The sequence below is a fragment of the Herpailurus yagouaroundi genome, unplaced genomic scaffold (genome assembly GCF_014898765.1).
Source record: "Herpailurus yagouaroundi ecotype Mexico unplaced genomic scaffold, PumYag 141, whole genome shotgun sequence".
Classification (NCBI taxonomy): domain Eukaryota; kingdom Metazoa; phylum Chordata; class Mammalia; order Carnivora; family Felidae; genus Herpailurus; species Herpailurus yagouaroundi.
Genome location: NW_024412396.1, coordinates 30,182,027 through 30,254,115, shown reverse-complemented (window position 1 = coordinate 30,254,115; position 72,089 = coordinate 30,182,027). Strand labels below are relative to the sequence as shown.

The 72,089-nt window shown below is 38.6% G+C and overlaps 1 long non-coding RNA gene across 1 annotated transcript; it reads left to right on the top strand.

The window, feature by feature from the left end:
- Positions 1 to 47,688: 47,688 nt before the first annotated feature.
- On the top strand, positions 47,689 to 61,288 carry LOC121031291 (uncharacterized). The gene is made up of 3 exons (XR_005790651.1): positions 47,689 to 47,700; positions 55,105 to 55,107; positions 61,175 to 61,288. It is a non-coding gene; the product is annotated as an uncharacterized LOC121031291 (long non-coding RNA).
- The last annotated feature ends 10,801 nt before the right edge of the window (positions 61,289 to 72,089 follow it).

The window sequence follows — 72,089 nt, the reverse complement described above, 5'->3', positions numbered from 1 at the left end:
TTAGAATAGTGCCTAAGAGATAAGGGCTTAGTGTTGGCTATTGTAACTTATTTTGGTAACAGCACCAGGATTTTCCTCCAGAGAACTACCATCTCTTTCTTTCTCAGCCCTGTTAACTGAGGTGGACTGAAACCCTGCTTTAGCTCCTCAGATATTGTCAGAGTAGATTCTTTGAGAGTCAAGGTCGGGAATTTTGATTTGAACCATTGGGAAACAGGTATTTTCCTTTTCACTGGTACTTGCTAAGCTAATGACAGTAAGCCTGGAGCCACTAGAAATCATCATATTGAGAGGTCCTGCCTGAGGATTAAGCCAACACGGAAAAAAATCAGAGATGAATGATGGCAAGAGACCGAATTTTTATGACATTATTCAAGTCCCTGGATCTAGCTGTACCTGCAACTAGTGCCTGATCTCCTTGGAATTCTTAATTTTGGGAGCCATTAATAGTCTTCTTTTCTTATCTAACATAAATAGGGATTCTGTTATTTATAAGTGAAGGAATCCTAAGTCATATAGTAAATTATGGCTAAAAAAATTGGGGGCTAAGTAATTAATTTCTTTCCCTTTTTATCTTTTTTTTTTTTTTTTTTGAGACACAGAGGGAGAGAGCACTCATGCATGGATGGAGGATGGTAGAAAAATAAAGAGAGAGAAAGAGAGTGAAGGAGAGAGAATCTTAAGCAGGCTCCATGCTAGGCATGGAGCCTGATGTAGGACTCGATCTCACGACCCCAAGACCATGACCTGAGCTGAATCAAGAGTTGGATGCTCAACTGAGCTACCCAGGCAACCCAAATAATCCATTTCTTACTTAATTCATCAAAAAATTGCAGTGAGTACCTAATTTGTGGTAGATGTGGTACTGGGTACTGTGACACAGTATTGAACAAAATAATCATCCCAGTGAGGGAAGACTGTCAATAAATAAAACTATTATATTGAACTACATGAAACTGTGGGTCATTTTTGTAGGTAGAATACAATGAGATATTGGCAATTTCACACGATTCAGCCTAATACCTAAATGTCATACTATAGGTACTGTTTACTGTAAGAGGTTATATGCGCTGAGGTGAACCATGTTGCTGGCTTCTAAGCAAATCACCATGAGAGTTTTCTAGTTTTACTTCTTCCTTTCACAGAACCCTACTCCTCCTGCTCATCATTTCTTCTATCATGAATTAATTCTGGGTAATATTATAAACTCTGTTTCATCATAACAAGAAGATGTAACCACTTTAGGAATCATTTTCCTATCACTTAGATCCTTACACCTCTAAAACCACATTGCTTACCAATCCTGGGGCCATATTTTCCCTCACAGGTTGTTAGGAACACTACCTTTTTCTTCTAACTTGTTTACTTACTTGATCCCAATGTGACCCATTTATTTATTTATTTTAGTGTTTTTATTTAAATTATAGTGTTAGTTAACATATAGTGTAATATTAGTTTCAGGAGTAGAATTTACTGATTCAACACTTACATATAACACCCAGTGCTCTCCATAACAAGTGCCTTCCTTACTACCCATCAACCATATAGCCCATCTCCCACCCCGTCCCCTTCAGCAGCCCTCTGTCTGTTCTCTATAGTTAAAAGTCTGTTTTATGGTTTGTCTCTCTCTTTTCCACCCTATATTCATCTGTTTTGTTTCTTAAATTACACATGAGTAAAATCATTTGTCCTTCTCTGACTTACTTCACATAGCCTAATACACTCTAACTCCAGCCATGTCATTGCAAATGACAAAATTTGTAGTTCAATTTGTAGTTCAATTTTATGGCTGAGTAATATTCCATTGTGTACATATACCATATCTTATTTATTCATTCATCAGTTGATGGACATTTGAGCTCATTCCATAATTTGGCTATTATTGATAATGCTGCTATAAACATGAGGGTGTATGTGCATTTTCAAATTAGTATTTGAAATATGTATTTTTCAAATTAGTATTTTCATATCATTTGCATAAATACCTAGTAGTGCAATTGCTGGATTGCAGGGTAGATCCATTTTTTACTTTTTGAAGAAACTCCACACTGTTTTCCAGAATGGCTGCTACACTTTGTATTCCCACTAACAGTGTAAGAAGGTTCCCCTTTCTCTGCATCCTTGCCAACATCTGTTGTTTCCTGTGTTGTGAATTTTAGCCATTCTGACAGGTGTGAGGTGATATCTCATTGGAGTTTTGATTTGTATTTTCCTGATGATGAGTGATGCTGAGCATCTTTTCATGTGTCTGTTAGCCATCTGGATGTCTTCTTTGGAAAAATGTCTATTCATGTCTTCTCCAACATGGCCCCTTTATAATTGATATCACTTGGTACTTTCTCTACCTACTCCTAGCCTGCATTTCTGACTCCTGTGCAGTTGCTCATTCCTTTCCTTCCTAACTTAGAACACCTGGCCATCCCCTATCATCTGTAATTTGGGGGAAGGTTACATCTTGCCTGGCTGGTGGGGGTTTAGCAGGACTGAATCTGGCAGAATAACTATATTGGGAGTGACAGTAAAATCAGAGGAGTAGTCATGGAGTGGAGCAGGGAGACAAGCTGGGTGGCCTGAGGAAGTAGACTCTGAGACAGAGAGAATGCAAGAGGTTATTGGGCTCTCAAGGACAACACTTATAGAAAGGAAGGGAAGAGAAGGAAAGGAAGAAGGACTAGGTAGAGGGGGAAGTTGAGCTATAATTCAGTCCTAATGGAAGATGTAGAAGTTGGCAGGGAGTTCTGAAGACAGGGTGACCCTTAAGACGTGTTCTGAATTGGGATGAAAGAGTTAGGCCTTAATATTCAGAGCATGGTACCCAAGATACCTGCTATCTCAGTGCCAATATGTTATCAGCAGTATTCCTATTGTTTAAAGTTTATCACCTGAATTTTAATTACAGTCTTTTCCCATTTATTGTCAAACCCTTTTGGCCCTTAAGTATGTGTTGTCCTTAAAAGTCAATCAAAGTCTTAATGAAAGCATGAATTACAAAATGAATAGTTAGTGGCTAAAGGTCATGACACAAGTCTATAATTCATATTCTCTACAGGACCATTTATGTTTGAAGAAGGAATTTGGCCATGTCATTGCCAACATTTAAGGTAATTTCACATTTTAATCTCTTAACAAATGTTGGCTAAGCTGTTTGTACTAAATATTATAGGCATACAAATGAGAAATGATCCTTAGTGTCAAGAAACTTGCCTTCTGGTTGTAAATCATACAAACAAATAATTCCGATGCAATTCAGGATGTGTTACTACCAGTGGAATCACCCAAAGTTCCCCAAAGTATTTGAGGAGACAGTGCACTTTATCTGGACTCTGCAGGATGAAATGGGCTTGGATGAAGTTAGTGAGATGTTCCAAGCTGAAAGATGTTTCAAGCTCTGTCATAGACAGAGGAAGAGAAAGTCATGTGAATTAGCCAGATGACAGTGTAAATTTGTGGAATGGCAAGAGATAACACTGGAATATGGGTTTATAGTCAGGTTCTGGAAATGTCCGAGCAAGTCTTCACTACTAGACACTCAAGAGAAAAACATTCTAGTATTCTATCGTGTGATGACTGAAAATGAAAATGGGTTTAACAACAAACAGTGATAGTAATGATTTGAGATTTGGAATAAAACAGGAAAACAAGAATAAACGATATGTTTACTAACATATTTTAATTACTATCAGTTTTGTCCTTCAAAAGTAAAGCCAACCATGGCTGAACCTCATCTCCAAGGGTCAGAAAGTTCTAATTTATTTTTATCATAACCTTAGTTTTCAGCTAGATCCATTCTAGGTTATCTGCTGGCATTTTTGTAACAGTTTTGTGGCTCACACTGGGCAGGAAGGTGGACCTGTTGAGTTAGATCAGGACAGCCCCAAGTTTCTTTGGAAGAAATCCATGATTAATGTGTTCTCACATCTCCCTCAGCAGGTTGCACATTAGAAAGGTCTTTGCAAAGCCTTTCTGAAAAAAAAAAAAAAAAAAAAAAAAAAAAAAAAAAAAAATTGCAGGGCTGGGCAGATTCATGAATGTCTTCTAGCTCCAGGAAAGCCATCCAGACTGGAGAGTTGCCAAAGGGCATACTTTGGCATCCTGCCAGTATTTTGTAGTGGGGAAACATTATGTGGAGGGACTTCCTTTGCTCTAGTGAAAGCTTACTAAAGGTCAGAAAATTATCCATTTTACCCACACACAGAGTCTGATGTTTACAGATTTATTGTGGCTCAGGAATTCATGACACATCCTTAGAGTTTACCCTGGATGACAAAGAAAGTAGAAATATGATAATGAAATCATTAGACACAAATATTAGTCTTTTCCACACATTTTCCTCACACTGTCCTCCCCCCCCAAAAGTATAAGTAATGATTTTATTTGTTTCATTTTATATTTCTTTGACTCCTAAAAATATTTTCTCAACAGAAACGTAATACCATCTGGTTCATAATAGCTGATCCTGATGTACCAAAGCATAAATAAAATCATTTTTCTTTAAACTTTTAATTAGGTTATCTTATCTGTAGTTAATTTTTAAACTGTGCTTTTTAAAAAAAATTTTTTTTAATGTTTATTTTGAGAGAGAGAGGAGAGGCAGTGTGAGCCAGGGGAGGGGTAGAGAGAGAGAGACACACAGAATCTGTAGCAGGTTCCAGGCTCTGAGCTCGGAGCTGTCAGCATGCAGCCGGACAGTTCGGGGGTCGAACTCACAAACTTCGAGATCATGACCTGGGCCGAAGTCAGACGCTTAAATGCCTGAGCCACCCAGGTGCCCCTAAACTGTGCTTTTCAAACAAAACATCTGATGTTAAGGAAAAGAAATATAATGTCAGATTGGTCACTTCTATCCCTTTATTCTCCATTTTATTTTCTTTTTTATATTACACACTGAAATTAAAGAAAATTAATGTCTTATTGTTGTTCTTTCCTAAATGAACTGGAAAAATCATGCACACAAACTGCTAAACTTTAACAAAGCAATGCATAGAGTTTTATTCTTTCCACAATTAAAATTTACCTCATCTTTTTCATTCAATACCAGGCCTAAGACCACCAACCTAGAAACAACTTCTTATTTTAATAGCTCCCATTAATATCTATGAAAACATGGTAAATGTGTAATTTTCACTTCAGGATACGGAACCACAAGAAGTGAATTATTTGTATGGTCTACATAAAAGTAACCTAACAATACCAATGCGTACCAAACAAAAGTACCCTTTATAATTTCATTCCCTCAACAAAGATTCATTTTAAGTCTTACCAAGTGCTTTGAATCAAGGCACAAGGTTTTAAGGGATCTGAGATACATAACATGCAACTACTGTTCTAGACAAGACTCCAGTTGGGAAAACACACAAGTATGTGTATGCACATACTTACACATATACAAAATACCCAGTCATATGTGATTAAGCGTTCAATGGCACTCACAATACACAAAGGGTACAGTGACCCTGAGGAAATAGTGATCACTACTATTTCTAATGGTCTAAAATGTTGTCATGGAAATAGTGGTAATTTTTCCAAATGATAAACCAGTGTCCAAGGACTCCATTCTTCACAGATGTATACATCTAATTGAAAAGAAAATTCTGTTGATACTCCGTTACCCAGGATAAATATTTTTATACCTTAACACTCCTCTTCTTTATTTCTCTTCTCTCCACCCCACACCCATCAGCTGCTTGTGCTTATAGTGCCTGTTGCTATGATTCCTATTCATTCTGCCAGAAATGCTTAGTAAAAGTGAGTCTTAATCTCTGAGCACCAGAGAAAACGATGTTCCATTAATGACACATTCTTATGTACAAGCGAAAACAGCCATCTCAGAGTCAGGAAAGGGACATATACATAAATGCATGGATTTTCTGAGCAAAAAAGCACTAAACCATCCTTTGTATTATCTTTCACGGACCCAAATCAGCTTACTTTAGAATGATGTATCTTTGTGAATGGATGACCAAGCTAGGTGGAAACCAAGTATTCATACTTTGGATATTTCTCTATTTCTGAACATGTGCCTTTACTCTATTTTTCCTGAGTCTTTTTTTTTTTTTAATTCTTAATTAGAACCAGCATTAAAAGAATGTATTATATCATTAAGAACTTTACTTATATATAAAGATGGGGCAATTAAAACCAGATAGAAATGGCAGGAGGTTCATAACAGAGTGGACATTGTTTTTGTTTTCAACACTCTCAGGTTGTAGAACCTCCACCAATGAGGTACTACAACTCCAACACGGGATAATGATCCATCATCTGAGATGGGTGGCTCAGAATAGATGCCAAAGTTTTAACGACACAGAAGCTCTTCAGAATGTAGAAAAGGTTCTCTTTTCCTTTAAAACCCTTTTCTGCTTTGTTTTCCTCAGACCTCAACTAAAATTAGGATGTGTCACACATGTGTTAAGCCTTATTTGGAGAAGTCAAACCATGTATCTGTTCTTCACAAATTGCCTGCTCTCTGCACTAACAACATGGATGTCCTTTCCAAGTAACAAGCCAAAAAAGAAATCAATTTACAGCCTGTTATTCAAATTAGGCCAGCTGTGAATTCCTCTCTGTGCAGGGAGGTTTTGTGGTCATCCATTCTTGAAAAGTTGACAGTTGTTCAAGAAATATGTGTTAATTTTACCAATTGAAATTTTATTTATTAATAAATTCCATGTATTCAGAAAGATATATGACTCAAATAGGCTTTGTTAAAAGTGAGTAGTCCAGATTTAGGGGAGCTTTGAACCAACTTTCCAGATAAGATGCCCCTTCAACTAATGAAACAGCAAATTTCTTTCACCACAGGGGTTAGTGATAGCCCAAATCTTATTCTGAACCATGAGTCTATGACCTACCAAGGAGCTGGTAGACTTTGTAACATTTCTGAAGTTAAGCAAAGGTGCCTGTGATTCAACAAGACATATAGCCATGCAGCAAAAAGGTAAAACATGAGATTAGGGTACGGGCTACAAGAATCCATTTCTCAATTTTGCTCATCTTTACGGCTATTTTATCCAGCGAAGTTATCTTCAGTGACTAACTCAGCATCATCAGATCTCATGCAAGTGAATTAACTTCTGGGTCTACAGGAGATGAAAGGTAGTACAAAGAATTTTGAGCTTCAAAAGAAAAGGTCTATGGAAACCTAAGAGATTTTATAATAACTTTGTCCTCTAAGAAACTGCTTTTATATTTCACTTTCTCTACTCTTATTATTCCCCCCCATCATTCTTTTCTTTGGTCAACTGGATTACCACCCAAACCCACAGTGACACCTGCTGGCCAATCAGGAATGGTGGGTCGGAGTCCCTGCAAAGGCCCTGTGAGCCTCGTGGTATAAGCAAATGAGTCTATTGAAACAACATTAAATACTATTAAAATTATTTTGGAAATTTAGAAAAAAATTGAATGAGCATTGTCCTTCCTGTGAGAAGCTTGGGAGGGAGGAGCAGGGAAATTAGCCTGAACCATTACAAATATAAATTTTAAGGATTGTATGTGTTTTGACCTCATAAAAATGAGTCCAAAATACATCTTGTACTTGGAACCAATTATTAAGCGTTAAGAACATTGTCATGCTAATTACTCTTGGAAAGTCACTTTTTACATACCTTTTGACAAACCTTTTACACAGGTTTTTATCAGCTACACTTATCGTCCAAAATGTTTTACATAGCATTAACTTAAAAAAGTCTCAAAAGAAACACATGAGAATGTGTTGCATGCACATTTGTTTCCCTCAAAAATATTGATGAGATCTCCAACACAAAGGGTTAAAATTGGAAGGTTGAAGACTTTCTTTTCTGTTGCTTCCCAAGAACTTCCAATTTTTGGTTAAGTTTCTTTACTGAAGAATATTCATATTTTGTTAATCCTAGGAATTTATACATTGGTTATTTTGGCTGGGTACATTTTTGAGGATGTTTGCTTTGTTTTAAGCAAATCCGTTTCTGACTTGAAAGTACAAATTCTAGTAAAAACAAAGACAACAGGAATTTTTTTTAACATTCATACATTTTCTTAAAATATTTACACTTTTCATTTGAAGGTTAAATCCTAGGCAAAATTCTCCATTCACATGTTCATATTTGAACCAGGAGGCTGTCCCTGAGGACTTGTAGCAGCAAATGTGTGTTGGACAAAAATGTTGGCCTTCTTCATCCTTGCTTTGTGTTCTAAAAGCCAGAACTTCATTTTAGCATGACCTTAGAAGAATAGTGATACTTTTAGCATTTCCTGGTATTTGGTGGAAGGAATGTTTTTATTTGACTTGTGGATGTCACTTGGTTTACAGGAAAGATTTGGTAACGTGTTCATGCCAGTACTGCACTTACCCCAAATTTCTTGCTATGTAGGAAGAACACATGTCAAACTCACTGTTTGTTAAGTGGAAGAGATTCAGTCCACCAGAAGCTTCTATTATAAACATTGTGACTTTGTGCAATTTACAAAATGTTCTATCTCCATTAAACAATAAACCCTTGACCCCAGAGCTCAGTTTCGGGATTCTGCGATTTGAGAAGGTAGACATAATGGATGGCAATAATAAATGAAAAGTTCAAGAGGTTAAGAAAAACTGTTTAATTATTTCTCTAGAGCATGGGCTGCAGAAGCCTTGCCTATCTGCCTTCTTGTGGAAACGCTGCATGGAAGGGGTCTGCCGGTGCAGCCCAGACAGGGCATAAAAGCAGGTTGCTGGCCCTCAGCTGTGTTTATGAACAAATGGTCTCTAGATACCCTTCCATCTCTGAACCTTGCAGTTCCTGCCAGGGGAGATCCAGTGCCAGTCCCAGGGCTCAACATCTGTTTTCCAAAGAGCTTGGATTTGTTAGCATGAGAAATTCATTGCTCATATTTGCTTCCCAGCTGTGGCACTAGTGAGTGTAGCCTTTTTGCCTTATTTATTTGTAGAAAACCATGTTCTGTCCTCTCTTGGAGCCTCTCTTACATAACTAGTCCTGGAAACAGGCTGCTGTGCTTTTAATCCCAGACCCATTAAATTGCCTTGTTAGCTAAAGAGCTCCCCTTTTAAAGCCTCCTCATTAGAAATCCACAAGTTTGGGAGTGAGGGTGAGTGGTGGTGTCCCACGTGAGGGTAGGACCCAAGGCACCATATTCTTTAAATCAGATGTTCAAGATATAGGCCAAGTCTTTGGGGGTGGGGAGTATGGTTAGAGAAATAGTCTAGGGGATGCTCTCGATGGCATTTTGGAGGCCAGGTGCAAAGCCTTCCCAGAAGAGAATGACCAAAGCAGATCTTCTGGGAATACCTCGCAGAATCTGTAGTGTGCTCAGAGCAGGAGCCAGTAAAGAATACATAATGGGTCTAGACCCAGGGTTTTAAGGTTAGCAGACAGGCATACTTGCTGCCAGATGGATGTGAATTCTTTAGAGTTTCCTATCCTTCAGCTCATCCCCAAAATGTTTATAGTAAATTGCTATCTATCTGATTCCATCTAGAATTGCAGAAACTGGTTCGGGGGCACCTGCTTGCATGAACCTCGGCTCTAGAACTCTAGAAGAAAAGCATTGTGAGGGCTGCAACATGGCAAAGAAAAAGGACATGGCTTTGTTATAATTTAGATGCTGAAATGTTTTCATTATAGAATGAAAAAATACACTGACACAGAAATAGTAATGAAAGAATTATAGCATTTTATTTATTTAGTGTCTTAATATGATAGACGCTGCTATTAGCATGCCCATAAAAGAGGGGGAAATTGGCTTTTCTTCCCACATGGAGAGGAAGTGTGTGGAACAATTGGTAAGAACTGGAGCTTTGAATTAGGAAGTTCTGGACTCTGCTATTACCTACTCAGGTAATCTTCGGAGGTAATTTAACTTCTCTAAACCTCAGTTTTCTCATCTGTAAAATAGAAACAATAATCGTTCCAGCCTCAGACTGTTGTAAGGTTTAAATGACACAATGCAACTAAGAGGATACTCAACAGAGTCTGGCGCTACTCACTTGTTGCTGGCAATGACTACTATCATTAAGCCATCAACCACGAATATAAAGATCTTGACTTGGAAGCCAATCTTAAGAATAACATTCTGTATGAACTCAAATTTCTTCCCCTTCCTTTGGCTCAGGAGCTACCCTTAGGTATCACTGAGATGATAATAGAATGAATGAAGTGTTTCTCACTTTCAAGCTGTATAAGATTAAAATGAAATCATCATTTTGAGGGGAAATAGATTGTGTCGTAGGAGCGGGCGTCTTTATTCCATTCTTATCCTGCACTCTGCAGATAACTTCCTGACAAGAGGAAAACTTACTAATCCCATGGCCTAACCACTAACTCAGACAGTTGGAAGAAGAGGATACATGACTGGCACTGGATACAGGTCATCTGGTCCTCAGGAGGAGAAAGCCCAGTTGAACCAAAAGTCAAGAATGGGCTAGAGCAGAAGTTCTCAACCACCGTGCCCCACCCACACTGTACCCTGGGCAGCCTCAACTGGATTAGAGGCCCAGAGGCCCACTTCAAGATTAACTGAACTCCTTCCTAAACTCTCCACACCACCATCAAGCCCTCCAGGTAAGAGCTATTTGTTTGTCCAGATGCCATGCATATGTCTGATGTGAGCCACAGAGTGAAGAAGACAAGGAAGCCCCAGGTACAAGGCAAGATAGGGACTAGGGTTAGGCAAGCGAGGCACAGGCCACAGACACAAAATTTAATAAGGCACCAAAAAAACTTAGTAATCAAGGTAAATAATATTGCAATGCAATGTCTTAAAAATAAAAATTAATGCATAAAACTCGATGATAAATAAGATATAATTTTAAAAAATTTAACATTTATTTATTTTTTGAGAGAGAGAGAGCAAGCCAGGGATGGGCTGGGGGGGGGGGGGAGACACAGAATCTCAAGCAGGCTCCATGCTGTCGGCACAGAGCCTGATGCAGGGCTTGAACTCATGAACCATGATCATGATCTGAGCTGAAACCAAGAGTCAGATGCTTAACTGAGCATCCTTGACTGAGCCACCTAGGTGCCCCAAAATACAATTTTAAATAAGGATAGGATTGTGAGGTTCAGAAGCGCCAGGCATGGATATAGCTGAGACAAACCTGGGTCTGTGGCTGCCCCAGGAGAGATCTAATACTGGCAGAGCCAAATGGGTGCCAGGAGGCCCCAGTGGAAAAGCTCATCAATGTGCAAGTTCCATTTTTGAGGGCCTTGCCCCTGAAAAGCCTTGTCTCCATCATTGCTTTCTTTATACTAGACCCATATAAAGCTCCCAACACACTGGCTGGGAGATAATTTGAGAAGTAAGCTCCAACTGCTCTAAGATCAGGGCTCCTTCAAAGCTGGTAAAATTTTACTTTTGAGTTCCAAGGAGGAAACCGCTTATCGAAGAGCTCAAGAGATTTCTGGAACCCAGATCTAGTATTTACTTTGCACCATTTTGATGAATGAGTGTTAAATGATCCCAAACTACACAGATTACATTTCCCTACAACATACACAATTTGGGAAAATGGAAGGGAAGTGGTGCTTTGAGCAAACTACATTTTAGGCTCTGCCGTACCCCCAAATATTTAAAGAATACTACAAAGCTTGTCAAACCCCAACTGTTTCTGGGCCCATACAGCCTAGCTTTCTACTTGAGAATACCTTTCCACCTTCGTTTTCCCAAGGCAGCTCTGCTCACAACAGGAAAGCTGTAACTCAATTTTCTGTTCTGTAAATAAAAGCACCTTCAAAAGTATAGGTCTGACATCCACACCAGAAGGCAAATACAATTCTTTTGGGTCTTGTCATTCACACAGGATCATCACACACTTAACAATGAGATGTCAGGTGCTGATCTTGGAAGACTCACTCTGTTTAAACAAACAGCACTGATTCTCATGTAATGTTACACTCCATCCCAAGGCTGTGGAAAAATAGCTCTGTTGTCACCAGGCTCATGAGTTCTTACTGAAATCTAAATACATGGGTGGCCCAATGAGCATTGTTCTGTTCAAATTTAGATATAAGCAAAAAGTGCTTTACTGAGTAGGAGTATGATCCGTCTCATCAGATGCAACACTGTGGCCAGAGGACCAAAGCAAATGAATTGCATTACGATGAAAGCCAACAAGTTGTGTTTGGGAAAATAGTCTCATTGCATATATATGATCATCTTCCTAATTCTCCTATAGCAGGATTAGAAATGGGTATCAGCCAGATAAACACTTTACCTCTTGAGTGAGAACTCAAGGCGGCCAATGAGCCCAGGAGACACATAGTTCTCAGGTTGGCAAGTGGGTTAGCAGGGCAGAGTTGAGGTATTTCCCTTCCTGAGTTTGTTTTGTTCACTCCTTGGCGTGAGAAGCCAGGCACATTTCTTCAATCTTGGAAGCGCCGAAGGAGTCCTATTCATTGGGGTTTGTGAATCAACAAAGAAGAATGGCGTTTAATATTTAAATATGTCTCATGTAGCCATTAAAAATCTTTTATGAGTGTTAAGCCATTATTAAAGCAAGATGGGCTCTAGGTCATGGACCCTTTCATGGCGCTCCCACAGTGCTAATGAGACAAATAATATCTCTTCACAGAACGATGGCTGCCTCCAGCACTGAATTCAGTGTGCCTACTGTAGTTAAAAATTCTAAAGGAAAAAAATTGCTATTAGAATTATCCTACTGCAGGAAATTTTTCCTTTTCATTGTCTGAACAAAAACATTCTAACTCAATGTTAGTGTCTGTGTGTGTGTGTGTGTGTGTGTGTGTGTGTGTGTGTGTCTGTAGTTGTAGAGGCTGGGTAGGGAATATAGACCAAAGATGATCAAACAGATGGGTATTAAGAACACACATGAATGCCTATTATCCATTGGACCAATGAGTTATGTCCATAGAAGTTATTTACCTTCTTACATTTACAGATGACATTATGTTCCACTCCAATCTAAGTCATCCTCTCTTTCCATGACAACTGAAGGGCTGACAGAAGGAAAGAACAATGATGAAAGCATGGAAAGCTAATAAAAGAAGACAAACACACTGCAGAAGAGAAATATGTGAATGAGCAAAGACGCTGTAAATTTTAAACAACAACTTGTTTGGAAAGACCTACTCAGTGAGTGATATCTTCCACTTGCCAAAATCAAAGCTTTATTATACCTCATTGCCAAACCATATTCTGAAGAAACAAGAAACCACAGAAATGAATAGTAAGATATTTATATATGTAAATGTTCCCAAATACTCTTCTTCCACTTTACCCCAAAGTGGTAAAGACGGAGTTCTACATCTAGCTACCATCAAAATGTAGCATTTCCCCACCAAGAGTAATTTAATGGCAACAATCACACCATAAGAATGAACCATAAATGTGTTGTGGTTTCCTGATTGTATGCTCAGCACAAAACTTTGTCATAGCCTTTTTTAATGTCATATGAAAAACTTACTAGTTTAATAAAGTGTTCATTAAAATGCAATAATAAAGAACAACATAATATGGACCTTTGAGTTCTGATATTGATGGTATCTGATTTTTTAATGAACATCGACAAAGGAGAAAACAATTTCCAATAATTTTCTAACTACTGTCTAATGTCAAGGCATTTGGAAAAAAATTTCACAGTTGGAAAGTGGTAGCAGGAAGGCAACAATTACATTATATATCTTTTGGTTAATTTATCTTGGTTGCTAAAATTTTGCTGTTGTTGTCAAGACACGTTTGGTCATAGGAGGCAAAGATGGCTCTGTCAACGTGCCTGAAAGTAAGAATCATGGGTGAACTGACATTGGAAGCAGAAAGCAATCAGGAATTGAGGTGGTTTTTGCTTTGTGTTTGTGTGTCTGTTTTTCTCCCTCTCTTTCAGGGACTGCAAGGATATGTTTCCATACCTTCCCAGTGCATCTTTGCTTTCTCTTAGTCTTCATCCTCATAATTTGTAATTACTGCCCAGGTCTACCTGGTGGCCTTTCAACTCAGTTTCCTAAAGCTAACCTGCTCAGGTTCTAAATTTACTCAATTCTAAATTCCAACAAGAAAGCAGAGAGAGGGTGTCTTCTCTTTTCCACTCAGACACCCTGCTGGAGGTCATCAATAAGGCTATAGACAGGGCCATCCTTGGATCATATGTGCCCCATCCATCGAATCTGTCTTGCTGGGTCATGGAGTCACTGATTCAGTAAGGCTGAAGCTGTGAGGGAGATATCCAAGCACCGCTCACTATCCTAAGGACAAGAACACAGCGGAATGCTACAGCAGTGAGCAGTTGCTGTCAGAGATGACGCTTAAGGAAAGACACAGGTCATGTGATGGCAGCTGTATTTCCAGTTAATGGGGGGACTCTATTTTCATTTTGATCTGCAAACAATTTGAAGGTAAGTCTTCTCCTTTGTATTTTTTATTAAAAATAACCTCACCCTATGTGAGTGCAAAATAGGGAAGGCATTCCCTGCTACTAAGTAATTAGAGGCCAACATTTTATCAGACTACATTGAGTGGAGCAAGGTATCTTTGGAAATAAAATGTATTAAAACTAAACTACAATAACAAGAACAAAACTGAACTTGCATAAAAGTTGGAACAAATGCTCTCAGCAAATGATCATGCCAGAATAGTCTACAGAAGAGTGAGGGCGACCTTTGAAGAGGAACAACGGCCACTAGAGGACCCAAGAGGAGAAACACAAGGTTAAGAAGATGCTGCTGACATTAGTATCAGTAATTATTTTAAGTATCTGTATTAATGTCTTTGATTAGTTACCCAAGGTCTGGGTTTTCAACAATCCTTAGAAAGGAGGGACTCAGGAAAGAATGTCTAAACCTTGTTGTGTTCTCGTGGATCATTTTTTACCCATAACTACATTTACATTAACTGGATATAATAAACTGTGTATGATTTTTAATCCACAGTAGAATTTAAACACACATGTCTTTTCTTCATTTAATCTGGAAAGAGATACTTATGTTGCTGCTCATCCCACAAGCTTTCAAGAAATGGGAAAACTATCACAAGGTAGTATGGAGTTGTTGTTTTTCAAAATGTTTGAAGCAATTGATAGTTCCTTATTATCTTCTCAGTCACTTCCACAACTGCTTCAAGGAAAGAAACAAAAACGGCCAGCAATCTCCCAGCTGACAGCTGTACTCTCCATTCACCATGGAGAGAAAAGGAAATGAGTTGGGTTACCCAGACTTATTCTAACAATATATTTCAACGGACTCCTCTTTTTTTTTTTTTTTTTTTTTTAATGACTTAGAGGTGTGTCCAGGATAAATTGATTTAAGAATACTCTACATCTTCCATTATGGCACTGGAATGTAAACACTCTCAGGGCAGTGAGAAAGCATGCCTGGATTGTTCCCCTAGTACACAGAAGATATTTGGCCCAACACAATGATTCAATTGGTATTTGTTGAATGATTCAATTAATTAATTGATAGTAAGCAGGAACAGAGAAAAGGACAGAGGGAGGTAAGTGTCACTAATAACATTTTTGTAGGTTTTCCTCCCATCTTGTTAGATATTATTAAACTAGCAGAATCCAAACTTGGACACTTTATTAAACACAGCTGTTAGATCATGCTGAATTATAGACAGAGACCTGCTAAGTTACTGGAATCTAAAAGAGCACAAGACACAAAAATGGCAATCTTCCTTGTCCTCAGCTAAGCCAGTGAGTAGTGTTTGGGTTCTAAAGTCATTGTAAAACCGTCAGACTTCTTTGAGTTTAAGTATTGGAAATGACTCAGTTTATACTCAAATGTGACTTGATACAGCATCAGAGATTTTAGAAATGAACAATGATGTTGTTAATTATGATTGATGACCTTGACCATATTCTGATTACTATTTGTAGTTTCACCATTTGAATTGTAATTCACTGCCTATTAGCTCATGTCAATGTCTGGTTATAAAAGTGTTCATAATATTTACAGTGAGAGGCCTTGGTGATTATAGTCATATAAATGTGTGAATAATTGAGAGATTATGCTGCAGTACATGCCTCATCAAGCTTCCTTTTCAAGTCTCAAGAACATATTCAAAGCTCAACACTAGACGTCAATAATGCTTGAAATAAGGGGCGGGGGGGTGGGGCTGTGGTGGAAGCTGCATTAACAAAGCTGTCAAAAACACTCTGCTTTAAATTTACTTGGACAACTGAACAATGGAAATAGTTCACTCATTTAAGGGTTGACTTCATCTAGTAACGATTCCATCACATTTAAAAGAAGAAGTAAAAAACAAAAAAAGAAAAGAAAAGAAAAAAAAGAGACTTGAAATTTATGAAGTTTCTTTCTTGGTCCTCAAGAAGATAGATTGAAAGAAAGTCAATCATGATAAAAGCATTACAAAGATGACTAGATTACCAAATTTGCATTGCAGATTCAGTACAATTTATACAGAGAGAAATGAAATTTTCATATGTATATGCTCCAACAAGATCATATTACAGTGGTCTCAATAAATTACAAAGGACCCAACAACAAAATAATTTGGTGTAGTGCATGCTACTCAAAGACTACATTAAGTACCTATTAACTTTGATTTGACTCCAAAAGAGAAGGTTCTACAGTTTGGAACTGAAACTAACCCAATACACGCAAAAGAGTTCTATCTTTTTCTACTAATAAAAATACATTTCATGCAATGCTATTGTAAAGGATACTTCAAGTTTCAGGGATAACCCCAAGTTATTCTAATATGAGAATGTGAATAAGAAAAAGTGTGATAAGATGTCTAAAATTAAAAAAAAATAAAAACTACCAACATTCAAAGACTTTATTAAAATTCTAATCCAGGGGTGCCTGGATGGCTCAGTTGGTTGAGCATCTGACTCTTGATTTCAGCTCAGGTCATGATCCCAGGGTCATGGGACTGAGCACTGAGTAGGACTCTGCACTGAATGTGGAACTTGCTTAAGATTCTCTCTCTCTCTCTCTCTGCCCCTCTCCCCCACTTGTGCCCATGCTCTCTCTCTTTCTCTCTCTCAAATAATTAAAATACAAAATAAAATTCTAATCCATGTTTATCTTTAATATGCATAATGTATTTTGCATTCTGTACAATAGTCCAAGTGGAGATAATCTTGAGTTACTCCTCTAACGTTAGACCTTTCATTTTAAACGATCTACAGATAGATTTGATAAACTCCTTACCCTGAATCTCATATTCATGTAAAATAATCCTTACTGCTCAAAATAGGATAGATTCTTATTGCCTTAGAATCACCCTATCGGGTAATTTTCTTTTTCTTTTCTTATGTATGTATGTATGTATGTATGTATGTAATTTTCTTTTTAAAACCTCTCTTGATTTGCCTGAAGATGAAGGTAGCATAAAACAGGAAATGTAAACTCTTAGTGTTGTAAAGAGTGTTAAAAACCAACTCATCTTATTCTCTCATTAAAAAGAGAAGGCAACAAAGGTGGAGAGTTTGGTGACTTATCCAAGGCCACATACAACAATGCAGTGGTGAAGCTTAGACTATAACCCAGTTTTCTGACTCTTACTCTGATTTTTCTTCTATGCTATCCTCTACCCAACCAGATGCTTCTCAGCAGCTACCATTTTCTCCTCCCATGCAAACTCTACCAAAGAAATGCAGTAATTCAATTCAGAAAGCGAACTGTGTTCATTGTGTACCTACGTGAGTGACACTCTAGAAGGTGAGGTGGGCCAGGTACAAAACTAACTAAGGTTACCCTTATCCTTAGGTTCCTGTCCTTAGGAAATGAAGACATGTTCCTAGTTGATCATTAGCCACTACCAATAACCTCACAGAAGAGCTACCATGGAAATACCCAGTGCTGGGAAGACACAGTAGCTAAGAAGGAGTCATTCCAAGTTAATAAAATTTCAGAGTGCTTTGAGAGGTAGGTGGTATTTGAGAGTGAATGAGGAAGATTTTGGCAGATGGCTTGGTATTCATTTTAGAGAATTAGTTCATTCTGCCAAACAAACTCAATTTTAACTATTAAAAATATAATCTGAGATATAGTTGACTGTATCTGGGTCAGCGAATGGTGGGTCAGAATGTTACTATGGACTGCACAGATGAGACTACAGATTGCTAAATGCACATTTATCCATACCTTTGTCCAAGTTATTCATATAACTCTGTCCCAACACAATGCTTTCATTTTATCGTGGAGCCGTAAGGGAAAATATTACTTTATTTGTATGGTTGAAAAAAAATGATGATCAGAGAGATTGAAGACCTGACCACAGACACATGGCTGACAAGTGGCAGAAGTGAAGCTAAAACCCACTTCTCCCACTGCTTGCATTTTCTATACCACCATGTTGTCTTTATAAGTTTACTGCTTTCAAATCCATTTTTATGAGCATTAAATAAGATGGGAGGAAGATAAATACAGGGTCACAAACTTTCAGAACACCACCACAAAACCAGTGTTGATATATCAGATATCCTTGTCACACCCTGCAGACTCACTCATAACCCCCTATCAGAACTGTGATCAGCAACCTAGTTGTTGTTGGGCAGTATCCTCCAGATATGGTTGATCAGGCATCGTATATACATTCGCCTTCTTTCCTAAGAAAACTAGAAACACCTGGATTATGTTAGGTCACTTCTGGGTTTCTACAGCTGGATTTTATGCTTCTCCCCTCTTAAAGAGTTGACATCTGGAAAAATCTTGATATTCAGCCAAGAAAACAAGAGCCTTTCATTTTGAACATGGACATTTCTATATGTTCTGGCAAAGGGGTGGCGTGGGGAAGGTGAGCTGGAAATTATTCCTTATGGTGTATAAATAAAAGTGTGGGCAATAAGAAAGATGGGTTGCGACCTTCAATATGGATATATTAAGCAAGAAAACCACCCCTTTTTCTTCCTAAACAATCCTCTTCAGCATAACAAGTGCCTGCGTGACTCAATAGCCTTGGTCAATAGTGCCCACTGGAGAGTAACTCAGGCCGCCTGTGTTTCAGTTGGACCATCTGCTGTGTGGGTCTGTGCAGCTGGGCCTCCACTCTGTCGTTCCTCCACCCTCTCTCAAAGAGACACTTGAAAATCTTCTCACTTCAAGCAGAGGGCAGGGGGCCAGGGGTGGGGTGGCTCTGCTTACTCTGTAGCACACTATTTCTCTGGTTGAAAAGCTTCTGATGTAAAATTAGTCATCAATTTAGCTATTTTTTTCCATTAGTCTAAACTCTGGCTTTCTGAATGTAATGTGTCGATGTAAAATATCCAAACCATGGGAAGAGCTACAGTTTCCAAGACATGAACTTTGAGGCCAGCAAAGTTCAGAGTAAATTTGACATTAACCAAATATTACTTCCCTACCCAGACTGTGAGTTGAAAATTCACCATACTGAAAACAAGAAAAAGATTTCCTACCCATGGGGACATGAAATGCTCTGCAATAGTGTGAAACAAGGGTTCTTTGGCTTTTTGCCTATGACCAGAACAGGCCAAGGTATACATGTGGGAGGGGTGGTAAATGCCACTTTGCATTTGCCAATTGTGAAATATGTGTGTCGCCCAGCAAGGGGGAAAGCCAATGCAAATGGGCAAATTCTACCTGCTGCTACATCATTTCCTTAATGGAATTGGAATTATTTACACATATTTTTATTTCCCATGAATGTACAGCTCAGGGCTTGGGTGCAGCTAGAGATATAAGGGCAGGTGGGCCTCTTGTTAAGAGGCCCCTTCCACACGGGCACTCCCAGGCATCAGGACCTACCCCAATGCTGTACTTTTATCTATTTCAACATTCCGACATGCTGACTTCTGTCCAGTCAATGCCATTAAAAGCAGGCTGCCGTGCTTCAGCTTCTGTCTTACAATTGTCCAGAACTGTCCTCTGTTGCTCCTGATCTTGCATCATTCTGGTTCCACCCAGCAACACTCTTGACTTTGCCTCCCATCGGCCAACCTGAAAGCAGCTCCTTGTATTTCATGGCAGCTCTTGTGTGTGCTAGTGTTAATCCTCCTGCTCCCTAAGGACAGTGAATCACAATCATCCATTGACTTGTTCCACTCTTAGACACACAGATGGTAACTTCTTCCTTCCCTTGCCCAACTCTGGTCCCTGGAACTCAGACTACAACCATGACCTGTTGAGCTCCAGGCCCTGTGGATTGGTGGTGGTGGTGATGGTGTTTGGTGAGCATGGTGTTGGGGCATATAATCCATTATTCTATTGCAGGGCAGTTTGTTACCTACTAGGGAATCCAATGCCATGGAATTAAGCAGAAAAAGTAGCCTCTTTGGGTCAGAGGGTCCAAGGAAATAAGGGGACATTAATGAATATTAGTAAAAAGAAATTAAAAAAAAAAAAACAGTAGCAGTAAGGAGCATTCCTACCTCCTTGTTGTCAACAGCCAAAAGCTACAATAAGTTTACTTCTAGGAAGGAACTCTGCTGCTACTCATAAAAGATACTTTAAACATTCGCTGTCTTCCGTGGAATAATACGGGTAATATCAATATCTGCAATATTTTAGAGAGGCATTCCAAATACAGTCACTGCCAAGGCCACAAATAAAGCATTAGGAAAGCCTAAATAACATGCTCGTGTATTTTGCTTGGAAGTTGAGGAACAGACAAGATTCACTCTCATTCATTCAGAGAAGGCATCATACAAGAAAATGGGTTGTTAGGATCCTTGGAAACTAGTAGTGAAGCAATTTAGAAAGCCTGATCAAGCATTCCAAGGATAAGAGACCACAAGCACTCAGACTTAGACTTGAGCAGGGCACATGGCTAGAGGAAGAGGATGTTGTGGAGGGAAGCATGTAAAGGGGAAAAAGAGGAAATAATAGTGGTTGCTTCTCATTACTCATAAAGAAACTAAGGTTTAGAAAGGATGGATAACGTGCTGAACCCAGCTTACGCTACCTCCCCACCTGAGATTCACTCAGAAATGGTTTCCTGTTGCTCATGACCCTTCAGCAAACTTGTCCGGCACCCAGCACAGCCTGGCAGACCACAAGGAGAGGTTTTGATCTCTGAGCAAGAAAAGTTCATCTCTGTCTTCATGGTGGCTGTGTGCTAAACCAGCTGAACCTGCCACTGCAGCTACTCCTAGAATCTGATGTCATTATGGGCATGGCGAAAGCCATCTTTTCTCTCACCTCACTCCTAGAGCTTTCTGCCTCTTGCCAAAGGCTGTTTTAGTCACTGTGGTGTGGGGTGCCGTGGGTCCCTCTTGGTGTTCATTTACAGGTATTAATTTACCCTTTTCTTCAGTGTGGAGAAAGGCTAGCCAGCAGGGCCCCTAGCTTGGGGCTACCTACTATGTGCTCTGTGTGCTGTGACTCACATGGAAGAGGCACCTGCCATCTTGGGTCTGTGCTTTCACAGTAGCTGTCAGGAGGACCAGCTGGTACAACCAAGAAGTGTAGAGGAACTGTGGGGGTAAATTTTGACAAATGGGAGATGAAAGATGAAGGTTAAATCCTTCTCTTTCTTCCCACGAGTGGACTGTTCTGAGACATAATAGTTCATGCAGCCTCTCTGAAGCTGTCCTGAAAGATTGACTAGTCATCAATGCTGGTTACAAATCTGGGGCCAGCTTGGGAATGTACCCCTCTGCACTTACTTGCTCTTCTTCCTGTGCCGCCTCACTCTCTTTTTCCTTCCCCATGACACTTCCCACTAAGTGACAACATAATTTTGTCTCAGGCTTTGTTTTCCAGGCTAACAATGGGCTAAGGAAAGTGGCAACCCTAATGCTGTACAACTTGTAAGTTACAGAGCTGGGATTTGAACCCAAGCCAACTTCAACTATGATACACGGATGAACCAAGACCCCCAAGTAGCCGGACGGATAAAGAAAAGAATCAGACGCTAATGAGAAAGCAATGACAGGTCTGTCTGAATTCATAAACAAGAAATAAACAGAGCAAACCCACTAGAACAAGCACTATATTCTGTAATTTCAGCTGTCTGCACCCAAAGGAAAATTGCACCCACCAGATCTTCTGCCTCTCATTTTCCTATCACTACACGCCATCTTGCAATTTTTGGTGGTCTTGATCTAGCCTAGAAGAAATTATCTAACGAAGGTAACCAAAATTTGCTTTTTGATATAGTTTTACTCTAAGTTCCTTCTAATGCACTATCTCTAAAATGGGTACAAAACACTGGCTACCCCACAAGTGACTGTTTACACCAGCTCTCTGATTTTAAGATGAAGACTGCAATTTAAAGATCTTGACCACAAAACACCATTTCCCACAATTCTTGCATCTTTTATTACACTTATTCCCATTCTATATAGATTCTTCAAGAACATTTAAGTAAAAACTCCACATGAGCAGTAGCAATAGAACACTCCCTTGGAAAAGATTATCATCTAACAAAGAGGTGTAATCGTTGAGACTTGTGTATCTTTGATTTCGTGTACTGTCTTTAGGAGCTTTCGGTTTTTACATAGAATGGTGACATTCCAGTAACAAAGAAAAGTCCTCTAACATATATTTGCCAGCTCTACCTCATGGATTTAGATCTAATTTTCTCCGTTGTGAAAGATGGGCCACACATTACCAAATAAATCTTCTCTGGCTTTTTTTCTAGCAAACTAGTGCATCTTCTCCCTGGAGTACTATTAAACAGATGATACAATAATTTCCTTGTACTTTACCAATCCTCTAGCTCATCTCATTGAATTCTCACTCCAACCTCTACAACATGTCTGGGTTCAGGCAGCATCATCATTGTCACATTTATTCTTTTGCCTACACCTCTCTCCTTTTTTCTTCATTCCTTCAAGGGCAATTCATTAGCAATCATCACAGAGGAGTTTCCGTGTTCACATAAAACCACCATGACTATCAGAAAAAAAACTAAAAAAATTTAAACTATCCTTTCTGGAATCAATAATAAACCTGATATTGAAATCTTTCTTTTCCTGTAAGTGTGCACAAATGAGTAACCTTGAAGGTAAAAAAAAAAAAAAAAATCTTGAACTGAATCCCTTTAGAATTTCCAGCTTAAGTGATGTCTAAGTTCCACACCAGCTGACCATCAGATCTTCAGGGAAGTACTAGGAGAGCTAGAGGTGGTCTATTCATAAAACCGGTTAAATGAGGTGCTCAGAGACATCACTCGGGTAAATTTCATAGCTTCTATCTGCCATCATTATAGCTGTAAAATTTTATGTGGTTGAAATAGAGATTAAAGGTGGATTTGGATAGGAAAAGAAATCACTTGTCCAAGTCTAAGAAGCCAGCCAAGAGGTGTGTATGGAAGTAGAAAGTGTCATCCAACTCTGGGCCTTGAGTAAAATGCTGGCAGTGAATACTGCAATGACTGAAAATAGGTCTAAAAGCATCATGTCCCTTTTAGGCTTGTGAAACCACCTTCTCTCTCTCTGCCCATCTGTCAACAGCAGAGGGGTCCCCAAGCCATGAGGCTTGATAAGGTCAATTACCTCATGATTGGGACAACACTGTTTATAGAGAATCACTTGTTCATTGAAGACCTCTATTTTTTTTATGAAATAATCACTACCACTCAAGAAATTAGAATCAAATGGTTTTCAATTTTCAGACAAGTACTTGACTACTCAGAAATAGATTTTAAGAAAGCTATTCATTTGGAACAGAAAAAAATAAACATTTCTTGGCCCACTTAAAAAAAAATTTAAGTGTCTTTTGTTTGTTGGTTGGTTTTGACTTTGACTTCAGTGGTTTCTTGGAATTCATTCAAGCCATTTCAACATGGCCAAGTAATTCACATGCCATTCAAAGTATACAGGCCAAAGTACTGCTAGAGAAATCCAAGGAAAGAGAGAGTATCCATTTGATCACTTTTTTGTTTGATGGAGAGTCACCACTTAGTTTCTACTATGAATCCAGCATTTGTACTGTGGTTATTATTGAAGTTGAGAGGAGATGAGGAAAAAAATGAAGGAATATTGCATTTGAGACAATATTAAGTGTTGGAAAATTAATCTATATTTGTTGAGATTCTGGACTGAAGATGGAGTAGTACTTTAAAGCAAAGGGGTCAATGACCCCTTTCTCCCAGAGAGAATGATGTCCTATCCAGGGTCCAGGGGGAAATAGTTACACCTGCAATGTCCATCTATATGCATGCTGGGATGAAGGGAGAGATCTAATGACCTGTCATGATTCCTTCCATCAAGTCTATAGTTAGGGAAACACCAATATGGTTAAAAGAAAGGACAAAGTGAAAAAATAAGTCTTATTGGTAAAAATGACCTCTCTTTACTAGGGAACTTTCATGATGTTCAACCTCTTTATGATTTCTTTGACCTCTGATTGTTTTCCATGCTCAAATAGCTTTATATTGTGCTCCACTTTGGGTGGCAGAATTTAATAAGAATGTTGGCAGAGAAGGATGGATTCAGGATAAAGGAGAAGGAAGCAAACGTTTTTTGAAAAATATTATAACAATGAAGATCCTGTTAAAAGTGTCATATAAGGAATCATTGAGATTACAAAAGAAGTTTAGCTGAGAAAAGACTATATGAAATACTAATTCCATGTGGGAGACAGAAAAAAAAGACACTTAACCCTCAAGACAGAACTAGAGTTAATATTCAGCATAATGGGAAGAAGATTTTAGTTTATTTTAGAGAAAAATAGTTGTCTAACATCTGAACATGCTGCATAAATAAGAAGTGAGCTTTTCAACACTGGAAATATTTTAATAGAAACTAGATGACCCTTGACAGGGATGTTGCTAAGGGAATGCTTCCTTGGAATAATGATTGTACAATATTTCCAACTAAAATATTCCCTAATTACCAATCAGCACTGGTAATTATGATTAAAGTTTTTCAAATAAAGAAGCTGGCACCAAACCCACAAATTTACACAGAACTGTCTTTAAAGTGGAATTATTCATTTGTTCCTCTATTCATCAAATAATTCTTTGAGCCCCTAAAATATGCCTGTATGATTTTAGGCAGTGCAATACAGTAGGGAAAAGCAGATAAGGGCATAGCCTTCATGGCACTTGAATTCTTGTGGGGAAACACACAACAGACATTTTCACAAATAATACATAAGATGGGGTGCCTGGGTGGCTGGCTCAGCTGGTTAAGCATCCAACTTCAGCTCAGGTCATGATCTTACAGTTTGTGAGTTCGAGCCCCAGGTCGGACTCTGTGCTGACAGCTCAGAGCCTGGAGCCTGCTTCAGACTCTGTGTCTCCCTCTCTCTCTCTGACCCTCCCCAACTCATGCTCTGTCTCTCTCTCTCAAAAATAAATAAACATTTTTTTTAAAAAGTCTGACAAATAATACATAAGATAATTTTAGGCAATGACAAATTCTGTAAGGAATATAAAAGTAGAGTAATAGAGAAGCTGGGGGAGGAGCAGCTAATTTAGCCAGAGCAAGTAGGGAGATCCTCTCTTGGAAAATGTCATTTGAGCTAAAGACCTGAATGAAGAGAAAAAGCCAGCCATGCTATGATCTGGAGGAAGAGAGGTTTAGGCAGGGGAAAGGGCTGGTGGAAGGGCCCCTGAGGTACTAAAAATTTTTATCCTGAAGTAGAGTGAAGCCCAGGTGCCCTTGTGAGATCAGCTCAGAGAGAAAGCCAGGATCCAGATCATGTAGGACTGTGTAGATGATAGTAAGTTATTTGAATTCTCCTCCCATTGTAAGGGAAAGCTACAAGAAAACAATAAGCAGGGGAGTGATATGGTCTGATTTACTTTTTAAAATTACTCTGGCTATTGTGTAGAAAACAGCTGTCAAGAGTCAAAGAAAAAACCAGGAGGTCTATTTAGGAATCTAGCACAGTGGTTTAGGTGAGAACTAATAAGGGCTCAGGGGGTAGCATAATTCACTTAGTATGTTGGCTATTCTTTAGACATTTAGACATACCACCAATCTGAATGCTATTCAAATTAGAAATGGCTTAATAGTGTACATGTGTGTATACATACATATGTATTTGTACATTATACCTTGAGGAATGTACACATAGTATTTTTTAAGCTGGGAACAGAAGTTGAATAGAAAGCAATTTCTGATGCCCAAGTATGGAGCAAATTGATGGAGAATTTAACATCAACTGCAAAAACAGAAAAACATGTAAAAATTTCATTTTACTTGCCTCAAAAACACACTCACAGCTTTCTCGGGAAAGTAAAAAAAACCATCATGTCTAGTCATATAATAAGATCTAAATGGTAATGAAATTGGTGTTTATGACACCTGCTGGGATAGGCTTTCTCCTCTAGCTGTGAGAAGAAAACATGGGAACAAACCACAGACTAGATCTAGCCACAGAGTACTTAACATAACAAGTGACAGGCTCCTCTAGGTTTGTTGAACAGGAGAGAAATAAGAAGTTAAATTGCAAGTATTCATTTTTGTTGTTTTGTATTTTTACTTTAGAAGAAAATATGCAGTTGTTTGGAAACTGCAGGTAATGTGACCCATACAAACTGTTAAAATTCTACTGAGTAAACTTAAACATCTAATTGGCTTTATTCAATGATTCATGAGTTGGGCAGCATCCCATCTAGCAAATAGAAAAGAGCTCCAAGGAGCTGTACAAAATGGAAGACTTTTATAGGCAGAAGGGGGTGGGACCAGGAAGTTACAAGCAAAGAGTGGATTGTTTCAGGCAAGGTCACCTTCCTTTGGGGGATGGCAGGGGTCTATCAGGTGGATTACCTCACTAGTGCTGACCAGGAAATTCCAGACTGACTGGTTAAGATTACATTCCTGGGAACGGCTGAAACTGCAATTAGGTTAAGTATTAGGTCTCAGTTTGGTGATGTGAGCTAAGCACAAGTGACTCCATTTTGGGCCTGTTGTTTCTTTTCTTTTTTTCTTTTCTTTTCTTTTCTTTTCTTTTCTTTTCTTTTCTTTTCTTCTTTTCTTTTCTTTTCTTTTCTTTCTTTCCTTTCTTTCTTTCTTTCTTTCAAACAGAACCAAGATTTAAACAATGGTTTTATATGCAGATGGATAAGCCATCAATCAGTTGGCTGTAGGTGGAAAATCTTTGCTTAAGTCATCAACACTCCCAAGTGTAATCCTACCTATGTTAAGCAGGGGGAATTCTGTTTTTCTACTGTGATTTGATATTGAGAAATAACATGAGCAGATAAGCTTTATAACAGCACTAGAAACCCCTGTTATTTCTAGCAAATGAGAAATAGCACTAGATTCAATGAGCTGAGCTTTGCCTCATGGTCAGTGTGTTTGATGACCAAGGCAATATGGTAGAACCTGGATCACTCAGAGAGAGCTGAGCAAGAAAGCAGAGTAGTTGAGATAAACAGTGGGGAAAGGGTGGTGGAGGCAGAGGGGATTGGAACCAATGAGATTAAGAGACTAGCCAGCTCCCAAATTTTCAAAATTATTTCTTTACTATATTTTTCAATTCATTTCAATGTGACAGATAACTCAAGAGAGTTTCCTTCCCTAAGGACTCTGTGCTTACACACATCATACCCAGAGTCCTTACTCAGGGTCCTGGCCTCTTGTGTCTTAAAAATTCCTTTCCTCCCATTCCATTGTTAAAACTTTAAGGAGGACTGTTACTATTTAATGTCTATTGAGTGGGTTTCAGCTTGAAAGCTATTAAAAATACCCCTTCCTTCCTCCTCTTTCTTCCTACCCTGTGGCCCCACAGCTTCTATGTGGCCTCACCCACTCTCTCCCCATTCACATTTCTCATCTTCTTCCAAAAGATAGTAGGGAATTCCAGTCGATGTAAAGATAGTAGTAGAGCCACATGAGAGGGAAGCTCCTGAACTTAGGGATATTCAACCTTTTTATGGCTAATCCCTATGTGATTATTATGCAGTGTTTGGGAAAGAGATTTATCATAAAAGCAAACATCTGTGTGTATATACACATGCCTATGTGTGTACATGTATAGACATGTCTAATACACATATGTGAATAAACAAGAGTGGGGATGAAATAGCCACAAACTGGCAATGGCTCTTAACATATTCATTGCTTAAACTAGATTTATAATTTAATTCAAGTATGAACAATAATCACAGGATAATAATTAACTATACTTTTGAAGAACGTAGTCTGGATCTGGACCTCACTTCACTACTAACCAGCTGTGTGAATTTAAGTAAGCTACTTAAACTCTCTGTGCCTCAATTTTCTTATTTGAGGTGATGCTATTACTTACTTAAAAGTTTTTCATAAAAAATGAGATAATACATGAAATTGCTGTGCGTTTGCTATCATTGTCATCATGGTTGTCACTGCCATTGTTATGAATTTCCAAAATCAAGAAATAAGCTATAAAATAGTATCCCAGTATTAGCTATTGTTATAAGACAGAAATACTCATCTTTGGAGATTTCAATCAATTTACCTAAAGACCATTTATTCTGCCAATGTGTTTTGAATGCTTACTATGCACTAAGCACTGTTGATGTAGCAGGTGCTAGAGATAATCATAAGCAAGGTAGACAGGACACTATGTGTGGTTCATGTGTAACAAGAACTGCTGCAAAGAAGTTTTAGGTAAGATTCAGGTGTTTTTTTTTAATGTTATTTGTTGAGAGAGATAGAGCACAAGTGGGGGAGAGGCAGAGAGAGAGGGAGAGAGAGAATCCCAAGAGGGCTCTGCACTGTCAGCACAGACCCCAGTGTGGAGCTTGAACTCACAAACTGTGAAATCATGACCTACGGTGAAATCAAGAATCAGACGCATAACCAACTGATCCACCCAGCTGCCGCAAGATTCAGTTTTAATGAAGGAAAAAAATAGTTTTCTCTGCCCATAGGCAAAAGATTAATTCATATGTTAATGTTTTCTAGAATTTACCCTGATCATGTCATTCCCATACAAATATATCGCATCTGTTTTATAAGCTACTGGAAGACTTTATATTATTGATTTTCCTCAGATTGTCCTGCTTCCTTCACAAGGTGCCTGACTAGGAGAAAGCAATGTTAGGCTCCTTCACCCTAGACAGTAGCACCTTTGACTATGAAAGATAAGAAAATGTTAATGAGCAGTGCGCATGTGACCCTTGAAAAAATTCAGCAGCAGCTGTCTTAGTTCATTCAGGCTGCTGTAACAGAGTAACAAAGACAGGGTGACTTACAAACAACAGAATATTACCTCTTACTGTTCCAGGAGCTGGGAAGTCCAATATCAAGGCACTAGCAGATTTAGTGTTTAGTGAGGACCTGCACCCTGGTTTATAGACAATTGTCTTCTAGCTGTGTCCTCACTCGGCAGAAGACTCCATGGAGTTCTCTGGGGTCTCTTTTATTAGGACACTAATCCCATTCATGAGGGTTCCTCCCTCATGATCTAATCACATCCCAGAAGTCCTATCTCCTAATAATGTTATATTGGGGGTTAAAATAGAAAATGTGAATTTGGGGTGTGGGGGAAACAAAAATTCAGTCTATAACAGCAAGTACCAAGCAAAGAGAAGGAAAAGTCAAATCAAGCTCCATTATAATTTGACTCTCACTGAGAAATCAAAGCTCAAACTACACATGGAGAAGGCTGACCTTGCCCAAAAGATCTAACACCAAAATATCTAACATTGAAGCTCAGAATAACTTTAGGGCACTTAACTGAAATCCAATGGTCTGGCTTCTAATGCTGTGCAATCTGTGGATAAGTCTTCAAACTTCACAGGACCTTAGATCCCCCTTCAGTAAGATGGGACAAGAGTTTCTACCTTGTTTATCTCATAGGTAAGAATCAAATAACACAGCATTGTAGAATATAGACCCTAAGTCTTGATGCTAGAGCATGGACCTTGTTGTAGAGTTGACCTGCAAGAAACCATGTCAGTCAGGATTCAACCCAAGAAGCAGAACCAGTAGAGATTTGTTAGAAGGAATTGACCTTGTACTATTGGGGAAGCTGGGTAAACAGTCTCTGTGAGGTTGTTGTCTACACATGCAATGTGGAGCTTGACATCCACAGGGCAGGCAGTTGGCAAGAGAAGGTGGCTGTAAAGTATAGGATGTCAAGGACAGTCTAGGAATCAGAACCTATTAACTCAGGTGTAGCTGTACGTGACAGGAAGCACAGAATCAAGCAAAGAAAACGTGACCTCTACCTAAGGACCAGCACTCAGCTCTAACACCTGTATTCCTACTTATTGTAATCTACCTGCTCCTTTTGCCTAGACAGACTTTTCTGGACTTGATTCTTCACCTGCGTAGACCTGGAGAATCAATTAGGTCTTCATTTTTAGTTGGATTTCAAGACCTTCTTCCTGGCCAGCTGCAGCCAGCTCTCACTCATACTCCAGCGGAACAGCCCATTAAAAAAGACTTCCATGACACCCTCGTGCCTAAAAAGAATTCGTGAAATAGTTTTCTATTACCTGTTTTAACAAGTCAAAATAATGGACTATTTTACAATCTCATTGTCCTAAAGAGAATGCAATCCTTTAAGGTTTCTGCTCACCCATTGGAAAGCATCAGATGATTGAAAATTGAGCCCTGTTGCTCTATAAAGACCATAGCTTTTCTCAAATGTTTGCTTTTCCACACTTGCACCTGCACTTCACCATAATAATAAAGCCTAAAGAAGTTTAAATAGAGATGTGTCTAATTCAGAACACAGATGCTTAAGGAAAGATTTCTGTTTTTAAAAGAGATTCTTATAAATGATTTAGCAAATTTGAGCATATAACCTGCCCAAAGTGCTAGCATACTTTGCTTCAAGCAGCCAATTTTGCAGGCAAAGCTGTGGTTTTCTTGTTTCTTCTGTGAGCTGTGGCTGCCATTTCCTCATGGCCCAGCCCTCAGTGATGCACGAACCAGGGATGTATTTCTCATTTGTGCATAAAAGTGGTTTCCTTGAATTATGAGCCCCAAAGTTCCAAGATGCTTACAGTCTGGGTGGCCACACAGGTATAAGTGCATAAAAGTCTGTTCTTAGCATAGCTCAAGGAGTGAACGTATTCAATTCAAACAACTCGTCTCTCTGGGAACATGCTACACAGCACTCCATCAGGGAGAGAAATATTTGTGGTCATAATGTACTACAGCAATGGTACAAGGAGACAGACACCAGAAGTTAGAAAACCAAAGAGCAAAATAAATCCAGCTCCTTATAGGATAGCATTCTTTAGCTCCCCTCCCCATCACCCTCCTCTGAAACATTTCTAGCTCCAGAAATGCCAAAATGGAGGTTGTGTCTATGAACCCAACCATAAGCCCAACAGTAGAAGAAGTTAAAATCTGGAGTTTTAGAAAGAATAAAAAAATAAAGTTACAAAGCTTTTTTGGAAAAGGGCCTCTTAAATTTTGGTTCATTGCACAAAATAAAGATTCCTTAGAGATGAAAAGTCATCCTTTGCAGACTTGGAGAAGAAAGGCTCCCGATGGCTATGGGGGGTTTCTGGACTGGTGTGTGTTCCTCAGGATCTGAACCTGGAGGACAGCAAGTCAGCACAGCCCATAAGGACCCCAGGCTTCCCCCAGGGATTAAGGACCATTACCACCAGATGAGTCACCTCTCTTCTACTATAACATAGAAAGAGGATGAAGAGGAATTTTGTCCTTGGAATTAATACAAGTTCTTCAAATTCAGGAGATCCACTTTCCCTTTTGAGCAAGTCCTGGGCCCCGAGAAACTTGACCTTCTAAGAGCCAAGAGAAGCCTTAAAAGCTGTAACTGGGGCACCTGGGTGGCTCAGTGGGTTAAATGTCCAACTCTTGATTTTGGCTCAGGTCATGATCTCATGGTTTGTGAGATCAAGCCCTGTGTCAAGTTCTGTGCTGACAGCACAGAGCCTCTTGGGATTCTCTCCCTCCTCTCTCTCTGCCCCTCCCCTGTTTGTGCTCTTCTCTCTCTCTCTCTCTCTCTCTCTCACTCAAAATGAATAAATAAAAACATTTTAAAAAGCAATAACTATTTTCCTGGAACAATTAACTCAAATTTTAAGTATCTACTTTCCTATAACAGTATGTCCTATGCTCCCTTTTTCTCCCATATACTTAGGAATATAATCATCTTTGATTATAAAGTACACATTGCCTATTAAAATAAAACTTCCAAGCTGAGCAATATCATGATAAGTCATTATGAATGCATGAATTTGATTCTGTTTGGTTATATGTGTAGTTGAACTAAAATTGTCTACAGATGTATTTTTGACTGTAGAATAGATACACCCCTAAAGAGTTGCCAGGAAATCTTTGAAAATAGAAATGTATCTTTAGAGTGCTGGGGGAACTCATTATTTCCAAGAGCCCTGAAATGAATTATTTAGCAGAGAAACAATGTGTATTTATGGAGGGTCTAATGGGTGAAGGGTATGAAAGAAATATAGGATATGATCTTTGCCCCCATCAAATTCCAACTCAGAATTATTTCAAAAATTGTCTTTTATTTATTGAATTTTCTTAAAATGAGGCCACCTGTGCAATATCCAGCATCCAAGAAGTCCCAATCTCATCTTATGCTAGGGAAGCAGCCTGTGATGAGGCCCTGTGGTCAGATAATGCTCCTTGCTCATAGCTGGGACAGTACTGAACTTTGGAGATCTTGGGCCATCCATATTGTAATGGTAATTGCCTAGGATTGAGCAGCCACTCCTCCTCCTTCCACTGCTTTCCCATGCCATAACTGTCCTTTGTTCACACATCAGCTACACATACACACACACACACACACACACACACACACACATACACACACACACACAATACACATTCACACATTCTCATTGTCTTGAGGGTACACTTCCCAGTTATCACAGGACTTCCACAGCAAGACCTCACTGGTATGAGTTCAGCATCATCAGCCCATTCTCCAGGTGCTCATTTCCTCTTCCCAGGCAAGATGGGAGTTCTCTCTCATCTGACCATGTTAAGTAGCCTTAATCCATCTATGTCTTGATCTTACCCTATCCTGAACAAAATGAGAGCAAACCTACCACAGGGTAGCTGGATTCATCGCTCTGTTGGTTCAGTTATAGATGAAAATGTTCCAGGATGGCTGAGAGGACATGGAGGGTCTCCTAAACCTGGTTTAAATGGCAAAGGACTATTGGTGGGTCAATGGCAGTAAGTGAATTGGGAATAATGTGCTTTTGGAACCCAGGGAAATTGGGTCCCCATAGGTACATGAGTCTATGGACAGTTAAGTGTTTCCAGTGCAATGTGTTTAGCTCTTGATTCTTACAGCATTTGGCCACCTCCTCCCCTACATGCCTTCTTCTCAGTTTCTGTCACACCACTCTCTCCTGTTTTTTTCTTTTTAATGTTTATTTATTTTTGAGAGAAAGGGACAGAGCATGAGTGGGAGAGGGGCAGAGAGAGAGGGAGACACAGAATCGAAAGGAGGCTCCAGGCTCTGAGCTTTCAGCACAGAACCCGATGCAGGCTTGAACTCATGAGAGGTGAGATCATGACCTGAGCTGAAGTCAGGTGCTTAACTGACTGAACCACCCAGGTGCCCCCCTTCTGGTTTTTATCTGTGACTCTACTAACAATAAAAACAGCAGCAAGGGCAACAACAACAGTTGTTATAAATCATAACAATAACTTACATTTGTTGAGTGCTTCCTCTGTACCAGACATAGTGCCAAGTGTATGCCCTGTGGTATCTCAAGTCCTAAGCCCTGACTCCTCACTTTAGTCTCCTTCCTCATTTCCCCTCACAGACTTAGAGAAAACATCTGTGAGCTACTCATTCCCAAGTTGCTATCACCAGCCAAGACCTCTTTTTTTGCATTCAAGACCCACGACCTAACTGCTTGGTTGGCAACTCTTCTTGAATATTTCTCAGGCATATCAATGTGAACTTTTCATCTCTCCTCATACAGCTGCGCTTCTTCAGTGTCCTCCCAACTCAGTAAATGGCACTATAACAACCAGAGTATGAGGGTTATTCTGACACATCCCATCCCTCAACTCTTATATGCAATCCAACACCAACCTTGTCAACACAATTGTCTCCATGGTGTATACCAAGCTTGTCACTTCCCTGCCCCCCCCGTTCTTTCCACGACCACCTCTATCACAGAGACCAATACCATAACCTCATAACCAGACTTCCTACCTCACTTCTTGCCCAGTGCCAACCTATTCTCCATAAAGCAGTCATAATAATCTTTTCAAAATAAAATAGCTCTTGCCCACTCAAAATCTTTCTGTGGCTCATGTGGTACCTAAAATAAAATTGAGAATCATCATGTAACCCCTGCCCACTGCTGTAGCCTCACCTCTCATCATCTCTCTATCCCTTACTCTGCTTCAGCCGCAATTTTCATTTCCCCAAATACTCCAAGACCATCCCTACCTGAGAACTCTCCCACAGGTTGCTCTCTTTGCTGTCTTGATGTTGCCCTTTTTCCCTAGACTGTGCCCTTTACAAGTGTCCAATAGCTCCACACTGTATCCACAGAGCCAGCAAAATGTCTTGTTGTTACCAAACAAATGAGTGTTTGGTAAGTATTTGCTGAAAACATAAATAAGACCATTAACACGTATCTTTTGAAGGTCTATTATAGTCTCAAGTTTAGAGATACACACGTGGATATCTTCACAGGTAAGATTCTGCACCCAATTCCAGTGGCCGGGTTTTCTCCCCAACACCAAGCAATTCTCTGACGCCAGCTGGGTGTCCTACAATTTAACTCAGTTCTTCAGGAGGAATTGTTCTATTAATAGGTGTAATTTTGTGTGTTCCAGGGAGGAGGTGAGTTCAGTTGTCTTCCTAAGTCACCATCTTGGACTGGAGCCAAAACCAATTCAACTCAATTCTGACAGATTGCATAGGTTAAGCGCTCGGTCCCACAGAAATAGCCCCAGTTCAGATGCCATTCACAAGTACAGGTTGTCACCCGTGCTTCTCACCCAACGGCCATAGATTGTAGGTTCAAACAACCCCCACTTTAGGTTCAATTAATTTGCTAGAGAGCTTACAGGACTCAGAAACATTTTACTTACTAGATTACTGGTTTATTACAAAAGGATATAATTCAGGAATAGCCAGATGGAAGGGATGCATAGGGCAAGGTATGTGGGAAGAGGTTTGGAGCTTCCATGCTCCTGAGTGCACCATAGTCTCTGAATTTCCACATGTCACCAATCTGGAAGCTCTCCAAATCTGTCCTTTTGGGTTTCATGGTTTTATGGAGGCTTCATTATATAACCATGATTGATTAAAAGTCATCAGCCATTGACAATTGAGTCAACTCCCAGCCCTTCTCCCCTCCCTGGAAGTCAGGAGCTTTCAGTCCCACCCCTCTAATCATATAGTACGTTCCCTAGCAACTAGTTCCCATCCTTAGGTTACCTAGGACACTTTTGTCACTCTTATCATTTAGGAAATTCCAGTGGTTTTAAGATCGCTGAATGAGAAATGGGCATGAAGACCAAATATATATTTCTTATTATAAATCACAATATCACAACAGATCAGCTTACAGTAATGGCAGCTAACTTCGCTAAGAGCATGCAAGCAAGAGAGCAAAAGAGAACAAGACAGAAGCTAGTCTTTTTGGAACCTGATCTCAAAAGTGTCATCCCATTACTTTTGCCATATCTATTTATTAGAAGCAAATCACTAGGTCCAACCCACATTCAAAGGAAGGGGATCAAACCAGGGCCTAAATACCAGGAAATAGGGATCACTGGGGACTATCTGAAAGGCTGCTTACCAGAGTGCCTACTTCATGTCAATATACAAAACTCTCTTTGTTGTTAGACCTATGTAACATTCTAAGGTAGAAATGAAACAATTGGCTATTCGAACAATTGCCTGTTGTTAGATATTTAGGATGTTTATAATTTCCCACTAATTTTGCGGTAAACATACTTGAACACATACATTTTCACACTTATCCAATTATTTATGAAGGATCATTCTCTAGAAGTGAAATTGTCGGCCAAGCGATCTGTACAATTTAATTGTTCATGTATGATGTCAAAGTGCCTTCCAGAAATGTTGTACCAATTTACCTCTCAACAATTTCTAAGTAATCCTTTAAACACTGAATAGTAAAATGTTTTCATGTTCCACTTTTCCACTACATCAGAACTATTGGGATGCTGCCATTTTCTTCTCACGGCATCTTCCCTGACGTCCCTTCACTAAATACTGCAGTCAGGTACTTGATGATCTGAAGATGTGGCTTTTATAACTGCATATTTTACTTAATTCCTCCACTTTGCACAGCTTTTCTCCTACATCAGCTTTCTCCTACATCTCTTACATTGGTAAAGGATGTATTTGCTAGGAGAGACTCGGCGATGCTGCAGTAACAAACAAAACTTGAAATCTGAATGGCTTACACATGAAAATTTATTTTTTGCTCACACAGTCCATTTTAGGTTTTGAAGACTCTCCATAACAATTTTCTTCCTAGGGGGGTTCAGGGCCACCTGCTTTTATCAGGTGGCTCCAGAGATCCACATGTGGTCTCCTAGGTTGAAGTAGGGGAAGAAAAGAGAGCTGGAGGGTTAAATAAGTGCTTGTAACTCCCTCAGCCAGGAACTGACATACACCATTTCGCTCAAAGTGCATTGACCAGAATGAGTCATGTAGCCCCACCCAAGGATTTTGGTGAACATTCAATTACTAATTAAATTTTTAACTTCACTAAATACTGAATAACTAATACCAACAAATATTTAATATTAATAAATTATAATGGATGTTAATAGACAGAGAATATTTATTGATACATAGATACTGATAAATAATTTCTTTTATGTCTATTAAATTCTATCTCTGCCACAAAACACAGGTAAATACACTTTTATATATAACAAAGTCCTCTCTCAATGGGCCCACATATTGTCAGAAAATCAGCAGCCTTGCCCTGACTTTGGTCTTCTTGATAAAGTTGTATAAAAATATAAAAGTAAAACTGTAAATCTATAACCTTGCTGTGCTTTGTACAGACAGACATGTGCCACTTTGCTCCACATGTTGAAATGGCCGTTGCCAGATGATGTGTTTTTTAAGTGGACACAGCTTGGCACTGGACTTTTCCGCCTCTCCTGTTTCTAATCATCCATTGCCTGGGCATGTCAGGGTCAGGCTTAAAGACTTGCTAGAACTGGATTCAAGATTTACGAGAACGAGATGTAACCAGGCCTCTCCCAGAGGTTTGGGAAGAACAGCTGGAGTCTGGCCCTTTGCATCATGACAAGGACTATTAAAAACTAAACCAGTTTTTTTTTTTTTTTTTTTTAAGATGAATATAAAAAAGCAGAAAGCAATCCAAAGGAATATCAAAGGGATCCTCATAAGAGGCACCTTTAAAGCAAAAGATTGTAACAGCTCTGGCTCTCTACCTCACTCACATTTCAAACTCTTTGTAAACAAGAGGCAAAAATTATTAGGTTTGAACTGTGGATTTTCCCCCTTGACCCATTCCTGAATGGAGTTGAATCATTCCCACTCAAAGCAGTGAGGGGCTGTTTTGTTCTTCAGGCCCCACCCTATGCTGATGTAATGTGCCCCGGCTGTGTTTTTCTGATGAGTGTGCTTTGGAGGGTCCTCGCCAGGAGGAGGGAAAGCTGTTGCCCAGCACTCCTGGAATGGCAGAGAGAGAGGAGGTCTAAGAGCACAGATGTCTGCCGGGAGGGAAGGAACTGACAGCTCATGCTGAGTATTGGAAAGTTCACCTTGTCCCTCCTCCTCTTAACCCCCAACGACTGCCTCCTGCCCTCCTCATCCCCTCCAAGTCCATCCATCCCTGAGAGCTCATAACTCACACCAGAGAGCTCTGGTCTCTTGAAACTGGTTCCTGCAGTCACACCTCCCCTCCTGTGCAGCACTGACTGTGCTGTCTCCAGCCTACGTGTGCCTGCAGGCTCCCTGAGCCCAGGGTCTCCCCTGAAGCAAAAGGAAACAGCTCAGGCCAGAAACACACACCCCAGTATCTTCTTCTGGCCTTCCTAATGGGCAAATCCGTCATCTCCAAGGAACTGGTTTTAGACACTGCCTGATTTACTTTTAATGTTGAATTTGTATTTGTGAACATGTTAGAAGACCAGGATCCAAAGCAAGGTTTAACAAAATAAAAATATAAGCATTCTATTTATTCAACTCCATCACAACTGTCCCTCCCCCGCTGCTGCCACCAGCTACCTCCCCACCCCCACCCCCACCCCCACCCCCACCCTAGGCTCCCCTCCACCCCTTACCAACCTCCCCCCAATTCTCCCCACTCCCTATTCACTTCTTTAATGGCTTTCTTTTCCTATTGGTTTTCACTGTTTCCTGCTATTTGAGAATTATTTTAATTTATAGAATTAAGTTCACAGTTGTTTTTTAATGTGGCCGTAATATATACATATAAACATTTTGCATGCAATTTCTTAAAATCTGCAGGAGACCTCATAAAAATTATAAAACAAGTTAGTATTTAAAGTAATTTTATTGTCTTTCATATGAAAGCAGGTTTCGTGAGAAACCTATACGAAAGATGACCATATTCCTAGTAGGTAAGTGGGAGCGGCATGCAACCCTTGACTGTAAAGAAAATTAAATAAATCTACATTGTTACAAACCATTTATTTAAATTTAAATGCATCCTGACCTATTGAAAAATTTCAACTTGCTGTCTGTTTGGTAGTTGATTTTTTTGTATTCCCCTTGGAAAAGGGAGCAAGGGATGGGGGGAAGCAGCTTCTTTCTTTGAAGGAGGACAGTAACTGTGTCCGTTGTACAAAACAAAGAAAGAAAAAAACCATTTTCCACTTCTCTTTCATTGTGAGGGGAAAGCATGTTAGTGAAGCATCAAGAAGTCTACACAAATGATTAAAATTATTAAAATTACAAAGCACCATTGATCTGAAAGCATTTTGTTCAGTGGTGAGAATTTGGTCATGGAAACTTTATTTTTTGATTTTTAAATTTTTTTTATTTTGAGAGAGAGAGCAAGAGAGAATTTAAGCAGGCTCCACGCTCAGCACAGAGCCCAGCGTGGGGCTGGATCCCATGAATTTGGGATCAGGACCTGCACCAAAATCAAGAGTCAGATGCTCAACTGACTGAGCCACCCAGGAGTCCCTCATGGAACTGATCATGAATAATAGCCTAACAAAATGCCTCCTGAAAAAGCCCCTAGTATTTTTGGCCAAAAACATTTTAACTTCTCTAGCCCCCAGTATAAAAATGATCCTTTTTACTGAACAAGTAAAGAAAAAAAATTATTTGAATTTTTTAGTCTAAGATGACAGACAATTTAGAAACGGAGTCTATCCTTTACAAAACTTTGCCTTAGGATTTGGATTCTGCCTCCTCCTACCTCTTTGGGGAATGGGTATCTTCTAAACTGATGGGCTTCCCTGTAGGTCTCTGCCTCTGGTTGTTTCCAAGAACATAAAGGCTGCTATGACACCCAGGGTTTGGCTATATTTCTTTGGATGCTCTCATACAGCTTGGCTAATGCCATTGGCAGAATCAGAAAGGTGGAAAAGTCAAGTTCTTCTCTGGGACAAGATTGTGGAGAAAAGAGCAGAGCCATTCCAGGTGACCAGCTGCCCAGCCCAGAGCCATCAACAAGACACTCGGTGACCCAAGCCTTTCTGCTTCCTATTCTGTTCCCCCTCTCTTCACCACCCTCATTTCACTTCCCCCCTTCCCCCACCCAGCCCTCTTTTTTCCCTCTTTCTTTTTTTCCCTTATGCCTGCAGGTGGCAGCCATTGGCAAGACTGACTCCACCAGTGACCCCCAAATATGCACCTTCTGCTCCCTAAAGTAATTGAGGTTTACCAGAGTTAAGTATCTTCATCAGTCAAGCATTTATTGAGTGTCTACTACATACCAGGCCAGGTATTTGGTATTGGAAGATGATCTGGCCTTTAGAGGACCCATGTCTGGTTGGGAAGATGTTCGTACATGATTTAGATTATTAAACTCAATGGGATAGGAAGAACGGCAAACATGGCACATCAGCCAAGGTTTGGTCAGAAAACAGGATTCACTCTCTCTATATAAAAGATTTAATATAAAACCAGGGGACCATAGGCTTGTTGGAAGACATGGGAGAGCCGATACCAGGAAGCCATGCCTGAACCACATCCCGCTGAGAAAAACGATCTTCATTTCACTTCCACCCCTAAATCTCACAGGACTTCCTCTCAGTGGCAAAATTAAATCTAGAGCTACACAGGGGATGTGATTCTTGTAAATCTAATTCCCAGCCTTAGGCAAGAGTGGTGGTGGTGGTGCCCAGTTGACTACAGAAAATCCACCACAACTAGGGAAAGGGCGCTGTGGGGCATAGGTGAGAGTGGAAGCAAAAGGAGGCTGAAAAGCTGGATCATAAAACACCAGTCAGCCAAGCCAAGGCCGGAAAGGAGGGCACGCCAGGCAGAAGGCACAGCGGGAGTGAAGGTGTGGCGGGAAGCTACTGTAAGGATGTAAAAGGAAATAATTAATGTTAATGGTAGCAGTTTTCTCCTCTAGTTCTTTGTTTTGAATCAAAAAATAAAATGTTTTTTTTTTCTTTTAAGCAGATCTCATCAAGAGAATCCAAATATGTATCAAGTGAATCTGCTTAAGATATACTCAGCAGGCAGCAATAAAACAACATGGTTAAGAGTGGGGGCTCTACCCAAATGTCCATCAACTAATGAATGGATAAAGAAGATGTGGCTTATATATACAATGGAATACTACTTGGCGCTGAGAAAGGATGAAATCTTGCCATTTGCAACAGCATGGATGGAACTGGAGGGTATTATGCTAAGTGAAATAAGTCAGAGAGACAGATTTCATATGTTTTCACTCATATGTGGAACTTGAGAAACTTAACAGAAGACCATGGGGGAAGAGAAGGGAAAAAATAGTTTTAAACAGAGAGGGAGGCAAACCATAAGAGACTCTTGAATAAAGAGAACAAACTAAGGGTTGATGGGGAGGTACGGGGGAAAGGGGAAAATGGGTGATGGGCATTGAGGAGGGCACTTGTTGGGATGAGCACTGGGTGTTGTATGTAAGTGATAAATCGTGGGAATCTACTCCTGAAGCCAAGAGCACAGTGTATACACTATATGTTAGCTAACTTGACAATAAATTATATTTAAAAAGAAAAAGAGTGAGGGCTCTAGAATCAAACTGGGAGCACAGCTCCATCACTTATTAGCTGTGTAATTTCAGGCAATGTCTCTGAACCTCTGTTTTCTTGTTTGCAAAATGCCAATAACCATTGTACCTATTTTTGAGGTAATTGTGAGCAATAATTGAGCTATTCCATGAAGGCACTAAAAAATGTTAGCCATTATAATACTTCTAGTTTTGACACTGGGGCAGGGGAATTTTAACCTCTAACAATTTCTCATTTTTAAAAATCACATATTCAAGGGTGCCTGGGTGGCTCAGTCGGTTAAGCATCCAACTCTTTATTTTGACTCCGGTCATGATCTCACAGTTTGTGGGTTCAAGCCCTGCGTCAGGCTCTGCGCTGATAGCTCAGAGCCTGCTTGGGATTTTCTCCTTTCTCTGCCTCTCCCCTGTTCGTGCTTTCTCTCTCTCTCTCTCTCTCTCTCTCTCTCTCTCTCAAAATAAATAAGGTTTTAAAAAAATCATATATTCATACTTGATATGAATATATAAATATGAATGCATACATGGATAATTCATATGCTCATAATTGATTTCCACTTAAAATTCAAAACCAAAAGGAATGCTGATGTTAAAATTATAATAATGAGGAGCATAAAAATAATAACTTTGCAAATTCACCTCAATATTATCTTCACCACAAAATCCATTCATTTCATCATAATCTTTATGGTATAGGTGAAGAAGTCCCTGGTACTTCAACAACCAAAGTTATAAAAAATTTTAGTGACAATTGTTTTCTGCTTTAGCTTTCATTTACTGGCAACAAAGACTATCCATATTCGAAGTGTATTGCATTATTCATGGAGAAGCAACTGGAAAATAGCAGCCTCAAAACTCCTGGATATAGATTTAGTAAGAAAAGAGAGATTTCAGAAAATCAAAGCAGGTAAGCTCTTAAAGCCCCAAAGGCAAGAATTACAAACATCAGATAGTAAGATAATTTTGTCTATTTTTTATGCCATTAAACAAATGTCAACATACATTTTCCTGTGTATTTGTCCTCATACCCAAATACAATGATATTTTCAGTGTATTTATCTTATATCACGCTTTTTACTATATAATTTATTGAAAGAAAATCACATCATATGCATCTCTTGTGAAATGAGGGACAGGCAAAATGGGTCTATCTATTATGATTATTACTGACACTGGATTCAAAATAAAATTAATAATAAAATAATCTAAAATAATATTTGATCTATGTAAAATAGCTTTTTTATTATATATCACACACACTTATAAAATCATAAAATTTAAACTCCATGGGAGTTTAAGAGCCAATATAACTTTAAAAGACAAAATAGGTCAGGAAAGATTAGGAAACCATGCTGTAGGCAATGAGGGGATTTATGCAAAGGATGAAAGGATGGACTAAAGGAGAAGATTGAGACAAAGAGACGGGAGGTTCTGGGAGGAATCCACGTGAAAAGGGGTGAAGATGTAGTAACAGGATTGGCCTGGAGAAGAGAGATTTGAAGCAATTCTCAGAGGCAAAATTGGCAGGATTTTTGTGACTGGAATGATGGGGTAGAGCTCCCCAGTGAGAGAGGGAGAGAGAGAAATCATAGATGGCGTTCAATTACTATTTGGCCAATAGGGGTGATGGTGTCACCCACTTAAGTAGTGAGTGCTGGGGGAGAAATCATTAGGAGAGAATACAATGAGCTCGGTTTTAGCCAATCAGGGATGCCAGATTCTTTGTTTAATTCCTAGTGAAGCATATGTTTCTTTTCTTCACTCTCTTTTCCTTACTTCTACTGCACTTAGCCTCTTTTCCTTTACTCCGATGCTAGTGACTTACAATAACTCAGAATATACCTTGAAAGGCCCTAGATTGTGGATAGAAGTAAGGCATATTTTCTAAAACTAAAGGCTGTTCTCAACTTGTAAACCTTGAGTTAGCTGTGATCAGAAGAAAGAAAGAGGAAAACCATATTTCTTGCTTCAGTGTTTTGGAAGGTGCTATGCTTTCTGAAAGGAACTCCCTTCCCAACCTCATCTGTCTGGCCTGTTTCTATTCCTCCTACAACTCTTCCTAAAATGTCACCACCTCTTAGAAGCCTCCCCTGACCCTGGTTGAATTAGGTGTCCCTTCCATCTGCCTTGTGGATGCACTTACACTGTTTTAATCACCAGTGTTCTTGAATGTCTAACCCATCAGATAGGGAATCTCTTGCCTATAGCTTTGGTTGGGTTTGTCTCTGAATTCCCAACAGCCAGCACATGGTAGAGACTCAATACATAATTTAAAAGGGAAGAGGGACACCTGGGTGGTTCAGTTGGTTGGGCTTTCAACCTCAGCTCAGGTCATGATCTCACAATTCATGGGTTCGAGCCCCATGTAGGGCTCTGCGCTGACAGCTCAGAGCCTGGAGCTTGCTTCAGATTCTGTGTCTCCCTTTCTCTCTGCCCCTCTCTGCTTGTGTTCTGTCTCTGTCAAAAATGAATAAATTCTCAAAAAAAATTTTTTAAGTACTTGAAAAGGGAAGAAATGTAAGAAGAATAGGAAGCAGTATTGGGGAGAAAGGAAGTAAAAGAGAAAAATGGGGAGGGTAAGGGAAAGAAGAGAAGAGAGAAAAGGAGATGAGAGGAAGATAAAAATATTTTGAAACTCCAATAATCCAACCAATTCAAAGGATATTTCCAGGAAAAATACTCACTGACATGAGTGAGATTTATCTACCTAAATCTCTTCTATGTCAGTGATGTTGTGAAGTTAAGGACTTATGATCTACCAAGGCTGTAATTTGATAAAAAAGGATGATTTGAACGAATGTGAATTAAATCACTTTAAAAAATAATTTTGTATTCATAAAAAGAAGTAAAAGACTATAGGCCAAATACACAGTACGTGGGTATTAGATTAGATGCTAGGAAAAATGCCCCGGTCGGGGAGATACAAACATGCTAGAAAATATCATGAAGGGAGATTTTCAACTCTATGTAGAGCATTTATAGAAAAGCCAAAAGAAAAAAAAAAGACACACAAATACATATGATATGATATGTGGAGATAAGTAATTCTAGAGGTGGTTTGAAGGCAGGTTTATCCTTGCGTTTTATTTCTCAGGCAAAATTATTTCTTTGATGACCTTTTGTTCCCTGAGCTCAAATGATTACGATTATGACCTATGACTAAAATTATTAATTCATCCTTTCAAACAAATTTTAAAAATTGAAGACCCATAAATACCATTCACTGAAAGCCCTAATTTTTCAAAATCAGTACTAAATAAAGTTTGAAAACATGATATTCCACATTTAGCAACTACAAAACAGCTTAAAAGAACGTGTTCTTCAGAATGAAAACTTGGACAACATCATCAAGTCATAGCAGAAACACTCCTGTTGTTATTTTAGTCTTTTCTCTGTGGCTACATCCCTGGCCTCATCTACTGGATGAACCAAATGAAGTGCTTGGGTTACCAGGGGGTCAGGCCTGCATATTCTTAGTAAAATAATACTCAAAGAAGGAGAAAAGGACAAATTAAGAGGGATCTCTCATGCTAGGGACTCATATCTTTCATGGTGGAGGCACCTGGGTGGCTCAGTCAGTTGAGCCGACTTCAGCTCAGGTCATGATCTCAGGGTTTGTTAGTTAAAGCCCTGTTCTGTGCTGATAGTGTGCAGACTGCTTGGGATTCTCTCTCTATACTCTCTCTCTCTCTCTCTCTCTCTGCCCCTCCCTTGCTCATGCTCTCTTTCTATCAAAAATAAATAAACATTAAAAAAATTAGTATCTTTCATGGTGAAGATATTTCAATGCTCTTAAAAAGGACGCCTTCTCTGGTGTCAGTGTCAGTCAGCATCTGCCCTTGCCTCCAGTGAAACCTTTTTCTGGTCCAATTGTCTTGCCCAACTTTAGAGAGCTCTGCACAACCTCACATATAAAGACAGCAAATGCAAGCCCCAATTTTCCCATCTTTGACTTTAAAGAACATTGAATTACCACAGAGTCATCAAGGAGCATAATTTCTAAGCAAATGATTCTTAGTGGAGGAGGGAAACTCTCAATACACTATGTTGAAACAATTATTCACAGCATATCCCAGATTTTTTTTTTTTTTTTTTTTTGGCTGGGTCCATCATTATGAAGGTTTTGCCCATTCACATGTAAACTGTAAACACACTGACAGATGGAATTCTTTTGTATAAACAATTTCAGATACACTATTCCTCTGTGGCTGTGTCAGTTGTTTACAGTATCAAAAAGCCACAGATAGGCCTAAAAGTAAGGGAAGTCCATATTTCTGCCAAGCATTTGCATAACATCTATCCATAGTTTGTACCCGGGCGCTCAAAGTGTCGCTGATGAGACGTACTTCCTCAAGTGTATTTATGAATATTGTGTCAGCAAGTCTCCCCAGGAATTTTCTCAGAGCATCCCTCTTCCAAAGTCACCCCTGTCTTTGTGAAGGGGCCACAGAGACGGAAGCTACCAATCTAGATGTAAATCTAGCTGGAAACAGACCCAGGAGAAGCACGTGCCAATGTAGGAGCGGAAAGGGCTCCCCTCCTTGCTTCACATGTTTATTCTCTCCCGTTCTGTGTCACTTTCTCCAAAGCAAAGGATTTGTTTCTCTTCTTTCTCAAAACCCAATTTCAAAAGTCTTGGGGAGCTTATTTTGCAAACATCCATTTTAGACTTCTCTCCCTCATCCCCTTCAGCCATTAAGCACCTTAATTCTTAATTCCATGTACTTCCTCCAAGGCAATCCTCTTGCCCGACTATTTGAGCTATTTGGAATCTCTTTTTCATTTTTTTCCCCCCTGTCCCCAAAGTTCTACCCCAAAGTCCAGCTTTTCTGAGAAAAAAGTTTGGTTTCACAAACTGTGCCTAATGGACTCCAAATCAGTAGAATTGAGACAGTCTGTCCTGATCTGCCTTATGTGCAAACACTGTTTCGTTTTGTTTTGTTTTTCCACAGAGTGAAGTTTACTCCTGACAAAGTTCCCCTCCTCCCTCCCCAGCCCAGGACAGGTCAGACAGCTTAGGGTGAAAATGGGGGTGAGGGGGTTCTGAGAAACAGGGAAGGGACCTGGCCCCCAGGCCATGCCATATCTGGCTCCCCCAGCCTGGCTTAAGTGAGATGTGATTCAATGCAATTCATTTCTTTAAAGTACACAGTCCAATGGTCTTTAGTATATTCATTGAGATGTACAACTATCACCACAATCTATTTTAAAACATTATCATTACCCCAAAAAGAGACTTTGTAACTATTAACAGTCATTCCCCAGTTCCCACCCCACCCCCACCAACTGCCCCAGTCTTAAGCAACCGCTAATCTACCTTCTGTCTCTATTTATAGATTTTGATATCCTGGACATTTATATAAGTGGAATTATACACTGTGTGGTCTTTTGTGACTCATTTCTCTCATTTAGCTTGTTTTCAAGGATTATTCATGTTATAGCATGTGTCAGAATTTTCTCTTTTTATTGCCAAGTAATTCCACATTGTATGGAGAGATCATTTTATTTATCCATTTATCAGTTGATTGAACATTTGGGTTGTTTCCACTTTTAACTATTTTGAATAATACTACTATGAACATTCATGTACAGGTATTTGTGGACATATTCATTCATTTCTCTTGTGTATATGGCTAGGAGAATTACTGGGCAATATAGTGACTCTATGATTAATCTCTTGAGGAACTGCCAAACTGTTTTCCAAAGTGGCCACACCATTTCGTATCCGCACTAGCGATATATGAAAGCTCCAATTTCTCTACATCTTTGGCAATCTGCTATTATCTGTGTTTGCATTAGAGCCATCCTAGTGGGTATGAAGGGATATCTTACTGTGGTTATGATTTGCATTTCCCTTATGTCATGAGCATCTTTTCATGTGTTTATCTGCCATTTGTGTATCAAGGTATTTGGAGAAATACCTTGAAAATCCTTTTCCCGTTTTTGAATTATCTTTTTATTAATGAATTGTAAGAGTTATTCATGTATTCTGCATATGACTTGCAAATATTGTCTTATAATCCATGTGTTGTCTTTTCACTTTCTTTATAGTATCATTTGCAGCATGAAAGTTTTTAATTTTGATTGAAGTCAAATTCATCTATCTTTTTCCTTTATCACTTGTACTTTTAGTGCCAGATCTAAGAAGGCCCTGCCCAAGCCAATATTTATTGTGGATATTTATTCTTGTGTTTTCATCTAACATTTTTATAGATTTCTGTCTTACATTTAGGTCTGTGATCCATTTTGAGTTAATTTTGGAGAATGGTGTAAGAGGGATCCAGCTTTACTTTTTTGCATGTGAATATCCAGTTGCTCTAGAATACTTTGTTGAAAAGATCATTTCTTCCATTGAATAGTCTTAGTACCCTTGTCAAAAATCATAAATATGAAGGTTTAGTTCCGGATTCTCAGTTCAATTCCCTTGATCTATGTATCTATCCTATGTGAGTACCACATTGCCTTGATTATTGTTGTTTTGTAATAAGCAAATCAATGAGTCCTCCAACTTTGTTTTAGTCATTCTGGGTCTTGCATATTTCTATATGGATTTTAGGATCTGTATATCAATTTCTGCAAAAGAAGTTAGCTGAAATTTTGATAGGGGATTGAGTTGATCTGTACATCAATTTGGGGAGTATTTCCATCTTAATAATATTAAATCTTCCAATCTATGAACATGGGATGTCTTTCCATTTATTTAGGTCTTCTTTGAATTCTTTCAACAATGCTTCACATTTATTAAAATAAAAGTTTTGTACTTTTGTTAAATTTCTACCTAAGCATTTTATTCTTTTTGATCCTATTATAAATGGAGTTTTTCCTAATATTTTCAGAATGATCATTTGCCAATATATTGAAATTCAACTGATTTTTGAATAGTGATCTTGTATCTTACAACCTTGTTGAGTTTACTTATTAATTCTATTTTTTTCTTCTTGATTCCTTAGCATTTTCTGTATACAAGATTGCCATTACTTACAAATAGAAATAATTTTTCTTCTTTCTTTTCAATTTGGATGCCTTTTACTTATTTCCTTTTTAAGTTGTTTTTGCTAGATCTCCCAGTACAATTCTGAATAGAAGTGGCAAGAGCAGATAGTCTTTCATCATTAAACATGATGTTACCTGTAGGTAGGCTCTTCGTGGATGCTCTTTATGAAGTTAAGATTGTCCCTTTCTACTCTTAGTTTGTTATGTGCTTTTATCATGAAAGAATGTGAGATTTTGTCAAATGCTTTTCTGCCTCAATTTATATAATCAAGTGAATTTTTTCCTTTATTCTAATGATACATTACATTGATGAATTTTTGGAGGTTAAACCAGCCTTGCATCTCTGGGATAAATCCCAACTGGTCATGGTATATAATACTTTTACAAAAGCCTTTTGAAATATTTTATTTTAAGTTTCTTATTTATCTTGAGAGAGAGAGCAAGCGAGAGAGAGAGACCATGAGCAGAGGAGGGACACAGACAGAGAGAATCCCAAGCAGGGTCCAATGCCTAACCAACTGAGCCACCCAGGCACCCAGAAATATTTTACTTTTAAGGTAAAGAAGGGAAGAGTATTGAATATGCCACCCCTAGAATTCATTGTTTGTGTGTAATGCAGGCTGGATGAGTAATCTTAATGTGACAAAAATTCCAAGTAGCAAACTCAGTAAACAAAGCAGCCTCATAGCAACAAGTAAATAATTCCCACAGGTCCCTCATAACTGAATCATTGGGAAAACTCTGGCACTGGTGGGTAAATAATTTGTGAATATCAGTCTAATTTCAAGCTGTGTATACACAAATGATATATTGCAAATAAGAAGAATTAAGATGGGAGACTGGTGAGTGTAAAGAAGGAAAAACACAAATGCCCAAAGAATAAAGCCACTTAAAAAATAATAAAAACTGATGCTTCTGAGTGACTTGCAAGACTGTAGGGACTTAAAGTTATATCTATCACACATTAATGTAGAAAAAATACACGTAAAACATATGGAAACTAAGGCTCAAAGAAGTTGGATGAATCTACCAAGATCAGATCATTTGACTCCCAGTCCACTTTCCCTTATACAAGGTCACCTTCCCTTAACAGTGATGGTCAAATGTGTCTGGCCAGAACTTCATAGTTTTCAAGTCACTGTTACATACATCATCCTGCTTTATCCAGTGTCCTTTGCTCAATGCCACCTGCCTCATATGTCAGTTATGGGTAGATGCTGAGTGAGCCCTCACCTCTTCGGTAACGACAGTGGCAGAATTTGTCTCAAAATTTTTAATAATTGTGTTCTATAGTTTAAATATAAGTCAGGGTAATAGAAATTTAATTTAAAATACGTGATTCACTGCCCTAATATGGAAGTAAATATAGAGGGATGACCTATTAAGCAATGATCTACATAAATCTGGGTTGCTTATGGGTAGAAAGAACAATATAGTGAATAGAAACCAGTGTTTTTATTTTATTTGAAATATTTATTTTTAAGTTTTTAAGTTTAATTTATTTTCGAGAGAGACAGAGACAGAGCACAAGTGGGGGAAGGACAGAGAAAGAGGGAGACACAGAATCTGAAGCAGGCTCCAGGCTCTGAGCTGTCAACACAGAGCCCAATGTGGGACTCAAAGCCACAAACCATGAGATCATGACCTGAACTGAAGCCAGACGCTTAACCAACTGAGCCGCCCAGGTACCCCAGAAACCAGTGTTTTTAATTTGCTGCTGAGTATCTAAATGTAATCAGACATTCATATTGACCTAAAACACAAAGATAAAATTTACTAGTTTGCAGTAGTAACTAGGAAAAGCCACATTTTTTTGACATCTTGAAAAAAAAGTTTGGATAAACTAATTCAGTATAGAATGAAATTCATCCATATCTACCAGAAAGAAATTGTACTAGGTTACTGCAACTAATAGCCTAGTAAAATGGAGATTTTCTCTTTAGGCTCGATTATGGGAGCTATACTACAAGGATATTATATGATGGGAATGCTGTCTTTTTACTAGTAGTACAGTGCAGAGAAGAGTGTGAAGTTGGAAAACTGTCATCTCAGATCCTTTGGAGAAAGATTATGGGTGAATGGATGGATTAAAAAGTGAATGGGCTGTTATCAAAAGACCCGGAAATTTGGCTAAACTGGATATCTTTAGGCAGGTGAATTTATTGGCAGGCTTTCATTTCTTACCTAACAAATGGAAATAACCATATCTGCCATTCCTCACAGCAATTTGAATTTGAAATGAGATAATGCTTTAAGTAATTTCATGACTACAAAATAGCAAGTAGATACAAAGTAGTATTGTTAGTAGCTGCAACTGATCATTGCAGGAAGCTAAAGGGGATAAAATGTTGGAGGAGCTGGGAAGGATGTGAGATGTGTAGTAAAACTGGTTCTTGTTGAAATCCAAAGTGTTCCAAACTGAAAGATTCAGAGATATTAAGGAGTCCATGTAAAATAAAAACCTTTCTGTTCAACTCTCACTTTGAATGTTACCAAGTACTTTATGATAGTGCAGACCACGCCAAAATATATTCATATAGACTTAGGAACAAGATTAAACTATAACTTTTGGCCACCTTCTCTCCTTATTTTCCTCTTATTTTAGTGCGTTGAACTTTAATTAAAACAACCTTGTGAGGGAGGAGCCAAGATGGCGGAACAGCATGGAAGTTTTTTTGTGTGTCTCTCCTCCCTGAAATACAGCCAGACCAACACTAAACCATCCTGCACACCTGGAAAACTGACCTGAGGATTAACACAACAATCTGCACAACGTGAACCACAGAATTCAGCAGGTATGCGGTGCGGATTGGTGAACTAGGGGAGAGTGAAGCCACGAAGGGCAGGTAGCCTGCTTTTGTGTGCAGAGAGAGGACAGAGATGGGGGGGGGAGAATATGGGAAAAGCACACCCCCCAAAAGCAGCTGGAGAGAAAGTGGAAAAGTGGAAATAGCCGCAGGGACTGAACTAAAAAGGGAGAAAGGAGAGAATTTAAAATCCATTAACATTATAAACAAGGGGAGCACAGAGTCTGAAACTCTGCAGCTCAATACCTGGCGGTGCTCTGGTGAGAAAGGTGAATCCCCAGGAGCAGAGTGGGGTCCGGGGTTCTTCAGGCCACACGGGGAGAGGCGGTTTCCCTGCTTCCCAGCAGGGGACACCTGGTGGAGGCTGTGTGGGCGCCCCAAAGGCAAGGCCCCAGTGGACCCTGGAGAACAACCACATTCGCTGGCGCTGGAACAAGGTCGTTGGGGTTGAAGCCTGGTGCCAGATGTGTGTTGTGATTTTCCACAATCCCTGAAACGCTGCTGCTACACTATCTCGTGAACTTTTTCTGGGGCGGGATGGCACCTGGTGGCAAGTCTCTGGTCGTCGGCAGCAGCACGGTCCCGCAAACGTTCCTGGGTGTGGCAGGCACCCGTCCATTGCTCGGTAAGACCCTCCTGCAGAGGGGTGGAACCGGTCAAAGCCGCAATCCCTCAGAAGTAAGGGGTCGGGAAAAACAGCCGCATCTGAGTCTGAGACAAAACTCTGCAGGGAGGTGCTGCCTGGGGCTTGGTTACAGACTTTCTAAAAGCGGGGAGTGTACGAAAGCCGAAAACAAAAGACAGGTGCCCGACTGCTGATCAGGGTTCAGGACAGAGTTCAATACTAGAGGCTGGGTAACTGGTTGACGCCATTTCCACCTCTCCCACGCATGCGCATACGCACCTACAAGCGCCACAACAACCCCCCCCATAAGCTAAGTAGCGCCATCTAGTGGAGAACAGAGCCATTACACTAAACCCTGCCCAACTGGACCAACCTCGCTCTTCAGAACGCAAGTCTCTCCACCTGCTTAGTTTATGGACTATAAACTGCTTCATAGTTTGACTTCTAGGGGAAAACAAAGTAATTTAAGTCGTATTTCAGTCTGTTAGCCAGTCCATCTATTCAATTTTCTTTCTTTTTTTTTCTTTTCTTTTATTTCCTTTTTTCTTTTTTTTCTTTTTTGTTTGTTTTCTTTTTCTTGAATACAGAAAAAAATTCATTTTTATTTTCAACTTTTATTAAAATATTTTTCTTTAATTTTTTTCTACTATAGGTTTTACTTCTGTGTAAATTTTTTCAAATTCTATTTTACTTCCATCATTTCATTTTAGTCTACTTCAGTGTATTCATTTTTTTCAAATTTTCAAATGATTTCCTTTTTTTTCTTTCCCCTTTTTTCTCTAATCTATCAAGCCCCTTTCAACACCCAGACCAAACCACACCTAGGATCTAGTATCATTTATTTGATTTTGTGTGTGTGTGTTTGTTTTTAATTTTTAATTTTAATATTTTTTCATTTTAATTTTAATTTTTTAACCTCATTAATTCCTTTTCTCCCTTCAAGATTAAATGAAGGAATTCACCCCAAAAGAAAGAGCAGGAAGAAGCGACAGCCAGGGACTTAACCAACACAGATACGAGCAAGATGTCTGAACCAGAATTTAGAATCACGATAATAAGAATACTAGCTGGAGTCAAAAATAGATTAGAATCCCTTTCTTCGGAGATAAGAGAAGTAAAAGCTAGTCAGGATGAAATTAAAAATGCTATAACTGAGCTGCAATGTCGAATGGAGGCCACAGAGGCAAGGATGGATGAGGCAAAACAGAGAATCAGTGATATAGAGGACAAACTTATGGAGAATAATGAAACAGAAAAAAAGAGGTAGATTAAGGAAAAAGAGCACGATGTAAGAATTAGAGAAATCAGTGAGTCATTAAAAAGGAACAACATCAGAGTCATAGGGGTCCCAGAAGAGAAAGAGAGAGAAATAGGGGTAGAAGGGTTATGTAAGCAAATCATAGGAGAAAACTTTCCTAACCTGGGGAAAGACACAAACATCAAAATTCAGAAAGCACAGGGGACTCCCATTAGATTCAACAAAAACTGACCATCAACAAGGCATATCATAGTCAAATTCACAAAATACTTAGGCACGGAGAGAATCATGAAAGCATCAAGGGAAAAAAAGTCCTTAACCTACAAGGGAAGACAGATCAGGTTTGCAGCAGATCTATCCACAGAAACTTGGCAGGCCAGAAAGGAGTGGCAGGATATATACAATGTGCTGAATCAGAAAAATATGCAGCCAAGAAATCTCTATCCAGCAAGGCTGTCATTCAAAATAGAAGGAGAGATAAAAAGTTTCCCAGACAAACAAAAATTAAAGGAGTTTGTGACCACTAAACCAGCGCTACAAGAAATGTTAAGGGGGACTCTCTGAGGGGAGAAAAGATGAAAAAAAAAAAACACAAATAAATAAAGACCAAGAGCAACAAAGACTAGAAAGGACCAGCGAACACCACCAGAAACTCCAACTCTACAAGCAACATAATGGCAATAAATTCATATATTTCAGTACTCACTCTAAACGTCAATGGACTAAATGCTCCAATCAAAAAACATAGGGTAACAGATTGGATAAGAAAACAAAATCCATATATATGCCGTTTACAAGAGACCCACTTTAGACCTAAAGATACCTTCAGATTGAAAGTAAGGGGATGGAGAACCATCTATCATGCTAAGGCTCAACATAAGGAAGACAGAGTAGCCATACTTATATCAGACAATCTAGACTTTAAAATAAAGACTGTATCAAGAGATACAGATGGGCATTATATCATAATCAAGGGGTCTGTAGACCAAGAAGACCTAACAATTGTAAACATTTATGCGCCAAATGTGAAAGCACCCAAATATATAAATCAATTAATCATAAACATAAAGAAACTCATTGATAGTAATACCATAATAGTAGGGGACTTCAACACCCTACTCACAACAATGGACAGGTCATCTAATCAAAAAATCAACAAGGAAACAATGGCTTTGAATTACACACTGGACCAGATAGACTTAAAGATATATTCAGAACATTTCATTCTAGAGCTGCAGGATATACATTCTTTTCCAGTGCACATGGAACGTTCTCCAGAATAGACCACATACTGGGATACAAATCAGCCCTCAACAAGTACAAAAAGATGGAGATCACATCGTGCATATTTTCAGACCACAACGCTATGAAACTCGAAATCAACCACAGGAAAAAAATTTGGAAAGGTAACAAATACTTGGAGACTAAAGAACATCCTATTAAAGAATGAATGGGCTAACCAAGAAGTTAAAGAGGAAATTAAAAAGTTCATGGAAGCCAATGAAAATGATAACACCACAACCCAAAACCTCTGGGACGCAGGAAAGGCGGTCATAAGAGGAAAGTATATAGCAATCTAGGTCTTCCTAAAGAAGGAAGAAAGATCTCAGATACACAACCTAACCTTACGCCTTAAAGAGCTGGAAAAAGAACAGCAGATAAAACCCCAAAACAGTAGAAGACAGGAAGTAATAAAAATTAGAGCAGAAATTAATGCTATCGAAACCAAAAAAAACCCAAAAAACAAAAAACGTTAGAACAGATCAATGAAACCGGAAGCTGGTTCTTTGAAAGAATTAACAAAATTGATAAACCACTAACCAATTTGATCAAAAAGAAAAAGGAAAGGACCCAAATAAATAAAATCAAGAATGAAAGAGAAGAGATCACAACCAACAAAGCAAAAATAAAAACAATAATAAGAGAATATTATGAGCAATTATGTGCCAATAAAATGGGCAATCAGGAAGATATGGACAAATTCCTAGAAACATATACACTATCAAAACTAAAACAGGAAGAAATAGAAAATTTGAACAGACTCATAACCAGTAAATAAATCGAATTAGTAATCAAAGACCTCCCAAAAAACAAAGGTCCAGGGCCAGATGGCTTTCCAGGGGAATTCTACCAGACATTTAAGGAAGAGTTAACACCTATTCTCTTGAAGCTGTTCCAAAAAAATAGAAATGGAAGGAAAACTTCCAAACTCTTTCTATGAAACCAGCATTACCTTGATTCCAAAACCAGACAGAGACCCCACTAAAAAAGAGAACTATAGACCAATTTCTCTGATGAACATTGATGCAAAAATCCTCAACAAGATATTAGCCAACCAGATCCAACAATACATTAAGAAAGTTATTCACCGGGGCGCCTGGGTGGCTTGGTTGGTTAAGCATCGGACTTCGGCTCAGGTCATGATCTCACGGTCCGTGAGTTCAAGCCCCACGTCGGGCTCTGTGCTGACAGCTCGGAGCCTGGAGCCTGTTTCAGATTCTGTGTCTCCCTCTCTCTCTGCCCCTCCCCTGTTCATGCTCTGTCTCTCTCTGTCTCAAAAATAAATAAACGTTAAAAAAAAAAAAAGAAAGTTATTCAACATGACCAAGAGGGATTTATACCTGGGATGCAGGGCTGGTTCATTATCTGCAAAACAATCAATGTGATTCATCACATCAATAAAAGAAAGGACAAGAACCATATGATCCTCTCAATAGATGCAGAGAAAGCATTTGAAAAAATACATCATCCTTTCTTGATAAAAACCCTCAAGAAAGTAGGGATAGAAGGATCATACCTCAAGATCATAAAAGCCATATATGAAAGACCCACCACTAATATCATCCTCAATGGGGAAAAACCGAGAACTTTTCCCCTAAGGTCAGGAACAAGACAGGGAGTCCGCTCTTGCCACTGTTACTCAACATAGTATTGGAAGTCTTAGCTTCTGCAATAAGACAACATAAAGAAATAAAAGGCATCCAAATCAGCCAGGAGGAGGTCAAACTTCACTCTTTGCAGATGACATGATATTCCACATGGAAAAACCAAGAGATTCCACCAAAAAAACTGCTAGAACTGATTCATGAATTCAGCAAAGTCACAGTATATAAAATCAATGCATAGAAATCAGTTGCATTCCTATACACCAATAATGAAGCAACAGAAAGAGAAATCAAGGAATCAATCCCACTTACAATTGTACCAAAAACCATAAAATACCTAGGAATAAATCTAACCAAACAGGTGAAAAATCTATACACTGGAAACTATAGGAAGCTTATGAAAGAAATTGAAGAAGACACAAAGAAATGGAAAAAGATTCCATGCTCCTGGATAGGAAGAACAAATATTGTTAAAATGTCAATACTACCCAAAGCAATCTACATATTCAACACAATTCCTATCAAAATAACACCAGCATTCTTCACAGAGCTAGAACAAACAATCCTAAAATTTGTATGGAACCAGAAAAGACCCCGAATAGCCAAAGCAATCTTGAAAAAGAAAACCAAAGCAGGAGACATCACAATCCCGGACTTCATGCTATACTACAAAGCTGTAATCATCAAGACAGCATGGTACTGGCACAAAAACAGACACTCAGATCAATGGAACAGAATAGAGAACCCAGAAATGGTCCTACAAACGTATGGCCAACTAATCTTTGACAAAACAGGAAAGAATATCCAATGGAATAAAGACAGTCTCTTCAGCAAGTGGTGCTGGGAAAACTGGACAGCAACATGCAGAAGAATGAACCTGAATCACTTTCTTACACCATACACAAAAATAAACTCAAAATGGGTGAAAGACCTCAATGTAAGACAGGAAGCCATCAAAATTTTCGAGGAGAAAGCAGGCAAAAACTTCTTTGATCTTGGCCACAGCAACTTCTTACTCAACACCTCTCTGGAGGCAAGGGAAACAAAAGCAAAAATGAACTACTGGGACCTCATCAAAATAAAAAAGCTTCTGCACAACGAAGGAAACAATCAGCAAAACTAAAAGGCAACTGACAGAATGGGAGAAGATATTTGCAAATGACATGTCAGATAAAGGGTTAGTATCCAAAATCTATAAAGAACTTATCAAACTCAACACCCAAAAAACAAATAATCCAGTGAAGAAATGGGCAAAAGACATGAATAGACACTTCTCCAAAGAAGACATCCAGATGGCCAACCGACACATGAAAAAATGCTCAACATCACTCATCATCAGGGAAATTCAAATCAAAACCACAATTGAGATATCAACTTACACCTGTCAGAATGGCTAACATTAACAACTCAGGCAACAACAGATGTTGGTGAAGATGTGGAGAAAGAGGATCTCTTTTTCAGTGCTGGTGGGAATGGAAGCTGGTGTAGCCATTCTGGAAAACAGTATGGAGGTTCCTCAAAAAAATAAAAAATAGAACTACCCTATGACCCAGCAATTGCACTACTACGTATTTATCCAAGGGATACAGGTATGCTGTTTCGAAGGGACACATGCACCCCAATGTTTATAGCAGCACTATCAACAATAGCCAAAGTATGGAAAGAGCCCAAATGTCCATCGATGGATGAATGGATACACAAGATGTGGAATATATATAAAATGGAGTATTACTCGGCAATCAAAAATAATGAAATCTTGCCATTTGCAACTATGTGGATGGAACTAGAGGGCATTATGCTAAGCGAAATTAGTCAGAGAAAGACAAATATCATATAACTTCACTCATATGAGGACTTTAAGACACAGAACAGATGAACTAAGGGAAGGGAAACAAAAGTAATATAAAAACAGGGAGGGGAACAAAACAGAAGAGACTCATAAATATGGAGAACAAACTGAGGGTTATTGGAGGGGTTGTGGGAGGGGGGGGTGGGCTAAATGGGTAAGAGACATTAAGGAATCTACTCCTGAAATCACTGTTGCACTATATGCCAACTAATTTAGATGTAAATTAAAAAATTAAAATAAAAAAAAGTAGTAAAGGAAAAAAAAAACAACCTTGTGAAACATTTTGAATGCAAGTTTAAAATCTAAAATGTGAAGCAGGTGGATAAAATAGAGACCATGGGAGCCATAGAACAGCAAAGAAAACAAGTAAAATATTAATTCAGGAAAAGCATTTGCAGTGTAATCATTTGAGTAATGGGAAAAAAGATCTGCATGCAAGGACAGAGAGAAAAAGAATCAGGGGGAGTTTGGAATAGTACTTAAGAAAAGAGATAAGTTAAAATTTTTTTTCACTTTAAAATGAGTAAATGTCCTTTGAAAAGCATGGACCAAGGTTCAGAGGAAGGACTGGTGCACAGAACCCTTTGGAATACTAGTATTAACCAGCTATTATGTTGATAGCATTAATCAACTAAATGTATTAAGGCCCTCCAGACTGTGCTCAGCCCCACTTTTTGAGACAAGCTCTTCTCTTTATAATGCAAGTTTCAGGCTGCACCTTGGGGTCACTGGGAATCGCCAGCACTTTAAATTATTTCTCTTCCTAAGCTTTCGTTTGAAATAATATTGTTTGGAATGCTTAAGGCTTACCCTTCATGATTACAAGTACTACAACACAATCCGAATTATTACTAAGCATGCAATGCAAAGATTAGCAAAACAACAAGATTTAGTGTCCTTGGCTCAAGCTACACAAATATTGATAAAGCCTGTGAGGTAAACTAATTGATTCTATAAGCTTCATTGGCATTTCTTTGACAAAGTAAAGAAAGAACATTTGTATTTCAGTTTAAAGCCAGGACTAGGCCACTATTTTCAAGCCTGCGTGTCTTACAGGTCTTTTCACTTGTGTTTTCTAAGATCTTTTCATGATGGTATACTAATTTTGTGTCTCTTAACATAAATTCATTTAAAAAATCATAACATTAAATCTTGAAATATAATCCTAAACATAAGAATTTATATTACAAAAACCTTCAACAAAGTAGATGCCTCGTCAAAATTCAAAGGGGAAAACAAAAGTAAACCCCCCTTCCCCCAAAGAAGTGCATGTGGTCAAAAATCCAAAAGGTAAGATTCGCCCTGGGGAAACAGAAGCTGAGTTACATGTGTGAGAAGGAAGCACTTAGAATCATGGCAGATTTAGAGAACACTGTCCAAAATGGTAGCCATCAGCCACATTTGAGCACTTGAAATGTGCTAAATGAAACTGAAGTGCTGAATTTTCATTTCATTTCACTTCATTTCATTTCATTTCATTTCATTTCATTTCATTTGTTAAAATTAAATAGAAAAACTGATAATTTAGTTATTGGACAACTTTTAAGTATGTCCAAAACAACCTGGCATTTAACTCTACTCCCTCCATAGTACATTTTATGAAATCTAAATCCAGATGAAGTACTGTATTTTGATGAATATATAGTATCAGAATTGAGGTGTGCTGAAAGTATCAAACACACATCAACTTCCAAGATTTAGTAAGGAAAAAATAACTTAAATACCCCATTAATAATTTTTAATACTGATTACATGATGAAATGATAATTTTTGATATATTAAGTTAAATATTATTAAAATTTACCTCATATATGCCTTTTTACTTTTCTTAATGTGACTACTAGAAAAGTTAAAAAGTTACATGTGCAGCTCATGTTTCATTTTGACTGGATAGTGATGATTTAGAGAGCAGCATGATCCCAGGCCTGGTGTACAAATAATGTGTACAAATAATCAAATAAGAATTTTCTCTATAAAGGCAATCTCATAGCCAAAGGAAACTCATATACCACTTTTTGAAGTTGCAGGCAGCAGTAGCCCACATTAAGAAAGAAAGATAATACTGGATCCACACTCAAGAGGAACCATTCAAGCTTTGGGGACCTCACAGTGAGAAAGGTGCACAGTGTGTTGAGTTCAGGGCAAGTCAAACATAATTACAGAATGGCCAGAGGGGTTGTCTTATGTGGGTGGGATCTGGGGGGATCAGAGAATGAAATCCAAGGAAGGACTAAAGATGTATAATTGTCTACAAAGGACAGGGAAATTAATTGGCATGACAAAGGAGGTTGTAACTAGAAGTAATGGGATAGAGGTAAGAAAGGACAATTTAGGCTCAAGACATTTTAAGGTGAGGAAAAACTAGAGAGGGCTCACAGCGTGGGAGGCTCTCTCAGGCTTGACAGAGGAATGGAGGACTTGACCTAGAGGTCTCTCCAGCTCTGGTTCCTAAAATCCTTTCTTGGTGGTATATTAATGTGTTGACAGAGGTGAGCTGGGCAGGCAAAGGAGGAGCTAGGAGAACGAACTGGACGGTGATTTCACTAGGTGGCAACACTGAAATGACAATTGTCTGCCTGCTCTCCTGGTTTCCTGAAGCATCATTTTGGTAACATTACTGTGTGTATGCTCTTGGGAACTTCTGTAGTGACCCATTTGTGTCTGCACAGAAATTTCAGCATCAAGAGTGAATCCACTAAATGATTGGTGGGGTTGGGTATCTGCAAACGAGGTATACCTATTTGTTACTGACTGTTCCTTTCCGACCGAGCTTGTGAAACAGAGATAGAAAGGGGTGAATCCAGGTCTGAAGACTGAAAAACAAATTGACACTCACACACATGCACCAAACCTATTTCTTCCTCAACAGCCTTCCAAGTTCAGTGTAGACTCTTCACCATTACTGAGATGGGAGACATTGTCTATAGGTCAAGACAGGTCACTAACTTAATTATGTGATAAATACTAGTTGTCATCAATCTGCAAACATCACTCTGACAACATTTTCATAATGTCACCTATGCTCCAATAAAAGTTTACAAAAAAACAATGTGTTTCCAAAATCAATAGAAAGGAGGGGTGCCCGGCAGTCTTGGTCATGGGACAGTGCAACTCTTGATCTTGGGGTCATGGGTTCAAGCCCTATGTTGGGTGTAGAGATTACTTAAATAAATAAATAAATAAATAAGCAAAATCAGTAAAAAGGAAATAAATATTTCATTTCTATTCATTCAACTGCACTGTATTAGACAGGAACTTTTCATTATTATCAAAAGTATATGTGTGGTGGGAGGGAATATCACATCCCTTTTTCCTCACTTTATACCATTTCCTTACTATTAAAGGAGAAAATCAAGAATAGAAAATAATGATACTCCAAACTCCTGCACATCCATCTCTGGCAGTTTCCCTTCCTTCTGTGATTTTCTTCAACATGAAATGTAGATAGGCTAGTTCTCACTTTCAAAATTTAGCACAGATGTGGGACTTTTTAAATAATACTCTAACTAAGAGCATGGATTCCAGAATCAGAGTGTCAGGCTTCATGTTCTGCCTCTCCCACTTAAGATGTTTATGACTTGGGCAAGTTACTTTCTTCTCTGAGCCTCAGTTTCCTCATCATTGTCTCTCTCTCATAGGGTTGCTTAGAGAAGTAGATGAGGGAAAATGCATAAAATTCTTAGCATAATACCTGACACATATTCTTTGTCGTTACCATTTCTGTTGCTGTTTTTGTAGTTATTATTAATACCAGAGTGACCATTGATAATAGCACTAGATAGCTATTGGGGCAATATAAGCAGTTAAAACAATTGAAGGCAGTGCCCCTAATCCAAAAATCTGTTTGCTCCTTAGGCCACAATCAGAGCCTTGATTGAAGACATTGTGTTCTGTCTGAAGAGTATTTAAGGTTTCCAATAAAATGTATACCTGTCAAAAAAAAAAAAAAAAAAAAAAAAACAATTGAAGGCAGAAACGTAAAGAAACCTAGTTCTCCACAGAAGAGTAGCAGGTTGTCTCGCCTGCCAAACACCTAATGGAGAGGAGACTCCACTCTGTTCAGCAAAATGACTCTTGAACCTCAAGATCAGATGGCTTGGACGAGTGCATTTGAAAAAGCCATTGCATAACTCTGTGAAGGCTAAACTGGGATAAATTATTAGCATGGCCCTGGAACTGTGCTCCATTGTGCAATCAGGAGATTCTGTATGGTTTTACTTTTCATACGAAAAAAAAAATATCAAAAACTAGAACCAGAAAACATTTGGAATTTTATTTTAGTCCATGGCCAGATCTTACAACATCGGTGATTTAAACCAGGCATCGAATATGAACTCAACCAGGCCTCTAATATTTCTGCATTACTTGGTTACGGCGAACAGTGTAGACACTGGCGGTTGATGAAACTCTGCAGCATGCGAAGGCTGCGAGCTGTGCTAGTCAACTGGAATCTCAGTCTCAGTTACCCTCCTGGCGTGCTGTGATAACTTAGTACCACGATGCTGAAGTCCTCTGCATCAGAAGTAAAAAGTAAAAATACTACATTTAATAAGCACAGAGACTGCAGTCAAAGCCACATTTACTGCCAAAGAAGCCAACGGACAATGAGGTGAAGCAAAGAGAGAGAAATCTATATTCACCCTGGTTTAAATTTCCAAGAATGTGATAGCAGAAGAAAGAACGATGCATGTAACACCAATATACCATGAACTGTGGCTTTTCCAAAAGGCTTCAAGAAGTACACACAGGATTTCATATAAGTCGATTATGAACCGCTTTTCTAAATGGCTGCAATTCTGCCAGTGCTGCTTTTCCCCAAATGAGGAAGCTGTTTATTTGCATCTTCTGTGCTGTCTTTTTGAAAGAGCCATTAAGGGAAGCAGCATAGCCGCAAACAAGTACCCAAAAAGAATGGGATCAAGGCAGTGGTATAAAGCTTTGTCCCAGCAATCTGAATGCAGGTGTGAGAGACACAAACCAGGTGGCTAAAAGGCTTCTTTGTTTGAAGCTGTCAGTAGGAGGACCTGATTAATCTCATGCCCCATCCCTAAACTCCCTTTTAACTATGTCAAGACATCGCCTCACATCAGGAAGTCTACAATGACATGGCTATGTGCTAAGCTCAGTTAATGTGGCCCTAGGTTTAAACACTTCAGGTTGAAAGTGGATAATTGGTGGTAGTGGATTTTAAAAGCTCACACAGGTGCCTTTGAAAAGAGGTCAAAAGTCAAGTGCATCTCTCCTGAGAGTACTGGCGAGCCCTTCCTAAGGAGATCAAAATTCCTTTACACAAACCCCCAGGGTCTTGTAAGAACTGTTATTAATTTAGTTCTGTATGTTCCAAATAATGGAAAAACGATACCACATGTGTATATTACCAGTAACCTGGGCATATTTGTTCCAGAGAGGTAGATGTTAGATAGATTTTCACCTGGCACTTCTGGATTGCTAATGAAGTAATCCACTTTCTACCAGGGCAAAACTGGGAGTTCAGGTCAGGGTAATGAACCTTGAAAATGGTGAAAAGCCTGTGGGAGAAAAGGGCATAAACATAGGAATGTGTTGTCATATACCAAATGTATTTGTAAAACCAAAGCTATGGAGCTTTAACAATAGCTCGTAAAAAACAAACACTGCTGTGTATATTCTGACTTCAAAAACAAGCATGTTATTAAGTATTTTTTTCTCTTTTGATTTAATATAAGTTACAAAGTTACATCATAACATATCTAATGGGTTTTGAAAAGTACCCCGAAACCCTAACCATTAATTGGCACATTTCAAATACCAGTCGGGAAGAATCTCTTGTTCAATTTGGAGGTCTTCAGCTGTTCATCTTCATTTTTTCTTTCCTCCACTTGTTAGATATTTTTAGTCAATGCATCTACTATTCTATTATACCTTAAGATGTGTTACTTACTAAAATACTATATTTGAAGCTAAATTTACAACAGGGATACATAGTTAGGAAATCTGACATTTTGGCACATATCCAGTAAAAAATATTTAATTTTGTACCCCTTGTGTCTGCATATAGAAGGCCACAATAGTACATCAATACCAGTTTTGAAGCCTTTGTACATACCCATTAAAATGGTTATTTAAAAAAATACAAGTGTTGGTGAGGATAAGGAGAAATTGGAGCCCTGTGAGCTAGTGGTCAGGATGTAAAAAATACTGCAGCTGCTATTGATCCTTGAAAACTTAAAAATGGAATTAGCATACAACTCAACAATTCCACTTTTGAGAACAGAACCAAAAAAATTGAAAGCAGGGAACTGAGAAAATATTTGTACACCCATGTCTGGAGCAGCACTATTTGAAATAGCCTAAAGGTAAAGCAAGCCACATGTCCCTCAACAGACAAATGGATAAATAAATATATATATATATATATATATATATACACATACATATATATATACACATACACACACACATAGATGTATATATATATATAGATACACATATATATATACACATATAGATGTATATATATATATATAATACATTATATTATGTATAGAAAGGAATAGTATTCAGCCCTAAAAAGGAAGGAAATTCTGACACATTACAACATGCATGCACCTTGAAGACGTTATGCTAAGTGAAATCAGCGAGACACAGAAGGATAAATAATGGTAAGGTTCCACTTACATCAAGTACTCAGAGTAGTCAAATTCACAAAGGCAGAAAATAGAATGGTGGTTTCCAAGGGCTAGGAGAAGGGGAGATGGGGAGCCACTGTTTAATGGGTTCAGTTTCAGTTTGGGAAGATGAAAAAGTTTTGGCGATGGACACACAACAATGTGAATGTACTTAATGCCACTGAACTGCATACTTAAAAATGGTCAAAATGGTAAAATTTATATAACATAAATTTTAAGTAGAAAATTTAATTTAAAAACCCTTCATATGTGCATTAGTGTCCTGGAATTGGGGTCTGGATTGGGTGCACTTGCTTGATTGACTGCACTTAACAGGTCTGATGCACTGTTACTAATCAAAAGAAAATGTGTTTCTTTCAAGATCTTAAAGAATCCAACTGGCTTGAGCAAACAGAAAAAAACAAGGGTGTAGCTGACATTTTGAAATTGGTACACAAATTCTTGGACCCACTCACTCTATACTTATAATTAGGAAAGAATGCTTGTCCCTAAAATTTTTAATGAAAATCACAGGTTTGTCTTAGTAGTTTTGCCACAAAGTCATGGTTTCACTCAAAAAAATGGAGAAAGAGGGGAAAAACCCCTTCAGAAATAACACTTTAATTCAAATTTAATGTTAAACACACACATGTTCATGGTATGTAGCAAAGCTAAGTTAATGGCATAAAAGTAATATGACATTTGATTAACTGGTATTAAACTGAACGTGTTAATTGCAGAGAAGAAAGACTTGCCAAGGCATGTTAGAAGCTGAGCTTCCAATTTGAACTCAGAATACAAAGGAAATGGCTCTAAGATCTGAGTAGCTGCTCTAACATTTACACAAGTCCAAGAAATTCCAAGCTCAAATCCCATGAACATACGTCTATTTATTCTACTTAAAGTGTTAACAGAGGACAGTTCAATTAACAGCATGTAACATTTTTTTGAGAAGACCTCAAAATCCTTTAACTTGCCAATAATAGTTTAAAGACTCCACCGTGTTTTAAAGGCTGGGAAAGGATTCAGTCTCCACAGAAAAGGAGATTGCCCTTGGAGAGCTTGCTAAAGACTTTGGTTAACCAAGAAACTATAAACCCCTGTGTTCTCATTATTACTCAAATATCTTTCACTGTTGATAGATCACAGCAGTTCATTCAATTGCTTATAATTAGTAGTATCCTCTGGTAGAACTTCACCAAAAGGGGAGAGTTACAGAGTTTGAGCCTTCCAATCTCCACTTTCCCAGAAAATTTTCACCTACCTGTAAGAGAATAATAGCAATGACAACAATAATAATAACCAAAGTAAAATAATGACAAGAACAATAACCAAAGAGAGAGGATGATCACAGACAGATTGGGTAGTCATGCTTGATTTCTGGCTCTCAATGAGTCTCATGATTAAAAACTTTCTTAAAGAAACAAGACATACATGCACACACACGTACACACACAAACACATATACCACAGATTTAGTAAAATTAAGGACCACAGAGGGTGGAGTTTTTAGTAGAATTCATGTTGTAGGACTACTATTAATTATCCTTAGTAAGCATTATTGATTAATTTGCTAGCTGAGCCACTGACAAATACCTTCCCCTGGTTTTGGTATTGGCTCTGTAAAAAAATCTGCTAGGTTAGTGGCGCCTGGGTGGCTCAGTTGGTAAAACATCCAGCTCTTGATTTCGGCTCAGGTCATGATCTGATGTTCCAGGGATCGAGCCCCACGTGGAGCCCTATGTGGAGGCCTATATCCAGCTCTGTGCTGGGTGTGGACCCTGCTTAAGATTCTCTCTCTCTTCCCCTCCCCCCTCTCTAAAATAAATAAAATGAAATAGAATAAAAAATCTGCTAGGTTACAAATTTTATAAAGTCAGAGACCATGTCTGCCACGTTCACAACTAAATGTTCATCTCCTAGCACAGTGCTGGTCCGTGTTGGGCGCTCAAAACAAATATGTATAGGATGGATGGATGGACGGATGAATGAATGAATAGAAAAATAAAAGCAGGTGATGTTATTGACAACCATTGGAAGCAAGGAGAACTTAAAGAACTTAAATTATACCGTGTGCCCAACACCATTCTATGGCGTGGTTTATATGGAATAAGCATTTTATCCTCAAAACAGTCTTAAGAAGTGGTCCTATCATGATCTCCATTTTATAGTTGAAGAAGCTGACATGCAGAAAGTACACAGCTTAAGTGGTTCAGTTGAGAAGCAGGTCATCTGGTTTCGGAGTCTACACTCTTACTTTTACCCATTACACAAAATTTTAAACCAAGATTGATGATGCAAAAAGTAACAGGAACGCTGGCCTTCTGTCCTTAAAAATAGACTTTGAATGTATAACATTCTGAAAGTATAAGCTGTATCATCTCAGTCAGAAATCTGCAAGTGCATAAAAATGGAATTAGTGGGGGAAGGGGAATAGCAATGTCTTAGGGTGTTAGCCAGAGCAATGCTTTTTTAAAATCACTTCCTCAGGGGCACCTGGATGGCTCAGTCAGTTAAGTGTCCGACTTCGGCTCAGGTCATGATCTTGTGGTTCATGGGTTCGAGCCCCGTGTCGGGCTCTGTGCTGACGGCTCGGAGTCTGAAGCCTGCTTCAGATTCTGTGTCTCCCTCTCTCTCTGTCCCTTCCCCGTTCATGCTCTGTCTCTGTCTCTCAAAAATAAACGTTGAAATAAAAATAAAATAAAGTAAAATCACATCCTCAGAACCACCAAATATTAGAGAAAGAAGCCAAGGGAGCCATCTATTCCTGCTCTTTACTGTTTGCAAGTGTTTACACCAGTACCCGGCAAGGTGTGCTGTGTAGGTGTTGTTGTTACAACAACACCTGCTTTCATACAGGTATGTGGTCACATTTTTCATTCTTCAATTCCTTCAGGTATTCAAGGGATGGCCAAGTCCATTGCAAGTGCCTACAATACCAGAAAACTATTACATTGAAATAAAATGCAAATTGGTATTATCCTTGCCCACTTTGGCAATTCAGAACAACTGTCGTATGAAATTCTCTTCTGTAGGACAGCAATTCAGTTACTTGAAGGTAGCACTTTGTTCCCTCAAGTACTCATCTGACATCCTCAGGTTCAGCAACCACTCACTTGGTACTGTGAATTCACACTGTATTCACCAGAATGCCCTACTCTGGATACAATCTAGTTAGTCACTATGCCTCTTAAATTATGGCATCAGAATTATGGCATGATATTGCAGCTGCTTTCTGACCAAGGCAACTTTTTAAGGGATTATGAGGTCTCATGATCTGGAAACTATTCCTATTAACACGTCCAATTATAATGCTAGCCATTTCTATGTTTGCATCACACTGTTCATTCATAATAAAATGAAGGCCAACTGGGGTGCCTGGGTGGCATAGTTGGTTAAGCTACAGTTAAGCGATGGACTCTTGATCTCGGCTCAGGTCATGATCTCATGGTTCCTGAGTTCAAGCCCCACATCGGGCTCTGAGGTGATGGTGCAGAGCCTGCTTAAGATTCTGTCTCTCCTTCTCTCTGCCCCTCCCCCACTTGTGCTCTAGAAAGAAAGAAAGAAAGAAAGAAAGAAAGAAAGAAAGAAAGACTTTTTCAAAAATTTTTAAAATGAAGGTCAACTAAAACCCTTGACCATTACTACATGCCGTTTAACTTGTGTTTGTGAAATTAATACTTTGACTCTATTTGATTTTACTTTTATTGAATTAAATTTCATCTGTTTTGTTCTAGAAGTTTGAGATTATTTTGTATTTTAATTCCATTGTTACATGTGAAGTTTACAATGAAGAGAGTAAAACTTAAGCTTTGTCACTTGCTCTCCCACTAAGACCACGCAGGAGGGGCCCTAGCAACGTGTCCGTGGTCATAAGTTTTTGTAGAATTAGCATAAGACATTTTAACTGTCATTAATTCTGGGTCTTTCCACTCCATCTTCCCCTCTGTCACATGTGTTCTATGGCACTCAGCACAGAAGTATGTGGGAATGGAGGAAAAACAAGATGTGAAATATAGACAGCCAAGAAGTTAATCTGTGGAAAATTCCTCCAAATCTCACAGCTCATATATGAAAGAAACTTATGGAAGTTTCCCCAAATTTGACAATTCTAAAAATTTACATAGCATTACCAAAATAAATTTCAATTAATCATGCTAGAGGCAAGACAACTGTCTTTAAGTTCTTTTGCTCAGAAAGACATTACAAAACTATTACCAGGGGGGCCTGGGCGGCTCAGTCGGTTTAGCATTTGACTCTTGGTTTTGGCTCAGGTCACAATCTTACGTTTCATGAGTTCAAGCTCCGCATTGGGTGTAGAGACTACTTAAAAATAAAATCTTAAAAAAAAACCCAACTCTGACATTCTATAAGCATCACAAAATCCCAGAAAATAACATCATATTTTTATTAATTCACTTCTTGATAGACATTTATATCTGTTTTTTATGGTTTTTTGGCTTTATCCTCTTTGAGGACGGATTTATGCTAATTGTGTCTATATAAAGTCGTCTTCGAATTGGGATTTATGCAGTGATTAATAAATAAATATAATAAAACCGCAGCAAACTGGAATAATTGGTTCAGACTAGTCTAAGTGGAAAATATGCATTATAAACTTCTTAAACTGTATGAATTTCAAATATATGTATAATTCAACATATAATTACTAAGGCAGAGCTAAATTATAAATATGTAATTTAAAGGCAAAGTTGAAGTTTATAATAGGAATGACTACATTACCATAAGTAACATATATATTACAGTAAAACCTTGATTTGCAGGCATAATTAATTCCAGAAACATGCTTGTAATCCAAAGCACTTGTATAACACAGTGAATTTCAAGAACCATTGGTTCAATTGTGATCATGTAATGATTAGCATCACATACTACTGATATTGCAAGACATCGTTCATTTATCAAGTTAAAATTTATTAGAAATGTTTGCTTATCTTGTGGAACACTCACAAAACAAGTTACTTGCAATCCAATGTTTTCTTGTATATTGTAACATATTTATAAAATTTCTTTAACATAAAAATTAATAAATGCAAAAACTGGGTTTCCTGAGCCATTTAAGTTGATAGGGAAATAAGCTTTGCATTGAATTACTTTTAAAATGCTTTATTTAGGGGTGCCTGGGTGGCGCAGTCGGTTAAGCGTCCGACTTCAGCCAGGTCACGATCTCGCGGTCCGTGAGTTCGAGCCCCGCGTCGGGCTCTGGGCTGATGGCTCGGAGCCTGGAGCCTGTTTCCGATTCTGTGTCTCCCTCTCTCTCTGCCCCTCCCCCGTTCATGCTCTGTCTCTCTCTGTCCCAAAAATAAATAAAAACGTTGAAAAAAAAATTTAAAAAAAATAAAATAAAATGCTTTATTTAATAAAATCATGGGACTATTACTAATATTAACATAAATTATAATTTTCAATTAGAAGTTTATTGTATATCTGCATGGGTCAGTTATATTTTCTAGCGATTAGATTCAGAATGTAAAATTTATTTAATATGTGTCTTCAAGAATATAGGATTTAACAGTAAGCCATTTATTATCATATGCTGATTTAACATAGGTTCATATAGCAATCTAAAAGGAAAGTGATTAATTTGAAATAGATTTTAATCCACAATAATAAATAACAGCCATGAAAATTAGTATCTACTCACAAGCACAGTTTCACAGAATCTTTAGGGTAGACACTGGTAAAGAAGAGCTAAAAATTCATAAGTAAAATCTATAACCTAAAATATTTGGGGAATTGACAATATAGGAAAACTATAGCCATTCCTTCTGCAAATTTTTCTTCCAATGTGAAATTGATGTATTTGTCCATTGTGTAAAAAGAGGTTCGTGCTCAGAGAAAAGCATCTAGATTTCTTCAGCACCGTCAGGGGCTCTTCATTCTACTGTTAATCAAAGACAAGCCCAAATATCTTGGGACAGCTAAGAAATCTTGCAGATCTCCAGGGTGCTACAAGACAACAGGATACAAGGTTCCATCTTATTTCTTAGAGTCCATCTGCTCACCAGCCCCTTCTTTGATCTGGCTATTTCTGGCGATAATTACACCCTTTTTGCTTCATTTGCCTACACATCAGAATTTGTCATCGTTTTGAATTACTCAATAACATAAAATTTATACAAAGCCTTAACTAGAGAAGCAGTTCTTAAGCCAACTAGCACATTCCGAGCACCAGGGGAGATTTTTATAAAAATGATGCCTGGACTCCATCAGAATCTCTAATGTTGGGTCCCAGAATCATAAAAAGTTTCCAGGTGATTCGAACATGAATCCAAGATTGAGAACCAGACAGCAGAATAATGAATGAGCCTGTCCAGATGATATAGGAATGATAGAGCAGCCATAAAATCATCAATTCATTCTCTTATACTATTTTGAGCGCAGTCAAGTTAAAAAGGGTGACCATGAAGGTTTGCCAATAAATTCCAGTGACTCCAAGGAGTCTCAAACTCAAATCTAGAGGGGCTGGATGTTAAAAACAATTGGGGATTCCCCCCTGTGGTCAATAGGAGAGAGTGCGAGCTGTACCCAAAGCGGGGCGGAGGGGGATTGGCTGTAATTCAGTTCTTGCCAATTATTACCATGCCGAATGTGAGCCATTGTTGCTGCATATTTTAATCTTTCAAGAGAAATCAGAGAGGAGTTGGGGGGGGAGGGGTGGTGCATGTGTGTGAAATCTCCTGACTTTTAAAGGATAGTTCAAAAAATCTTATAAAGTTGAAAAGCCAAAAAAGCATGTCTGCCAAGTGGACATGAGCCCAAGGCCTGACTCCAAGTGCTGGAGCTATATAGGATCAAGGGGCATGCCCTGGGGTGGCTGCTGGGTCTGGAGCCTCCCGCCTGGGTTGTCAATACTATACCAAGGCCCTAAAACCAACAAATTAGACACTGAACATGTGACACACAACAAAAGTAAGTATTTCTCCACACTGTCATTTATCCCTTTAAAAATATTACCTCACACCACCATTAAAAAAGAAAATGAGTACTTACTTAAAAACCACATTAAAGTCATTTTAAGAGATGTGAGATCATAAAATTCTGTTCTAAAAATGGACATATCATGGAACACACATATCATGAGCATGTCCATCCAGACTTACCCAAGAATGGGAGTGCTAATAGGGAAGGAGCAGATGTTTATTACTTTTCTGTGATTATTGGAATCAATAGGAAAGGAAAAAAAGTCCATTCTATCCTTAAGAAAAAAAATTAATAAGGAAAATATAAAAATGGCACCAATCAGCTCAAAGTAACAACTATCTTCAGAAATACATTTTTTTAATTTCCAAAGATTTTTATGATATTATTTATATGTTTGCATTGCAATAGGGCAATAAGGCCATATCTCAGTTATTTTTTTAAGTTTATTTGTTTATTTTTAATTTTATTTTTAAGTAATCTCTCCACTCAAATTGGGGCTCAAATTCACAACCCTAGATCAAGAGTTGCACACTCTACTGACTGAGCTGGCCAGGCACCCCAGTATCCCAGTTCTTGCTTTTACTAACTGCGTAACTATTAACAAAAATTTGTCTGTTTGCCAAATGTGTCAAAGAAAATAATAAAACATATGATTGCTCAAAAACTTAAATTAGTACAATTCAAAGTGCCTTGCATGTAGAAGATGTTAACAGTTGGCTTAATGCTTGTGAAAATGGTTATTACATATGCATTGACATTATATAAAACAGCCACCCATTTTATGAGGGATTCCAAAGTTACCACTACTCAGTTTTCACTTCTTTACTATCTTAAAAGGTATATTAATTCAGTCTGTAATATTACTGAGCTCCAACCACATTTAAGCTAACATGTTCAGAAATTGTAGAGATCCCAAAAAGATCAACATAGGTTCTTCCATTAAAGAATATAGATTTCGTTCATTTATTTATCCAACAAACATTTAATGAATACCTACTGTGTACCAGGCACTGTTCTAGATAACGAGGATACAACTCTGAATAAGGCAAAAACCATTCCAGTTCTCATGAAACTTAGAAAATGGTGAAGCTAAACAATAAACAACTAAGAAAATTAATAATAGCTGCTATAAAAAAATACAATGG